This window comes from Haliotis rufescens, unplaced genomic scaffold (assembly GCF_023055435.1).
Source record: "Haliotis rufescens isolate VD_foot unplaced genomic scaffold, xgHalRufe1.0.p SCAF_3, whole genome shotgun sequence".
NCBI lineage: Eukaryota > Metazoa > Mollusca > Gastropoda > Lepetellida > Haliotidae > Haliotis > Haliotis rufescens.
This window is the reverse complement of record NW_025964001.1, coordinates 55660239-55732327: the sequence shown is the minus strand read 5'-3', so window position 1 is coordinate 55732327 and position 72089 is coordinate 55660239. Positions and strand designations below refer to the sequence as shown.

At 40.5% G+C, this 72089-nt stretch overlaps 3 protein-coding genes across 3 annotated transcripts; 1 reads left to right on the top strand and 2 right to left on the bottom strand.

The window, feature by feature from the left end:
* Positions 1–6256: 6256 nt before the first annotated feature.
* LOC124148739 (stress response protein NST1-like) lies at positions 6257–13741 on the bottom strand. The gene is made up of 2 exons (XM_046519998.2): positions 13639–13741; positions 6257–8653 (listed from the first exon to the last, which is right to left on the bottom strand). Exon 2 carries the CDS (start codon positions 8633–8635, stop codon positions 7667–7669), a length of 969 nt encoding a protein of 322 aa, XP_046375954.2. The 5' UTR covers positions 8636–8653; positions 13639–13741; the 3' UTR covers positions 6257–7666.
* A 6570-nt stretch (positions 13742–20311) lies between these two features.
* LOC124148723 (chromosome partition protein Smc-like) lies at positions 20312–22756 on the bottom strand. The gene is made up of 2 exons (XM_046519980.2): positions 22600–22756; positions 20312–21887 (listed from the first exon to the last, which is right to left on the bottom strand). Exon 2 carries the CDS (start codon positions 21864–21866, stop codon positions 20952–20954), a length of 915 nt encoding a protein of 304 aa, XP_046375936.2. The 5' UTR covers positions 21867–21887; positions 22600–22756; the 3' UTR covers positions 20312–20951.
* An 8523-nt stretch (positions 22757–31279) lies between these two features.
* LOC124148724 (golgin subfamily A member 6-like protein 22) lies at positions 31280–43664 on the top strand. The gene is made up of 3 exons (XM_046519981.2): positions 31280–31459; positions 33626–33939; positions 40495–43664. Exons 2-3 carry the CDS (start codon positions 33628–33630, stop codon positions 41590–41592), a joined length of 1410 nt encoding a protein of 469 aa, XP_046375937.2. The 5' UTR covers positions 31280–31459; positions 33626–33627; the 3' UTR covers positions 41593–43664.
* The last annotated feature ends 28425 nt before the right edge of the window (positions 43665–72089 follow it).

Sequence of the window (72089 nt, the reverse complement as noted above, 5' to 3'; positions counted from 1 at the left end):
TAGCTGGGTCACGCAGAAAAACGCAGTGGCCGAACGATCGCATCCCAGAGTGGGACAGTTATGACAATCGGTATTAGGTGAAAAGGAACAGATAATCGACGCGAGGATTGTGAGAATATGCTGGAAATACCAAATTTAACCCACCTGTACGTAAAATGGACTTGTCCGACATTTCCGTGGTCGGATTCTATTGAGGGAGTCATTATTATTAAGTTTGGGTAAATAGTTTTATAGCTTTTACAGTTTATCAACATCCTTAAAGAGGCTGTACATAATGTTAGGGGGCACGGGTGACCCAGTCGTCTAAGGCGCCGCGATTCGCTGTGCAGAGTTGCGTCCCTTGGGCACACCAGAAACCTATGATTGTGGGTTCGAATCCCGGTTCGCCCCGATTAGGTTTTAAGGTTTGTCAGCACCATACCCGTGCTCGTGGGTTTCACCTAAGTGGTAAACGTCTGAGACCTGCATCACGTCGGGCTTTCCTCCAACATAAGGCTAACACGCCGTGATATAACTAGAATACTGTTAAAAGCGGCGTTAAACCCAACCCATCTCACTCACTCACTCACATAATGTTAATCTCTCATATAAGAAATACACGACTGTTTAACGTACAATAAAACACTGTGTGGAGAATAAACCACTCGAGGCTGCGTCCCTCATGGTTTATTATCACTCTAGTGTTTTACTTTACGATAAACAACTCCCACTCGTGGTTTATTTCTTTAGTATAAGGCACATACCTGTGACATGAGCCTGGCGAGACGTCTCCTGCTGACCGTGACGACGACTTTCATGTCTGGGAATAAAGCCCTGTTCACCTCTTGAAGCGTTGCGTGTATGTTGAGCTTACTGATGTCATACATTAAACCCTTAATGCCGTGGACCATATCAATAGCTGAAATAGAGTGAGTGAGTGAGTATGGTTTTACGCCGCTTTTAGCAATATTCCAGCAATATCACGGCGGGGGACACCAGAAATGGGGCTTCACACATTGTACCCATGTCGGGAATCTAACCCGGGTCTTCGGCGTGACGAGCGAACGCTATAACCACTAGGCTACCCGACCGCCCCACCTGAAATAGAAAACAGATAACTATTGTGTTTTGTGTCCTCTTTGTCAGCTTTTCACCTGTCAGTATAACTGTTTTATGACGGCGGTTTGTGAATAAGCCTGGACAAGATACAACAGCGCTTGATCATCAATAAAACTCTAGGTCGGATACGACAAATCAGCTACATAAATCCATACATTCGGGACTGTGCCGTGAACAATCAGACAGTGAAAAATAGTGACTATCAAATTGTACTGATCTATTGAAGTAGGATTTGTGACCGTGTGAGGTAACACCTGGCTGCACACATTCCTGTCTTTCAACTCAGAGACAAAGATTCTTTAGCTTATTGCCTATGGGGGCGTTCAATAAGTTTTGCAACTTCAATATAAGACAAAGTCGCAGAATATCTGTTGCACTTTTATTTTTCAATATAATCTCCATTCACCTCAATACACTTATTCCACTTGTCCTTCAAGCTTTTAATACCACTTTTATAGAAATCCGCAGATTGGCCCTCTAACCTAACCTCTGTGGCAGCCTTTATGTCCTCGTCATCCTGGAAGCGTCTTCCAATAGGGCAGATTTCATTTGCCGGAACAGGAAATAGTCACTGGGGGCTAAATCTGGGCTGTTCAGTTAAATCATCCAACCTACAGAGGCTTAGTTAGAGGGCCAATCTGCGGATTTCTATAAAAGTGGTATTCAAAGCTGATTATACTAGATCTTTTACTCTGATACGATTTCTCCATCCGTGACGATCTGACAAACCCCTATAGGTTACACCAGGTGAACCCTGAGCGAATATTGAACGCCCAATCAAAACGAAGTTTGTGTGGGTTCTTGAGCCAATCAGATGTCACTTTCCCAAAACGCCTCGTCTTCATATCTTGGCCAAATCTTTTCTGTACAAATCACAAATATTCTCTCGACAGTACATTCTTATTGGTGTAGGTGTTGTGGGGGCGACAGAAACGACAGGGGTGAAATAGCACACAATAGTGTGGCTGTTATTATTCTACATTAGGAACTGTCCGCTCACGTGAGATTTGGGACGGTCGGGTAGCCTATTGGTTAAAGCGTTCGCTCGTCACGCGGAAAACCCGGGTTCGATTCCCAACATGGGTACAATGTGTGAAGCCCATTTCTGGTGTCCCCCGCCTTGATATTGCTAGGATTTTGCTAAAAGCGGCGTAAAACCATACTCACTCACTCACGTGAGATTTGTTGCTCCGAATCTTTCGCAGGTTCGTCCCTGAGAATTCATTAATTTTTAAGCAGATTTGCTGATTACAAAGTTCACCTAATGTGTCTGACGTAATTTAAATGAAATTTACACACACGTTACAACAAAGTTCAATCGAACTGACTTTAAATTTGCTTTCTGCGTTTCATGGATATTTAATGATATTTCATGACTACAGCTGCCCATAAGATGAACATGTTGGTTATTTACCGGCTTCTCCGTCATGAAGGTAAACAACTGTTGACCATTGTAAGTCATGCAGTATTCCTGCAATGGTGGACGTCAAATATGGCCGATCTGGTACGGTCTGGTTCGTGATATTCCAGCATGATGACTGACCTGGTTAGTAGATAATTTCAAACAGTCGGATTTATATCACATTATAATGGTGTCAAACCTGAAATAAACGTTAATGGCCTTCTGGTTCGAGTATCACTTGACAACTCAAATGTCCGTCTTAGAATTTGAAAGACAGAATGTTCGAAAGCTAATGCCTCAGTCACATATACACGGCCGCTGGACGATGTCATAGATTTTTTGCACACATCTTTGACACATCGGTGCAGTAGTCATGAAAACAAAGATGATCGGTAGATACCCCTCCAGCCATCGGCCGGTGGCTGGAGGGTGTCCGAAGGATTTTGGAAAACATGGAAGGCTTATACCGTCCAGTGACTGACCGGTCATCTGGCGGGAATCGGCCGGTAATCTCCCGATACCCGGACGGTGCCCGTCCGATGTAAACCAAATCGTGCGGCCGATGCCTGGATGAACACCCCCCGTTTCCTGCCCGCTATAAAAGGAACCCGCTCAGTGCTCGGCCGATCATAGTTCGTGTTCGCCGTCGAAATTGCTGCAAGAACTGTATCGCCTTTCAGTTGATTTTGTAAACTTGTGGAGTCTGAAACTTCGGAGATGAAGAGTGGAAAGGCAAAGGGAGCCTCGGGCTCCAGCGTACTGCATACTGAGCCAGGCCAGTCTCAGTGTGTGTGGAGGGACAGGCATCCTGGATACATTCTATGCTGCTCATCCCATTCAGCCCATTATATATACTACTCAAAAGAAGTTAAGGATCACCCGATTCTTTCATATTGGTAATGTTAATCTGTCATGGAATGAGAGATTAACTATTGTAATATGAAAGAATCAGGTGATCCCTAACTTCTTTTGAGTAGTATACATTCCGTAACAGGCACGTCATCATGTCCGGTATCTGACGAATGATACCCGCTCGGCGCCTGCTCGATGCTTGCCCGGACTCCGGTTGGTCACCTTACGACTTGGCTTAATCGTCCGGTCACCGGAGAGGAACATTCCGAGCATTGACCGATTCCCGGCAGATTATCATTCGGCTATCCTAGGATGACCATACTACACCCGCTCACTGCAAGATTCGTCCGATTCCCTCGCGGTCTGGCAGGTGCCTGGAGGGTCACTGGTGGACTGCCGGAAGATGTGTCACAGATCCATTACCGATGGGGGCGTGGACCACCGGTCGCCGCAAGAAAATAACTCCGAGTTAATTTCTTCCGATGTGTCCACCGGGGTCTTCCCGATGTCAAAAACATGGCCAATGCTCACAGATGAACGTCCGGCGCTCCGTAGGGTATCTCTCAATTTTACCGATTTTCAGCCTTTTCAGGCATCGTAAACTAATCTTTCGCGGCATCGGTGGATATGTAACTCAGACATTACCAGCAGCTCTTACGTCTTACCCTCTGTATTAATTAAGAAAAAGATGGAAACCTCGAAAGCTCAACTTCCCAACCCTTGTTTCGAAACATAAAAGCCCAAAACCTTGAACGTGCATACATGTTAGCATACGTACGGCTTAACAAAGCCTATTACTTAATAACCAAAGCCGTTTTCTCTCTCATATCGCTCTCATCATTTTTGTTCTCATCTGCGTCACAACCACTACAAGTTGACCCAGCTATCCCCGACGTTTAGTCACTGTCTACCAAAGTTCCAACTTACCTATTAGCAGCTGGACTGACTTCTTTGGAAACACAATGACAACCAGCAGATGAAAGACAACTGGAAATGTTTCCATTGGGATGATTTGAGACAAGTTGAATTCGAGACTGTATTTCTACGTAGTGGTTCCTGATGGTAAGGCCGTTATTATAAAAACCTGTCTATTAGATCCGTGTCTTGTCTTTGTACTGTTTGGACAAACGTCGTCAAAATAAAAATAGTTTGTATTGATTAGTTGAGAACACCATGTGAGTGCAGTACACATTTCCCGAAGGCACGATAAGATTGTCTGAAGACACTTTTTCAAGCACCGAATACAAACGTTCTAGTGATGTTATTATTGATGTTGCCAAGCATACAGAGCTGACAAGATGCCTTATGGTATTAATGTCAACATCATCCATGAAAGATGCGGACTGGCGATGAACTTGTGATAATACACATGGCAATTAAGCTGCATCGACCTTATCTACAAGTCATCAAGGTATGTTCAAGTACAAATCAGCAACAGTATCGGTTAGTATTGAAATATGTGTTTAGAGTGTAAACGCTTCATAGACGATCAACGTATCAGAACACAACGTTACCCGTTACTCCATCAATACAGAGGCAAAGCTTATCTCTGTTCCTCGGGTAGATCTGCTCATTATCCAGCGAGTAAAAGCTGTTATACTGGGCAAACCCTGGTCTTGAATCACGCACATTTCTTAATAACTTATCGATTTTTGAAAGTATAGTGGGGCAAAAGAGCAATACTGGTAAACGTTATCAGTCGTTATTACCATAGTTTTAGTATGTCTGGTTGATTCCCGTTGCGCGCTGCAGTTTGCACTACACCAGCTATGCAACCGTGACGTGTAGATAATCCAGGCAAGCTCGTGGTAGAGTGAGTGAGTAAGATTTTACGCCGCTTTTAGCAATAATCCAGCAATCACGGCGGGGGACACAACAAATGGGCTTAACACATTGCACCCATGTCGAGAACGCTTTAACCGGCAACCCCAAACCCCAACCCCTCACCCCCGTGGTAGATGTGAGCCGTAGGGTCACATGGCATGCAATGAAGCAAGCAACACCAACGATCCATTGAGTGGCCACTTTCGACAACGAGTGAGTGAGTCGAGTTTGACGCTGTTTTGAACAGTATTTTAGTTTTAGGAAAACAAGCATAGGTTCAAGTCTTTGAAAGGCATTTTGAAGTGATACAAATAAGGGAAGAATGTATGGATGTCAACTTCTTTATTATGAGGAACACAATGTTTCGGTGAATATGCTTACTCCTTCATCAGGTGAATGAATACTACTTACTTACTTATATTGGAGATTTCACGTGCGCTTTCCGACTGCAGCGTATTTCGCACACGGGCCCGGCAAAGCCATTTAATGTGTTTCCGAAAAGGGGAAAAAGTTGTTTGGCAGTCCAGTAGGGGTGTTTTAGTGGTTGCTTAAATAGAATTTTGGAAATTTTGAAATTTTGAAAAAATGCCAAGAGGGTTTGGGGGACGAACTAAGGGACCTGAGTATGGAAGTTTGTTAGTTTGCTTATGTGGTGTGAATGAATACTATGAACCAGACAGCATATATATGTAGATGTAAGGACATCAACAACAATAAGATTACAAAAAGTAGAAACTTAACAAGGGAAGCCAACAGATAGGTGATTAGCAATAGACAATGGAAGCCACCACTTTACAGTAATTAGCGCTGATAGTTATGGACAAATGGAAGCCAGGACTTAATTATCACTGATTGGTAGTTGGCAATGGAACAATGGGCAAGCGGGAGGCCGGGAGTAATTAGCACTGATGGTAACCTCCCAAAACCCCAACACTCCATTTCCCCTACAGCTTAAGACAACAAAGTTCACGGTCCGTGGCACTGCTAATCCCTAGTGTGTTACCTATTTTATACAATGGAACAACCCAAGAAACACGAATAGATTGAGATAAATATTTAATTACGATTACGATATTATTGAAAATTCATAATACATTATAATATAATGTTCATTTTTCAAAATTCATAATACATTATAATAAAATGTTCATTTTTCAAAATTCATAATACATTATAATAAATTTCATCTCAAATGTTCAATTCACTCTTTATCCCAGCCTGAGGAGATGGTCAACCGCATCTAGAAACTGCATTGGGGATTTCACCTCTCTATTCAACTCGTCCTTCAGGCGGCAGAGACGGTTCTCCACCTCACTGTACACTCTCGTCCTGTCTCTTGGCGCTGCTCCAAAGTCGAGCTGTAAAATCTTAGCTCGTTCTGTCTGTTCCACCTTCCTGACTATCTCCACAAATGACAGGTAAATGCTGCGTGTTGTTTTAACTAATTGTAGGGGAACTGGGTTGTAGGGGAAATCGGATGTAGGGGTTTTGGGAGATAACCGCACTGATAGGAAAAAGAATAGAATAAGCAAATGGCAAAGGGCAAATGGAGGCCAGCTAGATAATTGGCACCGACAAAGATCAAAGCAATAACTTCCAGTTGTCTATAGCTATCAGCGCTAATTACTGTAAAGTGTTGTCTCCCATTGTCAGGTTAGAATGGGAATTCTTATACCGAATGTACAAATCGTCAAATCGTCGTGGAAAAAAACATTTTCACTCTAAGTATCATACAAAAACAAAAAAATCATATATGTCTTGAAAGTATCACATGTTACATTAAAAATACATATAGTCTTAAAAAAGTAGGGGATCGTGAACTATAAATGTTAATACCAAGCTTTAGAACAAAGATATGTGTTGACGACAAACATCCTTTGCAACGACGTTTTATGTCAGTAAAACTTAACACCAAAACACATCCTATAGTTTACACTTGCCTCACGCAGTAGCCTCATACACGGGCGTGTAGTGTTATTCTGATTTTGACGCTTTCAAGGACCGTCGATTAAACTCCGTGGACAATTATTTCTGTCAATCTTATTGATTCTGCTCATCATAAGTTTAGATTTACATGATTTCATTCATTGTTTGGCCAATACGTTCAAACAAGTAGCAACAAACCCAAAATGTCGATCGACCCAGGTCAAAGACAAGTGTACAAGATCGATTGATCTGAAACCACGCTCGAGGAAATCGCGTTCAAACGGCGGATCAAATTGTTGTAAACTTTTATCAGGTTACTGGAGTACGAGTGACGGGTCGGACGATTAGAAATCGTTTACAAATCGACAACATACTGACACCCCTACGTTTGGAAGGCGTGTGGGTCAACGTTTATTAGGACAACACCCGTGCTAACGGTACACGAATCGCCAAGGCTCATCTTCAGCAGGACTACTTCTAATAACAACAGCACACAAAATGCATCCTATTCTACGGTTTGCTATAGTGTTAACACCTCATGAGTCACGTGCCGGCAAAAACTCTCTATTTCCTGTCATCCTCCATCCGGTTCCTGGGAACAAAGTTTCGTTTCCTAAGATTCCTCTTTTGCCTCCTCTGTTGGTCCAGCTTGCGTTCCAATGCCTGCACCTGCGCCTTGTCCTCCTCCCGCTGTTTGGTGATGAGATCCTGCTGCTTCGCCATCTCTTCAAACAACTTCTCATGCCTGTGAAACGTCGTCTCATTCTTCTTTCTGTCCTCTTCTGCTTGTCTCTGCATTTTCTCATTGCGGAGCTTTTCGTCCTCAATCGCTCGTCGAAGAGTACGGATTTGTCTGTCTTGTCGCTTCACATCAGATCGTAAAAGGGCGTTCTCAGCTTCGAGAGTTTCCAGTTTACTCTCCAACTCTACAAGCTGCCCCCTTGCAAGTTCTAACAGTATATCCTTCGCCTTTAGCTTGTCTTTCAGGTCAGATATTGTTACTTCTGTTATTTTGCTTGATCTGGACAGTTCTTCGATCTGAAGAAGCGTACATGAGATTGTTTGCATTTTTAGCGAAAGGGATTTGATTTCGATAGAAAGACTCACAGTTTCGTTCCTGGTAACCATTCTCATCTTTACTTCACTTTCAATGGTATCGATTCTCTGTATAAGTAATTCCATTTGTTTGGACAAACCCTCCTTCAGGTCTTCTGAATCGTCATTGTGATAAATGTATCTTGTTTCATGCAACTTCATTGCCAGATCCCTATACCCTCTTGACTGTAATGCTTGTACGAAGACAGGAAAGGACCTTTCTCCCCTCATGACAATAGTGTCAAGGAGTCGTCTGGTCCTCTCCTTCCTTGTCTCCCCGGAGTCTATTATTTCTCTGTCTTCTCTGTCTATAATATTTTCAGAAAACAGTTTGGCTGTTAGGTCTCTCGCTTCCACCACATCCTCTATTTCCATAACGTAGACTTTCATACACTTCTCGTCAGCGGGTTTCATCTTTCCCTTGTCAGAAAGTGCCATGATGTACGTCCACGATGGCTGGTGCCAAAAAGAAAGTGGTTAACAACATGCAGTTTTTTGTTTTGTAGACTTAAACATTACGATGTACGTTTTAAGCTCTCATGTGACCGTAAATAAATATTTTAATTTCACAGGGTAAGTGCAAAGTAAAATCGGCATACCAGTAGTGAGACAAAGTAGTAGTAACCACAGACTTTGTATGACAGCTAGGATACAACTAGATGTAACAGCTAATTATTAGCTACAACCGGAGGTGACAGCTAGGCTACAGGTAGTGGTGATAGCTAGGCTGCAACTGGGAGTGACGACTAGGCCACAGCTGGGAGTAACAACAGCTAGACTCCAACTGGGAGTGACAGCTACGCTACTGGTAATACAAGTGGTGACAGCTAGACTACATCTGGAAGTGACAGCTAGACTACATCGGGAAGTGACAGCTAGACTACATCTGGAAGTGACAGCTAGACTACATCGGGAAGTGACAGCTAGACTACATCGGGAAGTGACAGCTACGCTACTGATAGTACAAGTGGTGACAGCTAGACTACATTGGGAAGTGACAGCTAGACTACATCGGGAAGTGACGGCTGGACTACATCTGGAGTGACAGCTAGACTACATCGGGAAGTGACAGCTAGACTACATTGGGAAGTGACAGCTAGACTACATCTTGAGTGACAGCTACGCTACTGATAGTACAAGTGGTGACAGCTAGACTACATCGGGAAGTGACAGCTAGACTACATTCGGAAGTGACAGCTAGACTACATCGGGAAGTGACAGCTAGACTACATCTGGAAGTGACAGCTAGACTACATCGGGAAGTGACAGCTACGGTACTGATAGTACAAGTGGTGACAGCTAGACTACATCGGGAAGTGACAGCTAGACTACATCGGGAAGTGACAGCTAGACTACATTGGGAAGTGTCAGCTAGACTACATCGGGAAGTGACAGCTAGACTACATCTGGAAGTGACAGCTAGACTACATCGGGAAGTGACAGCTAGACTACATCGGGAAGTGACGGCTAGACTACATCTGGAAGTGACAGCTAGACTACAACTGGGAGTGACAAATAGGTTACTGCTTGGCGTGACGGCTAGGCTACAACTTGGAGTGACAGCTGGGCTACAACTAGAAATGACAGCTAGGCTACAACTGGGAGTAACAGCTAGGCTAAAACTGGGAGTGACAAGTAGGCTACAAATGGGAGTGACAACTAGGTTACTGCTTGGCGTGACGGCTAGGCTACAACTGGAAGTGAAAGCAAGGCTACAACTGGAAATGACAGCTAGGCTACAACTGGGAAGGACAGCTAGGCTACAGCTTGGCGTGACAGCTAGGCTACAACTGGGAGTGACAGCTAGGCTACAACTGGGAGTGACAGCTAGGCTACAAACAACTGGGAGTGACAGCAAGACTACAACTGGAAGTGCCAGCTAGGCTGCAACTGGGAGTAACAGCTAGGCTACAACTGGAGGTGACGGCTAAGCTACAACTGGGAGTGACAGCTAGGTTATAACTGGGAGTGACAACTAGGCTACAAACAACTGGGAGTGACAGCAAGACTACAACTGGGAGTGAAAGCTAGGTTATAACTGGGAGTGACAACTAGGCTACAACTGGACGTGACAGCTAGGCTACAACTGGGAGTGACAGCTAGGCTACAACTGGAAGTGACAACTAGGCTACAACTGGGAGTGACAGCTAGGCTAAAACTGGGAGTGACAAGTAGGCTACAAATGGGAGTGACAACTAGGTTACTGCTTGGCGTGACAGCTAGGCTACAACTGGAGGTGATGGCTAGGCTACAACTGGGAGTGACAGCAAGGCTACAACTGGGAGTGACGGCTAAGCTACAAACAACTGGGAGTGACAGCAAGACTACAACTGGAAGTGCCAGCTAGGCTACAACTGGGAGTAACAGCTAGGCTACAACTGGAGGTGACGGCTAAGCTACAACTGGGAGTGACAACTAGGTTACAAACAACTGGGAGTGACAGCAAGACTACAACTGGAAGTGCCAGCTAGGCTACAACTGGGAGTAACAGCTAGGCTACAACTGGAGGTGACGGCTAACCTACAACTGGGAGTGACAGCTAGGTTATAACTTGGAGTGACAGCTTGGCTACAACTGGGAGTGACAACTAGGTTACTGCTTGGCGTGACAGCTAGGCTACAACTGGAGGTGACGGCTAGGCTACAACTGGGAGTGACAGCAAGGCTACAACTGGGAGTGACGGCTAAGCTACAACTGGAAGTGCAAGCTAGGCTACAACTGGGAGTGACAGCTAGGCTACAACTGGAAATGACAGTTAGGCTACAACTGGGAGTAACAGCTAGGCTACAACTGGAGGTGACGGCTAGGCTACAACTGGGAGTGACAGCAAGGCTACAACTGGGAGTGACAGCTTGGCTACAACTGGAAGTGCCAGCTAGGCTACTACTTGGAGTGACAGCTAGGCTACTACTGGGAGTGACGGCAAAGCTACAACTGGGAGTGACAAGTAGGCTACAAATGGGAGTGACAACTAGGTAACTGCTTGGCGTGACGGCTAGGCTACAACTGGGAGTGAAAGCAAGGCTACAACTGGAAATGACAGCTAGGCTACAACTGGGAGTAACAGCTAGGCTACAACTGGAGGTGACGGCTAGGCTACAACTGGGAGTGACAGCAAGGCTACAACTGGGAGTGACAGTTCGGCTACAACTGGGAGTGACGGCTAAGCTACAACTGGGAGTGACAGCAAGGCTACAACTGGGAGTGACAGCAAGGCTACAACTGGAAGTGACAGCTAGGCTACAACTGGGAGTGACAGTTAGGCTACAACTGGGAGTGAAAAGTAGGCTACAACTGGGAGTGACAGGTACGTTGCAGCTTGGCGTGACAGCTAGGCTACAACTGGGAGTAAGAGCTAGGCTACAACTGGGAGTGATATGCTAGGTTACAGCTTGGCGTGACGGTTAGGCTACATCTATGAGTGATAGCTTGGCTGGATATGGTGGCGACAGCTAGACGACATCTGGAAGTGGCAGCTAGACGACTTCTGGAAGTGACAGCTAGATTACAACTTGGAGTGACAGCTAGGCTAGAGATAGTGGCGACAGCTAGACTGCATCTAGAAGTGACAGCTAGGCTACAAATGGAAGTGACAGCCAGGTTACAACTTGGAGTGACAGCTAGGATAGAGATAGTGGTGACAGACAGACTACATCTGGAAGTGACAGCTAAACTACATCTGGCAGTGACACCTTGGCTAGAGATAGTGGTGACAGCAAGACTACATCTGGAAGTGACAGCTAGGCTACATCTGGAAGTGACAGCTTGGCTAGAGATGGTGGTGACAGCTAGACTACATCTGGAAGTGACAGCTAGACTACATCTGGAAGTGACAGCTAGGCTACAATTTGATGTGACGGCTAGGTAACAACTTGGAGTGACAGCTAGGATAGAGATAGTGGTGACAGCTAGACTACATCTGGAAATGACAGCTAGGCTACAATTTGACGTGACGGCTAGTTTACAACTGGGAGTGACAGCTAGGATAGAGATAGTGGTGACAGCTAGGCTACAACTTGACGTGACATCTAGGTTACAACTTGACGTGACAGCTAGGCTACAACTTGACGTGACAGCTAGGCTACATCTGGAAGTGACAGCTAGGCTACAACTTGACGTGACATCTAGGTTACAACTTGACGTGACAGCTAGGCTACAACTTGACGTGACAGCTAGGCTACATCTGGAAGTGACAGCTAGGCTACAACTTGACGTGACAGCTAGGTTACAACTGGGTATTACATACACTTTATTCAGATGTATCGTTGGCCATAGGCTTAGATACAATGGTTACAGTGTGGTGATGGGAGTTGGAGATCCCAACAGACTTTGTCTTAGATTCATAGCTTTTAGAATATACATGGCTAGTTTCTTAACAGTAAATGGGTATTTGATGGCATTAGAATATTGTACTTATGTCTTGTCGGGAACTCATAATAATTCAAGGATATATATTCTGACCTCAAAGCTTGATAACAATCACAAATTAAAATAAAGTGATACTCATCTTCGATATAACCCTGTTTACAAACAGTACAAACTCTTTCTTCTCTAGGTTCCTTATTATGTCTACCTGATTCAATTCTTAGATGATGAGAACTACATCTGAAACGAGCCATAATACTTCTAAACTTATCACATGATAGCCTTGTAATATACATTTCAACACCAAATGTTTGCTTATACAAAGAATAATAATATGATTTCGAACTTTCATGTATAGCTGAATGCCAATCTTGTTGGTACGATAATTTTAGCCTCACAAAAAAATCCTTTATAAACAAAGGTATATTTGCAACACACGGTTGATCCCATATAAAACCAAATCCTGCTGACACAATTATGTGTCTAATTTTGGAAACCCAGTTTACTTTACCATTACCTACAGCTTGCAGTTGCATATTATAGCATTTCTTTACATATCTAGATTAAGACATTTTCAAAATTTTGCACCAATATTTAACAACTCTTTTATAAGCATAAATGCATAAAGGACTGGGTATTACCTATCCGAGGATATTTATTCATTCACCGCTCCCCCGTTAAAATGAGTTCAGAGTAAATTCACAACCTCAGTCGACCCTTAATAAAAGCACACTAAATTGTCTTGACATAATTGTATTATTCGTCTTGACATTTATATATTCTATCCGTATATTTAGACACAATATCATGTACAAAAAGTATTCATTACAAGAAGATAGACACTTCTTAATGCCACTTGATGTCGAACCTCAAGCTGTGTATAACAAATCAATAGGTATCTAAAACCAACTCACATTATCATTGCCACCAAATGCTTCAAAACTAAAATATATTTCAAAATGACATATTTTGGAATAGTCTTAACTCCAGGTTCAATAGAAACAAGTTAACATCAGCAAAATGCTTTAATTTGCATATGTCTTATTCAATTCCATCCATGTTTAATTATAACTTACCTAATAACGCGCAATCCCTCTCCACAGAATGAGCGCAGAATGAGTCAACTAAAACCTGCAACTTATTCGGTTTGTTTAACAAACTGGTCTTCAGTAAAGCTTATTTTATTACAACCTAATTTACAATGTTCAAGTTAAGCCTGTCACCTAGATACCTCTGACAGTGAGAGCCAGATTAATCCACAGAGCGTCATGGGTATTTCCGTCCTCAACACAAGCCTGGGCTTTCTACTTCAGTGTAGCTGCGCGACCAGTCAGTCTCAGCTGTGGTCAGGGCGGTTCGCTCTGTCATTTCGAGGATATTTTTAACACAAAACCTTAGTTTCCTCAGTTACGTATCTCTGCTTACGTTAACAATGATCATCCCATGGTTTCATTATTGAAAGAGCATACGAGATGTTAGTTCCGAATTAATCGCGTTCCTCAATTTATGAACTACTATCTTGCCAGCCCACACGTAACGGGATCTATAGATTGTTTTTTTATTCAGTGTAGATGTAGGCTATAGGCCCATGATACGTATAACTGTCACAACCGCCACCAACCAACAGCAACAGAGTTAAAAACATAATAATTATATTTCTTCAGCCATCTGTGTATGTAAATATTGTTGGAACATAAATATAGTGTATACCGGAGGAGGTGGTGAGGTGAAATTGGGTTTAACGTCGCGTCCAAGATTATTGCACTTATATAGCGACGTGGATGTACGTGTGTGTGTTTGTGTGGCTGCTTGTACTAGTCCGGACTGATGCCGATTTTTAGTGCTAGCTCACTGAGATACCATGCCGCAGTTTATCATGAATACCCCACTCAGACACAGTATACTGACTCCGAGCCGACCAGTCCTTGTTTTAGCCCTTTAATGCCGAGCGCCAGACAGGTGACAACAAGTTCCATCTTTAAACGTCTTTTGGTATGACGAAACCCGGATCGAAACCCGGACCTTCCGCTCTCCGGGCGGACGCTCTACCACTAGACCACGGAGGCGGTCTATCCCGGAGGATAAACACAGTATAGCATAATAGATGTACATAGCAATGCTTTTAACAATCTACATTAGAAGCAGACATAAGCATGTTAAATGTATGTAGAGAAGGATATGTATATTGTTTCTTGGGTATATACTTTCTTCTCAAATCATCATATGCATTGAATACACATGAGAGTAAAAAATGATATTCAGTTTCTATATAGCCATAAGAACACACTTCACAAAATCTTTTTTCTTCTCTTGGTGTGTTAACAAATCAACCAGTGTCTATATTTAAGTGATACGAACTGCATCTAAATCGGGTCAAAGCAGTCCTAGATGTATTGACAGAAACAGAAATGATACATGTTTCTTCACAAAATCATGTCTTTAATAAAAACTTTGCTATGTTTTTTAGCCAAGTGCATTATGCCAGTCATGTTCATTCATAGATTTTAATCTGAACATAATAGAAACTTAAATTTTGATACCCAATTTCTCTTGACATTACTGGCTTCCAATAGAAAAAGATTTTCGTGAAACACGGGCAACGGGCCCACATAAAGGTTTATGCCAAATATGTTATACGACGCTTATAGCCAACTATATTCTTGGGATATGTACCAGACTCTCCACGAAGAACTTGGTTAGGAGAAGTAATGTTTAAACCTGAATAATGTTACATGCTAAGAAATTATTTTCTCAATTTCAGAAGCTATATATATCACTAGTGATATATTCTGAACCAAATAACAATACCGCATTGGTTAAGGCATCTTTGGGAAATAAACTCCAACAAATATGTTTTTTGTTTGTTTGCCGCACTCAGTCATATTCTAGCTATATGACGTCGGTCTGTAAATAGTCGAGTCTTGACCAGACAATCCAGTGATTGACATCATGAGCATCGATCCATGCAATTGGGACATCAAATATGTAAGTAAATGTTAAGAACCCATCTAAGAATATCTTGGACGCAGCAAGTGACGTCCACACTTGCGAAAGCAACATGGTGGACGGAAATACCACGAGTAAATGGCAAATTGAAGTAGCATTGGGACAAGGCCATGCCAATGTATGCATACCTGACAGAACAAAACACCCGGGATCAGCTCCGGCGTCTGAATTTCTATATTCGCCGTGAACCTGGTGAGCTAACTAACAACACCTGCCTTTGCATAAACCCTTATTTCCAACAGCAGGAGACCCGAAATTGCAAATGAACGTTCGCATTACTCTTCCTAAATTACTTGATACAGTCGTCACTGATGACCCACACATGGGCTCACAAAATAAAATTCCTGATGGTGCCCTTGAAGATTTTAAGTTTTCTCCCGATTCTGACCTCTCTTCTGGCAATAATCTTTCTGATGACTGCTTGTATATTTTGTCATTCTAGGATCAAATCTGTGATTTACCGATTGAGAAACGGAGGCCAGCTGAACAAAGTAACAAATCATTTCCACATAATCAACTTGATAAATTAAATGACATTATTACAGTCACTCTTTCTGAGGACTGTTCTTTGCATGACATTAACTGTTACGTGCATGCTGCTGCTCGAACACTACAGTTTTCAAAGACAATAACCACAAAAAGGTAATAAACAAAATCATCAAAAAGAAAAGCCAGTTCCAAATACAACTAAATGAAACAAAGAAAGATATATCCTCGATAGAACTTTGCTTGAAATTACGTTCCTCGGGATATTCAATGCCAAAACGCCAAATACCAATTTGAAAACAAATGCAACAAAAGAGAAAATTCTAAATCAAATTCTTGATTCTCTGAAAAGGATTTGAATACAAAGAAATAGAAAGTGGAACAAGAAAAATAATTTCATAAAACAAAATAAACAGTTCAAAGCTAATGAAAAACAGTTTTACAGGCAACTAAATGCAATCAATGGCGGTGATGAGAAAAGACCAACTTTGGATTCCAGTGAAGGGTTTTTGAAGCAGTTGTGGTCTTTACCCGGCAACTGCAACCTCGAGAAACCATGGGTAGAGGAGTACAATAAAGATGTACATAACAAAATAAGTCACCATTGTTGTGTTTTATAATACCCGATTTCAGGGCGATTCTTGTAATCCTTTTTTTTGTTTGTCGCTAAATGCTTTAAGCTTTTTGCTCAGCAAAGAGGAAGGTTATCATCCTGGATTTCCTTTAGCACAGATCCCCAACACCCATCAACAACCTCCTTTACAAGGGTGACCTTGAACTAAACTAAAATTATTAAAAACAGATTCCCATTGTCGAGTTTTTTTCTAGTGATATCGGCATGTCCTTTGGGCTCGACAAATGCAAAAGTTTCCATCTGAAACGTGGCAAGGTAGAAGAGGGAGGATCACTCGGTTTATTTGGGGTAGGAGTATCAGGTCTACACGTACTTAGGGACGTAGGTTAGGGATCGGATCCGGACAAACTCCAGAATGTACACATCAAGGGAAAACCAGGCAGAATACAAATGTATACTTAAGAAAATCTGGAAAGATCCGAAAGCTTGCAATAACGCTAAAGCCACAAATACTTATTCTGTACCCGTCCTTTCATATTCTTTTTGGAAAAAGAAATTCAGGGAATTGACACCCTCACACGAAGAATCATGTTAGACAATCGATCCCACCACCCTCGCTCTTCCCTCAATCGTTTATATTTACCAATCATTGTGATTGGCGTGGTTTGATTAACGTTGGGGTTCTTCATTATAGAATTATTCTGTGCACTCTTGCACACAATAAATGTCTGATGATCCTCTTGTGAAGCATGTCAAGACTCATTATGAAAACAAGGCATTCCACAGTTTTCTTAAACGAGCCAAGGATGTGGGACATAATCTTAGTGTAAATGATGATTGTTGATGGTTCTGTACTGCTGGACGGTACAGAAATGAGTCTCAACCAAGCGAAGTGTCATATCAAATCGGCCCAGACTCAGTTTTTCAAGGAGAATCTATCTGAACGACACTGCGTAGAGTTTATGTGCAGTGTGTTGAGAAGTCAGCAACCCTGCAGAGTCCTTCGCTTTGGATGAAATCGGATAGCCTCAAAACAAGTCACTCCCCACTCGAAACCGTCAATGTGTGACATTGAATCACAATGTAAATACGAAAAGTCGATTATGCAATGAATTTAAAGAGACTGTCCAACATTTTGTTAGTGGATGCCCAGCTTTGGCACAAGCACGGTATCTTAAGCGACATGAAACAGTGGCTCGATCACCTTATTAACGTCTTCGCTCTGCTTGTGGTTTTGACACAGACTTCCATCCATGGTACGACCCAAAATATGTAGAGGGTGTCATGGACAATTATAAAAACAAAATTCTTTGGATTTGGCCCGTATACAGCCTCAGACGTACCCAGGCCAACAAACCTGATCTTGTCTTTTTTTATAAATCCAATGAAATCATTTATATCATTGAATTTTCCGTCCCTTTTGACACTAATGTGATTGACAAGATTGAGGAAAAAAATGGCAAATATACGGACCTCGCTTTCGAAATGTCACGCTTGCTTCCCAAGTACCAAGTTGCCCGACTCCCCATTGTTCTCGGTACCTCCCAATCTGTTCACGAACATTAGGTGAGTACCCGGGTTTGCTGCCAGGTATACAGCCCTTCTGACAATTTATTGGTAACGCCGAAGGCTGCAGTGTTGGGGAGTTTTCACATTCTCCGAAAAGTTCTGGGGGGTTCGACTAGGCAGTCGTTCCTGGGAGACAATTGGTCGGTTGGTTGGTTGTCTTACAGCAATATTCGGCAATATGACAGCGGCCTGTAAATAATCGAGATTGGACCAGACAATCCAGTCATTGACATCATGAGCATGCATCGATCCACGCAATTAGGATCGATGACATGCATCACCCAAGCCAGCGAGCCTGACCACCCGATCCCGTTAGTCGCGTCTTACGACGAGCATAGTCGCCTTTTACGGCAAGTATGGGTTGCTGAAGACCTATTCTAACCCGGATCTTCATGGGTCGCTGGGAGGAGATGGCGGTGGGGTAGTCTTGTGGTTAAAGCGTTGGCTTGTAACGCCGAAGACCCGGGTTCGATTCCCCACATGGGTACAATGTGTGAAGCTGGAATATTGCTGGAACATTGCTAAAAGCGGCGGAAAAACCAAACTCACTCACTCACTCACTCACTCACTCACTCACTCAGAAATCCAAAGGGGGGCAAGGACCCTGAGTTGATGATGAGCCTAACAAGTCTGACTGTGCTAGGATCACCAAAACCCTCTTTATACACTTTTTATTTTAATTTGTAAATAATATTAATAATAAAAATAAGAAGAAGAAGAAGAATGAGTCACTGTATGATAGTGTGTGATATGTATGCGTGTAAACGTTCTATAAATAAAGATAACACATTTTGATCATTAATCAATTGATTTAACGTAAGACATATGTCAATGGTTGACAACAGGGTTATCTCAATGGTGTTATTAATGACTCTGTTGGTGTGTATAGTTGCTGTATAATGGTAATTCGACCGTGCCTATACACGTCATGTTTATGTATAGGTATAAACACCAACAAACACTGCTGTCGTTGCTGTTGACAACAGTTACGCTGACTCTTTAACACTAAGGTGATCGCGTATTTCGTAACTACAGGTTTGTCTTTAATTAGCACACTGGTAGTGTATGGGTACAGTGAACAAGGTCTGTGTTCGGTCTTCACTTGGGTACAATGTACTTTCAGACTCAGATTCATGCAAACCTTTGCACAATGACAAGGAGAGGTGAGGTGAAGTGGAGTTAAACGTCGCGTCCAAGATTATTGCACTTATATAGCGACGTGCATGTACGTGTGTGTGTTTGTGTGGCCGCTTGTACTAGTCCGGACTGATGCCGATTTATAGTGCTAGCTCACTGCCGCAGTTTAACATAAACACCCCACTCAGACACAGTATACTGACTCCGAGCCGACCAGTCCTTGTTTTAGCCCCTTACTGCCGAGGACCAGACAGGGTAACAACAATACCATCTTTTAACGTCTTTTGGTATGACGCGGCCGGGGATCGATCCCCGGACCCTCCGCACTCCGGGCGGACGCTCTACCGCAAGACCACGGAGGCGGTCTGCACAATGACAAAGCACTCAAAGCACCAATGAATATATTTATAGGTTTGAAACAAAGGCTTATATTAGAACACAAATTAGACTTTACAGATCCTCAAAATGACCTTTCCTATCAAGAACATTCAGCCCTTGACATCACAATGACCCACTGTGTCTGTGTCGACAGTATTTGATGTCGAGCCAGTATAAGGTATCACACAAACAAGTATGAACCCCATACGACAATTCTTCCAATTCATACTCTTTGGAGCGTGTAGGACAATACGGCTATCACTATACCCCCCACAGGAACACAATGCATTATACACATCGGAATTGTCCAAAACAGTTCAGTTAGTTGTTAAGCAACAAACAGCAAGGTCATGTGACGTTTTTATACCCACACTGGGATTACCAAGCGGACGCACCACAATTCTAAGATGTAAACAATCGAATCCTTTCAACGTTACATTGACAATATATTTGTTTGTTTGTTGTTGTTTAACGCCGACCTCAGCAATATTCCAGCTTTATGACGGCGGTCTGTATAAATAATCGAGTCTGGACCAGACAATCCAGTGATTGACATCATGGGGATCGATCCACGCAACTGGGATCGATGACCCTGCATCAGCCAAGTCAGACCACCCGATCCCGTTAGTCGCCTTTTTACGACAAGCATAGTCGCCTTTTACGACAAGCATGGATTGCTGAAGACCTATTCTACCCCGGGTCTTCACGGGCCCGCCTCTTACCGACAACAGGTATTCAGTCAAAGGGATCAAAACCGTATTAAATTTTAGTTTACGGTTTGTCACCTCCAACAGGGATTTACATTCCTGTCGACCGAAGCCTCAACATGACATACGCAAAAACATGCGAGCCTTCTTATCACAGTTGAAATGTCTTTCACCGGCTGTAGTCATCCTTACATGGTTATTTCGTGTTTATTGAAGGACGCTTGAAATATCAGCTCCTCGTCAGTTCCAATATTGTCAGATTTTATTAGTCTGTTCTTTTGTCACTGAGGGGCACGGGTGGACCAGTCGTCTATGGTGCCGCAATTCGCTGTACAGAGTTGCGTCTCTTGGGCACGCCAGAAACCTATGATTGTGGGGTTCGAATCCCGGTTCGCCCCGATTATGTTTCTAGATTTGTCAGCACCATACCCGTGCTCGTTGGTTTCACGTCCGAGACCTGCATCACTTCGGGCTTTCCTCCAACTTTACGCCGACATACAGTGATATCACTGGAATACTGTCACTGCCGCTGTTATTTCTTCTGAAACCTATTCCGTGGAATGATAGCCCTGGGGGCCAGTTTGACAGGCTTCACAGCCAGTGGTTTACTCTGAGCTGATATGTCCTGGATAGTCCTTTTCATTTCGTTCATTTCTTTCTTCTGATCTCGCAGAATCTCTGTGAAGGTTGCTTGACTATCTTCAACTTTCTTCTCCAAAGCTGTGTTCTTCTCCTTCATCTTTTCCATCTCATCATTCAAGTTCTCGACAACCCCCCTTTGTTTCTCCAGTTCCCCTCTCAATACTGAGTTATCTTTCTCAAGCTTCAACACATCCTCCTTCAGCTTCTGTATCTCTGCTCGTGCAGCTTCAAGCTCCTTGTCCTTCTGCTTCAGTTGCCGGTGCATTGAGTTGATGGTAGACACAGTTTCTTCGCTCGTCTTTGTCAAACTTTCTATCTTCTCTAGAGTCAGGGACATATTTTCTATGCCATCTTTTAATGAATCTATATCTCGTTTAGTTGCACCTGTTCTGTGGAACGTGATCTCCATGCTTTTCATCCGTGTTTTAAGCTCACCGAGCTCTTTGTTGAGTTCGTCCACCATCCTTCCATCTCTGATCAGCATGGCGATTTCATCTGCAGTGTTTTTCTGGCAAAGTTTGTCGGCTAGGTCCATGTAACCTTTTTCTTTCAAAGCCGACACAAACTCAGTAAAGGCGTTTGGTCCTCTAAATACAATGGTGTTGAGGAAACGTTTGGCTCTTTCAATTTTTGAATGGCATGCTTCAATTTCTTGACGATCAGGAAAGTCTAGAATTCCTTTTGAAAAGAGTGTCCCAGTTATATCCTTTGCTTCCAGTATCTCTTCTATTTCGGAGGTGTATGCCCTGATACTCATTTCTTCGTCTTCTCTCATTTTCCCCTTTTCAGTGACCAGCCGAGCCATTGTAAATGTAGTTTTGTCAGCCTGAGGATATACAAAATAAATCAGACCTCATAAATTCAAATGCCCACTATGTCCTTTCGATGTAGTTTCTTACACCATTATCAAGCTAGAGTGGCACTCCAGCTTGATAGGGGGCACGGGTGGCCCAGTCGTCTAAGGCGCCGCGATTCGCTGTGCAGAGTTGCGTCCCGTGGACACGCCAGAAACCTATGATTGTGGGTTCGAATCCCGGTTCGCCCCGATTATGTTTCTAGGTTTGTCAGCACCATACCCGTGCTCGTGGGTTTCACCGAAGTGGTAAACGTCTGAAACCTGCATCACTTCGGGCTTTCCTCCCACATTAAGCTGACTCGCCGCGATATAACTCGAATACTGTTAAAAGCGGCTTTAAACACAACTCACTCACTCACTCCAGCTTGATAACGGTATAAGAATCTACATCGAAACGTCGCTATATGTAATAAACCAGAAGTTGTTATCCATAAAGTCGACCGTGTTCTTACCTACTCTCCAACTTCCAAAATGCCAATCAAACAGTAAGTAAACCTTTTCTATCTTGATAAAAAACATGAAGTAGCTTATATCAACGAACAATAACTTGTAACTTGTCTCGTGATAGTAAGATTTTATGCAAGTAAGGCCCACTTTCCGGTTACTGTATAACAACAACACGGACTAAATGTCAATAAACAAAAGTCAATAAACTTCAAAATCAAAAACTGTGTGCGCTTACCTGAATTATTTGACGACGAAAACAGTACGCTCTTATCACCACAAATATGCATGAACTGAAACCTGATTCAGAACACAAGACATCACACAATAAACTAATTCAAGCGTAACTCAAGTTAAAGGTAGAGGTATCGCTTGTTGACTAGAAGGTTCGATTAGCAAACCCTATATCATCTGTACAATGTTAGATAACCTTATAACCCTGTGCTTAGGTAAGCTGAGTGTCATAGTTATGTTACTGTCACGTTAATACGGAGAGTTGGCCATGCCTACTGTATACCGTAGTGCGATAAGAAATGACGGTCCTGGTAGCGCTTGCCGATGCTTTAGTGAAAAGTGATCAGATATAAAGTTAAGTTAACACGGCTATGAATGTATTCTACATGCATTTATGCACAATATTCGCACAACGAGACAAGAGGACAATGGATGGAAAAGCGCATCTTATATTTTACCAAAGTAAAGCAACAATCACAAACGATTAGCGGATATTCCGAATTACAGTACACTACGGTTATAACGAACTCAAAGGGACCACTAAATTTAGTTCGCTATAACCGTAGTTCGTTATAAGCATATATACAGCATATAAATTAAACAACAAATGGACGGGACTAAAAAATAAGTTCGTTATATCTGTCAGTTCGTTATAAGCGTGTCGTTATAACCGTAGCGACTTGGCTGATTGCGTGTCTTCATATAAATATACATAAGATTATGCTGCATAACTACATAAGGTTGTGTTCAATGGATAGTTTGTTTATTTCACACCCCTGTGTTCGTTCAGCCTAAATTTATGTTTACAAAACTCTTTTTTCGAAACGGGTCTTTTTCATATTATTTATTTCTGTAATTTGTTTTTTTCTATTCATGTGTACACTGCATCCTGGATAAACGTCCGTATACTATTGACAGAAGGTGAGGTGAGGTGAAATGGGGTTTAACTGCGTCCAAGATTATTGTACTTATATAGCGATGTGCATGCACGTGTGTGTGTGTGTGGCCGCTTGTACTAGTCCGGACTGATGCCGATTTATAGTGCTAGCACACTGAGATACCATGCCGCAGTTTAACATGAATACCCCACTCAGACACAGTATACTGGCTCCGAGCTGACCAGTCCTTGTTTTAGCCCTTTAATGCCGAGCGCCAGACAGGGTAACAACAAGTACCATCTTTTAACGTCTTTTGGTATGACGCGGCCCGGGATCGAACCCCGGACCTTCCGCTCTCCGGGCGGACGCTCTACCACTAGACCACGGAGGCGGTCGACTATTGACAGAAATGGCTGGCCTGATATCTATGAACGTGTCACATAAAGAGACAAAAACCTTTCCATATCCAAAAGAAATTTCTGCATAAATCAGAGTCGATTGTACAATTCCGACTACATTATGATGACGTGTTTATAAATTACTATCAAATAGTAATGATACCAGGTGTTCGCGAAAAGGTGAGCATATCCTGCCCCACCGGTGGCACCCGTCACAAACACGTGCAAAGGCAAGTAAATTGTTCACCTGAAAAAACTTGGGAACATGTGGTACAAAATAGCTATAGGAAATTGCATCTGACATCATTTTTGTCACTGATGCGTCAAATTTGGAAATGTCCTCCACATGTCTCCCATAAAACATTTTTTAAATACTTGCTGAGGCCTTGATCAAACAACTTCTGAGCAAGACTCAAATCGATATGTGTATTTGCCAATTTGTGTAGTTCCCGTGGAGATCAGAGTTAGAATTGGTCTATAGCTGCAGCTTGTACCAACTTGTAGCAATTCTCCTAACTTGTACAGGACAATGTTCTGTAACTTGTACCGCACATTTCTCCTAACTTGTACCGGACAATGTTCTGTAACTTGTACCGCACAACTCTCCTAACTTGGAGCAGATAATGTTCTGTAACTTGTACCGCACAATTCTCCTAACTTGAAGCGGACAATGTTCTCTAACTTGTACCGCACAATTCTCCTAACTTGAAGCGGACAATGTTCTGTAACTTGTACCGCACAATTCTCCTAACTTGTACCGGACAATGTTCTGTAACTTGTACCGCACAATTCTCCTAACTTGGAGCGGACAATGTTCTGTAACTTGTACCGCACAATTCTCCTAACTTGTACCGGACAATGTTCTGTAACTTGTACCGCACAATTCTCCTAACTTGTACCGGACAATGTTCTGTAACTTGTACCGCACAATTCTCCTAACTTGGAGCGGACAATGTTCTGTAAATTGTACCGCACAATTCTCCTAACTTGGAGCGGACAATGTTCTCTAACTTGTACTGCACAATTGTCTCCTGAAGGCACAGAACTAGAGTACACTTGTTGAGAGACATCGTAATTTATAAACGTACAGACAGTTTTATTGATTTATGTACCTGGTTTTCGAAATTAAAATATTTAACGGGAGTTACACGACCACCCGTGTGCTCCGCGTCACCTGCAATGGAAGTACGCCAGACAACGGGCACCCCTTATTCTCACCGGGTCGTTGTAGCGCCGGGTGGAGTGGGGGCTTTGCAGGCAGGCGTGTTACTGAGTGCATATATATATTTAGTACATAGATATACATACATAGTACACAGATATACAAACATAGTGCATAGATATACAGACATAGTACATATATATATACTGACATAGAACATAGATATACAAACATAGTGCATAGATATACGGACATAGTGCATAGATACACAGACATAGTACATATATATACGGACATAGTACATAGATACACAGACATAGTGCATACATATACGGACATAGTACATAGATATACGGACATAGTACATAGATGTACATACATAGTACACAGATATACAAACATAGTGCATAGATATACAGACATAGTACATAGATATACAGACATAGTACATAGATATACAGACATAGTACATAGATATACGGACATAGTACATAGATATGCATAGTACATAGATATACAGACATAGTACATAGATATACCGACATAGTACATAGATATACCGACATAGTATATAGATATACAGACATAGTACATAGATATACAGACAAAGTACATAGATATACGGACATAGTACATAGATATACCGACATAGTACATAGATATACTGACATAGTACATAGATTTACCGACATAGTACATAGATATACAGACACAGTACATAGATATACATACATAGTACATAGATATACATGTACATAGTACACAGATATACTGACATAGTACATAGATATGCATAGTACATAGATATACATGTCCATAGTACATAGATATACCGACATAGTACATAGATATGCATAGTACATAGATATACTAACATAGTACATAGATATACTGACATAGTACATAGATATGCATAGTACATAGATATACATGTCCATAGTACATAGATATACTGACATAGTACATAGATATGCATAGTACATAGATATACTGACATAGTACATAGATATACTGACATAGTACATAGATATGCATAGTACATAGATATACATGTCCATAGTACATAGATATACTGACATAGTACATAGATATGCATAGTACATAGATATACTGACATAGTACATAGATATACTGACATAGTACATAGATATGCATAGTACATAGATATACTGACATAGTACATAGATATACTGACAAAGTACATAGATATGCATAGTACATAGATATACATGTCCATAGTACATAGATATACTGATATAGTACATAGATATGCATAGTACATAGTGAGTGAGTGAGTGAGTTTGGTTTTACGCCGCTTTTAGCAATATTCCAGCAATATCACGGCGGGGGACACCATAAATGGGCTTCACACATTGTACCCATGTCGGGAATCGAACCCGGGTCTTCAGCGTGACGAGCGAACGCTTTAACCACTAGGCTACCCGACCGCCCCGCATAGTACATAGATATACTGACATAGTACATAGATATACTGACATAGTACATAGATATGCATAGTACATAGATATACATGTCCATACTACATAGATATACTGACATAGTACATAGATATGCATAGTACATAGATATACATGTCCATACTACATAGATATACTGACATAGTACATATATATGCATAGTACACAGATATACTGACATAGTACATAGATATACTGACATAGTACATAGATATACTGACATAGTACATAGATATACTGACATAGTACATAGATATGCATAGTACATAGATATACATGTCCATAGTACATAGATATACTGACATAGTACATAGATATGCATAGTACATAGATATACTGACATAGTACATAGATATACTGACATAGTACATAGATATGCATAGTACATAGATATACATGTCCATAGTACATAGATATACTGACATAGTACATAGATATGCATAGTACATAGATATACTGACATAGTACACAGATATACTGTCATAGTACATAGATATGCATAGTACATAGATATACTGACATAGTACATAGATATACTGACATAGTACACAGATATACTGTCATAGTACATAGATACACAGAGATAGTACATGGATATACGTAGTACATGGACATACAGACATAGTACATAGATAACGACTCGAATACCCAACACAAACAGGTGAAATGTGACTTTCGGGTGGGAGACAATGGAATAAAGAATAATATGAGCTGAGCATGGGAAGTTGATATTGCTGAATTCTACAGGATTGTACGGGAACAAAGACAATCCAAGACTGTAAATACACACCGTAAGTACAAAGAACGCTGTTGCAATACACCATCAGAGGTGTGCAACTTGGGGGCAGACAACTATGCAGATTTATTAGCACCTCTTGACCGGCCGGAGTTTGACAACGACTTTCGTGTTGAAACGGACTCAGCATCTCAAAGATACCACTTCTAGACGATGATCCTATACTGATGACGTACATAGAAATGTAAGAAATAAAACAACTGAAACAAAGCTTAAAAATGAGAAAATCACAAGGACCTGACCAAATCACAAATGAACATATCTATTTCGCTGGAGATATGCTCCTAAAACACTTAACCCAGCTGTTTAACATGATGATACGTACATGTACTTGCTATACCCCTGTACTGTTAAGATCCTGTACAATTATTCCAATATATAAAGGAAACAATAAGGACAGATCAGATCCTGCAAATTTTGTATCACCCTGATGTCCGTGGTGGGACAACTGTTCGAAAAGTTCCCGTAAGAGAGAACTGAGAGGTATATCAAATATATTGAGCCCAAAAAGACCAAATACTTTGTAATCTCTGTAACATTGGTCTTATTGAAACCGAATACCACTTTCTGTTAATTTGTAAAACATATAACAATCTTAGAAACAAATATATTCCGGGAAAATATTATGTCCATCCTACATTACATAAATTTAACATATTGTTGTCACCATGCCATGCTGAAACCATGAAAAACCTCTATTTTTTTTATATTCCATGCCATGAATATCAGAAGCTCGTTAATGTCCATTGTGGACTGGACTATCTAAATGTACAATGGGCCGATGGCCTACAGTGCTAAATGAATAAAGAAATATCACATTCCTATAAAGAAATGACGTCCCAAATAGAGTACAATGTGGCTTCAGGCGAGAACATGGTGCAAACATAGCCACCTATATATTCAAAGAAGTCAAATCTTTCAACACGGACAGATCTTCCAATGCACACTCTTTAAAAAAAGAGACGCACAGGTAGTTTGTAGTTCATTGAACCTGACAACACAAAAAATCCTGTTTATAAATTGGATATATGTTATTGGAAAATGTTGGTGGCCTGATATTCGACAAACGGTGCGTCAAAACGCAACCATTGTCGATTTGCAATGTCTTAAACGGCATTTTTTTTACACATGTTAAAAAATGTAATGGAGGAAAACAGTAAAGCAAAACGCACGTGCAAGTTATGGCATTCGTAACTCGTGGTAGCTATAGTGGCTATAAAAAGGCAGGCATAAGCCAATAATGTGTCATTCAATTGTCAACATTTTTCAAGTTCGAAAATGTCGAGACTCAGCGCTGCCGATCGCAACATTGCCCCAGGACGTGTCCAATGAGGGGAATTGGAGTTTTCTGTTGCACGCCACTTCAACGTCTAACACAGCACCATTTGCTGCCTTTGGGACGCTTGCGTTTGGGCAATACCCTAGGAATTTGAGAAACTGGAGTCGAGTGTGGTTTAGCGATGAATCATGATTTCGTCTTCAACGGCGAGATAGTAGACAACGTGTTTTTCGCCGTCGAGCGTTTTGCCCCACATTGTGTACGTGAACTCGACATTTTCGGTGGCGGTAGTGTCATGGTGCGTGTGTGTTGGGGGGGGGGGGGGGGGGGGGGGGGGTCTGACTTGGTTGTGGTTCAGGGAAATGTGACAGCAAATCGCTACACGAATCAAATTTTACAATTTCACCTTCTTCCAATCATTGGCCGCCAGAGGGAGCTGTTACAGCTCGTGTCACGGTAGACTACCTGCATAATGCCAACATCAAATCTTGCCCTGGCCGTCGAGATCTCCAGATCTCGACCCAATCGAACACCTCTGGGATGAATACGCTCGACGTGTACATCAAGGTAAGAACACGTCGCAGACACTCCCACAACTGGCCAACGCGTTACAAGCAGAATAGCGCAGAATTCCGCAGGACAGAATTCGTACACTTATACAGTCAATGCCGAGGAGATGAAGAGCCGTGATTGCTGCCCGGGGCGGTCACACGAGAAACTGAGTTCAGCGCAACCTTGTGGCCTTAAATGACATGACTATGAACAGTTTTCGATGCCTTTGTACAAGACAACGTGTGACTATCGAGCTCCAAAGTTTCATATTTGTATCTATGATATTAAATTAAATATATCTACTTTATTAGGTACAATATATTTACTAAAAATCTACATGTGCGTTTCTTTTTTTGAAGAGTGTATGTTGTGTTAACATGATTACAAATGTCTTTCACTCTCCGAAATTAATGGTGGAAATAAAGATCATTCATTCATTCATTCATTCGTTCATTCATTCATAGAATACAGGTCCCTATTTTGTCTTCTGTTGGTTCCTGCCCACTCTCAACAGTAACGAAGTATCGTTATAGCTGTGACCGTGTATAACCTCTGTGATTACAGCCGATGGTTACAGACACTGCATGTATCTCATACACATGTAACCGTGTGATAACTCTCCCTTGTGCCGTCTCTCATTAACATTTTTATCATTTTACATATATAGTTATCATCATCCATGTAGTTCAAAGGCAATGTATATCACAACATTCGAAGCACATGTACAAAGAGAATCTCACCCGAGTGTCTTTTGATATCAAATATATCAACACGAGTTGATAAAACAAGTGTTGATATATTTGATATCAAAAGACACGAGGGTGAGATTTTATTTATCATCCAACATCATTCTTTCAACTTTTTTAGTTTGTAGACAGTAATTAGCAGTCTCTTCAGTGTAAAAAGTACTGCTAACAGCTTCAGTAGCAGAGCCATTAGTGATGTCATTTGATTGTGACGTCATGGTAACAATGACATCACAATGGTGTGCAAAGAATTGTGATGCAGTTTCATAGCAGCGATATCTACAGTGTAGATATCGCTCGATCTCACCCAAGCGATATCTCCTGTGGGAGCCAGTTTTGGATGATAAAATGATTTTACATACTCTAAATGTTTGTTTTTTCATAAAAATTACCTGTAAAGGACAATGGCTTATCTTATATACATCGTTTCCTATCGAACGAATACAAATAGTGAAAGATTGAAGTAAAATATAGATAAAATTATAAATATTGATTAAGCAATGAAATGTAAATGTATCATAAGAAATACACAAAAATAAAACAATAGTAGAGTGGTTCTATTTGTTTCCATCACGTAGGCTTTAAGATATGCTTTTAAGTTGTTCTTTTATACAACAGATCTTCCCAATCACAAATATATGATAACAATTCAATGTATTTTATGCATTGAATCAATTGTGTTTTGTACATTATCTTTAATAAGAAAGGGTATATTGTGTGCAAAAGAATGTCAGTCCTCTGCTGTTATACATATTTTTGAACTTGAAAAAGGGAAGGCAAGTCTTATCTGGTCAATAAACTTTAGTTATAATCCTCCTATATCTCGCTAAGAAGGGGCGGTCGGGTAGCCTAGTGGTTAAAGCGTTCGCTCGTCACGCCGAAGACCCGGATTCGATTCCCGACATGGGTACAATGTGTGAAGCCCATTTGTGGTGTCTCCCGATGTGATATTGTTGGAATAATACTAAAAGCGGCGTAAAACCATACAGACTCACTCCCTAAGAAACCGATCCTTGCAAGACAATTTAATATATAATCTGTTAATGTAACACTCTTCGTTATTCCTGTTCGCTGTTCTCTCTCGTCTGTTCAGATATGTGTCCAAAAACGCCCACAGAATGCTGTTAATGTTGTATTTCATTTTCCATACATGGCATGTGCTCTCCATATATGTCACGTATTGCAGAGTAGTACCATGTCGTGCCTGTATACATACCCAGGCATGCGTGATGTATGTTCCAACATATCCGTTTTAGTGCTCTCCTGCAAAGCACAATATCAATGTCCTTAATCGCGGATCTCGACAGTTGTTGACAGATAGCTACTAAACCATTTTCATTGTGCCACACTAAAGGATTTCATATTGAAGCGAGCCTTACGTGCGTCATCATTGACCCGGGTGGATTTAAAATGTAATATTCATTGAACTGTTAAAACGTCACCATAATTCCCAGGATATATTCTGTCATGTTTTTATTTAGACTACCAGAGTAAAGCAAGACCCCAACTCTGTCAAGATAATATAAGCAACTGATTCCTGCAGCGAGAAGGAGCTATATTGGAATTCGTCTGCAGGTTAGTAAGTAATTGAAAGTCCGGCTTTAGGTAAATCATGTACACTAGTATACCATCGAATATATTTCGAATTTCATTAACTACCTTAAACGTTTACATCCACATAGCTTGTGTATACGATTATCCAGGTAATGTTGTAGTCGTTGTATTAAACACGCTTACAATACTTGTTCACTTACTTAATTTGTAATATTCGTTTTAATGTATTTTGTGTAAATGGTAATATTAAAGTACCCAAGATTTTGGTAGAAATCATAGTTATTTAGGCCATTATTCTTTCAAATATTGTAGACGTAAATTGCAACCTACTATCAGTGAGTGAGTTTAATTAAAGTCACGTTGGCAATATTTCAGTCATAATGTGACTTGAACAAGTTATACAATAGTTATAAAGACTGTCGACGAGGGACAGTATAATAATTAGCAATATATCACAGATTGATTTAAAACTAGTTGTAGAACATTAAAAATATCTGATTATTGAGGTACGGCACAATATAAAAATGGGGCTATAGATCGCCAGCAACAAGGTTACAATCACCATACTGTGGACAAAGGGGACTTACGGTATCTCTGCTACCTGCATGGTTCCCCAGCAGGATTTACACTTCCACAAGTTACTGGCGATTGCTGCTAGTTTAGCCAGAGATTAAAAGTGAACAAATATTCTGCAGTTAAAATAGAGGTAGATATAAATATACTTTGAAAGAGGTGGTTTTACATACACCTACTATCAGAATATTACATGTGAAGTGAAGTGGGAGTGAACATCGCGTCTTAAACTATTTCTATCGTAGAGCGAAGTGAATACACATCTCTGTGTGTGGCTGCTTGTATTAGTACGGATTTATAGCGCTTCGCCACCGAGATACCATGCGACAGTTTAGCATCAAGACTACAGTCCCTGAAATAAATTATGTGTAAGGTTAAATAAAACAACTATATAAGGGATCACTCGGGTATTGAGAAACCATGAAGTCTCTCAATTTCAGAGCTAGAGCTAAGAAGGGTTGGTGCATTGGCTGACGGAGAAGGGAATGAGTGCTGGAATAGACCATGGGTCTGAAAGACAGATTAATGGACAGCCCACTCAGAGACATTATACTCCGAGCAGAACATTCCTATTTTTATCGCAGTGATGCCGAGCTCTCGGCCACGATAGCAATAAGTACTATCAAACAGTACCATCTCTTGGTATGATGTGGCCAGGAGTTTGTACCACCGGCCTTCGGCTCTCCTGGCTGACACTCTATCCACGCCGCTTTTAACAGTATTCCAGTAATATCGCGGAGTGTCAGCTTAATGTGGGAGGAAAGCCCGAAGTGACCCAGGTCACTGACGTTTACCACTTCGGTAAAACCCACGAGCATGGGTATGGTGCTGACAAACCTAGAAACATAATTGGGGCGAACCGGGATTCGAACCCACAATCATAGGTTTCTGGCTTGCCCAAGGGACGCAACTCTGCACAGCGAATCGCCTAAGACGACCGTGCCCCTACACCACGAAGACGGTCAAAAAAGATATGTTAACTCATTGATATAAAGACATGTAACGTGGATATCAAGGATATAATTGTTTATATGATAACCGGGACCAATTGCACATAAATATCGTGTCGCTGTGTTTGTGTGGCTGCTTGTACTAGTCCGGACTGATGCCGATTTATAGTGCTAGCACACTGAGATACCATGCCGCAGTTTAACATGAATACCCCACTCAGACACAGTATACTGACTCCGAGCCGACCAGTCCTTGTTTTAGCCCTTTAATGCCGAGCGCCAGACAGGGTAACAACAAGTACCATCTTTTAACGTCTTTTGGTATGACGCGGCCGGGGATCGAAGCCCGGACCTTCCGCTCTCCGGGCGGATACTCTACCACTAGACCACGGAGGCAGTCCTTGTCGTAAAAGGGGATAAAACTGGTTCGGGTGTTCAAGCTCGGCGACTCAGCTGATTACATTTCATCGGACCCCGACAATGTTGACTTATTCACTCTTTTAATCACTTGTTTATCTATCCAGATTATATTGTTTTCGGGACGTCGGTCTGAAATATTGCTGGTTGCGTTAAGCAACAAACAACTCTACAAGAATTTCAATGGTACTATGGTTACGGTTGGTTTATGTGAGGACTCAAATGATTACCTTTGGGGTTTTTTCAGAGATGGCTCGATATGTGATGACTAAGGGGAAGATGCTCCCTCATCATGACCTCTGCATCAGCAACAACTGGGTCTTCATCAAGGATGAAATAGAAGCGATGGACTTGGTGGACTCGCTCATAGGGACAGCGACCCTGAGTGTGGAAGATGTACAACTCATCCGTAGTTATAAAACAAAAAGTGATAGGAATCATTGCTTGTTAGAAACTCTACTGCAGAGAGGAACGGGAGCTTTTGTCAGTTTTATTGGCGCTTTAGAGACCAAAGGATACCCCCACGTTTCACAGAAATTGCAAGAGGATTGCAAAGAGGTGGTATGTATTTAAGATAATCGAATCTTATTATGTATTAGCTTTTCTTTGTGTGGTGCTTTTTTGTATGAAATGCATTTCTGTTAGATATTTGAATTGTATTGGGTGAATTAAAGATTAATCAATTTCCCAGAGTGGATGATTATTTTTCCGAACATTTGCTAACGTTTACTCGAGTTTCTAATATTAAGTATCGCAAATGAAATTGCTGCCTGCCTATGACCATCCAGCACACAGAGTGGGTTAAATGGTTATTGTGTCATAATGAGTTTCATCTTATGTTTGAAATTTGTATGCCACATCTATTTAGTGAACAACATTATTTTTCACATTGTTCGCAACATTCATTTTTCAAATATGATGGATGGATGATTTTAAATAATAAATTCGCGTATTTGTAACAGCATATTTACTTGTTGTTTGAAGAACTTCATTCTCAGTTTTAGTTATATATAAATAGTCCCCTTGCATAAGGAAAATATTTATTTGTACTTGGGATTTTTATGCCCTGCTAGTGATCGCTTGAAAAATTGAGATATTTGCTCAGTGTTGATAAAACAATCAACTATTTGTTTTGGTGATAACAAACTAGTTTCCTAAAACACAATTTAGCTAGATTGCAATATATACTGAACCAAATTAAAAAATTCACAATCCTAAAATTTTAACATTTTGACCAGTTATCATTGTGGGCCCTTATTGTGTATTTAAACAGTAATGGCCACGTATTGTCTTCAGATAACACCCGTTTTTGTGCAGGTGAATCGATCAAAATCATGTGCACAGCACTATAAAGGCAAAATTGTTTTTCACGTGCAACTGGTCACGTGGCCCTAATACCGCACGTGTTTTCAGCCATACTTGTTAGCATTCATTAACAAAAAAAGAAAAACACAAGAAAACAAAAGTCATTACGGCCATTTGTCATGCCTCGCCTTTCAAATGTGCAACGTGAACGTGCCATCGGCATGTTGCAGACGGGAACGTCCGTAGCTGAAGTCGCAAGGACGATGGGTTGTAGTCGACGGACTGTTTATGATTTACAGACGCGTCTACAGCAAACGAGTACCACCGCTGATCGCCCTCGGCCAGGTCGACCACGTGTGACGTCACATGCAGAGGATCGTCAGATTGTCTTACGTCACTTCCGTAACCGATTTTTGACGGCTACATCAACCAGAAATGAACTGTTTAGGGGTAGACTGAGTGCGCAAACTGTTAGAAACCGTCTGAGAACTGCTCACTTTCATGCACGACGGTCATACTGCGGGCCGATTCTGACTCAATTACACAGACGTCAACGTCAATTGTGGGCACAGCGACACTTACGATGGACTCAGAAGGATTGGAATCAAGTCGTCTTCGATTTACTGATTGTAGGGCGAGGGTGTGGAGGCGCCGTCATGAACGTTACGCCCAGTGTTGACAGATTTCGAGGCGGAAGTGTCATGGTGTTGGGTGCTTTCTGTGGCAATGCACGTTCCAGGCTTCTTGTCATCCGTGGCAACCTCAACGCTGCTGCTTACCGCGACCAGGTACTGGCACCAGAACTTTTGCCTTTTATTGCAGCACATGGACCCGGTTTGATCTTCCAACACGACAATGCCAGACCCCACACAGCAATTGTGACAAGGAATTTCCTGCAGAATGCGGGAGTCAACGTCACGGACTGGCCGTCAAGGTCTCCCGACCTCAATCCCATCGAACACATCTGGGATGCTCTTGGCAGAAGTCTGCGCACTCTCCAGAACCAACCACAGAATTTGCAAGATCTTGGCACCATTGTGCAGCAACAATGGCGTCGTCTTCCCAATCATGTGTTCACAAGCATCACAAGGTCAATGCGGAGGCGTTGTGTGGCAGTTGTCAACGCACATGGTGATTAATGATTAAAAATTACCTTCTCTGATACATTTGTCCGTTGTATATCATATATGGGATTACATTTAAAAATGTGAAGTTTTTAATTTGACTCAGTTTATTTGGATTCTGGATGTTCAGCATTATACTTCGGATGAAGTAACCCTCCATTACGAAGGCTGTTGTAATCATTCATTGTCGTCGAGTAGCTTGAAATAGAATCGTAATAACCAATTATTTATGTGGTTACAGTGACTTGAAGCACAACTTTAGACAACCAAAGCTGCATGCGGTAACAGTGACTTTAAGTACAACATGTACAGTCAATAACCAAATCATTATGTGATTACAGTGACATTACGTACAACAGTTAATAACCAAATCATTATGTGATTATAGTGACATTACGTACAACAGTTAATAACCAATTTATTATGGGATTACAGTGACATTACGTACAACAGTTAATAACCAAATCATTATGTGATTACAGTGACATTACGTACAACTGTTAATAACCAAATTATTTATGATTACAGTGACATTACGTACAACAGTTAATAACAAATTATTATGTGATTACAGTGACATTACTTCCAACAGTTAATAACCAAATTATTATGTGATTACAGTGACATTGCGTGCAACAGTTAATAACCAAATTATTATGTGATTACAGTGACATTACGTACAACAGTTAATAACCAAATCATTATGTGATTACAGTGACATTACGTACAACAGGTTATAACCAAATCATTATGTGATTACAGTGACATTACGTACAACAGTTAATAACCAAATTATTATGTGATTCCAGTGACATTACGTACAACAGTTAATAACCAAATTATTATGTGATTACAGTGGCATTAGGTACAACAGGTAATAACCAAATCATTATGTGATTACAGTGACATAACGTACAACAGTTAATAACCAAATTATTATGTGATTACAGTGACATTACGTACAACAGTTAATAACCAAATTATTATGTGATTACAGTGACATTGCTTCCAACAGGTAATAACCAAATTATTATGTGATTACAGTGACATTACTTCCAACAGTTAATAACCAAATCATTATGTGATTACAGTGACATTACGTACAACAGTTAATAACAAATTATTATGTGATTACAGTGACATTACTTCCAACAGTTAATAACCAAATTATTATGTGATTACAGTGACATTACGTACAACAGGTAATAACCAAATTATTATGTGATTACAGTGGCATTAGGTACAACAGGTAATAACCAAATCATTATGTGATTACAGTGACATAACGTACAACAGTTAATAACCAAATTATTATGTGATTACAGTGACATTACGTACAACAGTTAATAACCAAATTATTATGTGATTACAGTGACATTACGTGCAACAGGTAATAACCAAATTATTATGTGATTACAGTGACATTACTTCCAACAGTTAATAACCAAATCATTATGTGATTACAGTGACATTACGTACAACAGTTTATAACCAAATAATTATAATATGTGATTACAGTGACATTACGTACAACAGTTAATAACCAAATCATTATGTGATTACAGTGACATTACGTACAACAGTTAATAACCAAATTATTATGGGATTACAGTGACATTACTTCCAACAGGTAATAACCAAATTATTATGTGATTACAGTGACATTACATGCAACCGTTAATAACCAAATCATTATGTGATTACAGTGACATTACGTACATCAGGTAATAACCAAATTATTATGTGATTACAGTGGCATTACGTACAACAGTTAATAACCAAATTATTATGTGATTACAGTGACATTACGTACAACAGTTAATAACCAAATTATTATGTGATTACAGTGACATTACGTACAACAGTTAATAACCAAATTATTTATGATTACAGTGACATCACGTACAACAGTTAATAACCAAATTATTATGTTGTTTCAGTGACTTTACGTACAACAGGGGGCACGGGTGGCTCAGTCGTCTAAGGCGCCGCAATTCGCTGTGCAGAGTTGCGTCCCCTGGGCACGCCAGAAACCTATGATTGAGGGGTTCGCATCCCGGTTCGCCCCGATTATGTTTCTAGGTTTGTCAGCACCATACCCGTGCTCGTTGGTTTCATCAAAGTGGTAAACGTCTAAGACCTGCTTCACTTGGAGGTTTCCTCCCACTTTAAGCTGACACACCGTGATATGACTGGAATAATGTTAAAAGCGGCGTTAAACACAACTCACTCACTCAATTACGTACAACAGTTAATAAACATTCTTTTATGTGGTAACAGTGACAGAGAGTGCAAAAGTTTATAAACACATATTTATTGATGAAACAATTATGGATGCACTGGCATCAGTGTGTTGTATTAATGTATTCTTTTAAATGGGATACAAGGGTATATCAATACCAAAATACATTTATTGTCCAGGATTACACGAACTCATTTTGCTATATGCAAACAATATAACAATATATTGAAATAAAAAGTTCTAAATACTTTGTCAAGAGGCAAAGATCCTATGGACTTTCTTACCATTTTCGCGAACACCTGAATCTCCGTGATGCATTCATAACGTTCGTCGATCTTTTACGTCCAATTGAATCTGTTTCGGCTGGTATTCGTGACTGATTATTCTTGGAGCGTTAAATTTGCTACACTGTATACTGGTGCTTCATGGGGCGGTCGGGTGGCCTAGTGGTTAAAGCGTTAGCCGAATACCCGGGTTCGATTCCCGACATGGGTACAATGTGTGAAGCCCATTCATGGTGTCCGCCGCCGTGATATTGCTGGAATATTGCTAAAAGCGGCGTAAAACCATACTCACTCACTCAAAGGTGGTATAGTGGTATTTGTGGAACAAAGTTGTAACATGTAGGCTATCTGCAGCGGAAACCATACAACAAATGGATGAAAAATGTTTTCACTTCTTATTATATTTTAAAACTACAGAATCTTAGGACCACAAAACAAAATTCATAAGCTTCAATTCACATTTATTACAGGGATACATGGCATCAAACATTTGCACTCATTTTCTACAAAGTCCCACTTTCCGACTTGTAACTCGTTATGTCATGTTATTAAACAATAGGGGGGTCGGGTAGCCTAGTGGTTAAATCGTTCGCTCGTCACGCCGAAGACCTGGGTTCGATTCCCGACATGGGTACAATGTGTGAAGCCCATTTCTGGTGTCCCCCGCCGTGATATTGTTGGAATATTGCTAAAAGCGGCGTAAAACCATACTCACTCACTCACTATTACATAATAATTTAATTATGGGTGTATCTTAGTGAACAAAAACTTAAAGCAATAACGTGCAGTACACCAACAACCGTGTTTACATGCAGTCATGTGTGGTATTCTGAATGACGTCAACAGTATGTGGTGTCAGTACAGGTGATCTACATACATAGATATGACACATAGTTTCATTACTGAAGTGTCATTTACAGACATGTCAGCTGACCGCAAGCAATTGTGCGGCATTGAGCAAAACTGGTCATCCGAGACAATGACGTGTGACATGCCAATGGATATAAAGCATTGTTCTTAATTTAGGGACCGCCTCCGTGGTCTCGTGGTAGAGCGTCCGCCCGGAGAGCGGAAGGTCCGGGCTTCGATCCCTAGCCGCGTCATACCAAAAGACGTTAAAAGATGGTACTTGTTGTTACCCTGTCTGGCGCTCGGCATTAAAGGGCTAAAACAAGGACTGGTCGGCTCGGAGTCAGTATATACTGTGTCTGAGTGGGGTATTCATGTTAAACTGCGGCATGGTATTTCAGTGTGCTAGCACTATAAATCGGCATCAGTCCGGACTAGTACGAACAGCCACACACACACGTGCATGCACGTCGCTATAGAAGTGCAATAATCTTGGACGCCACGTTAAACCCACTTTCACCTCACCTCACCTAAATTTAGGTTCTGAATGTTTTCATGCATAAGCCACAACCCTCATGCGCAGAATAGGTATGATATTTCATTGCGATGAGTTTTATTTTTATCTTCAACACAAAACTACGTACTTAGCTATATGACACACTGACATCTTTTACAAGTAGATTCAGCAGAATTATTTCTAGATTCCGAGATCATAGGTATAAGGACTTTGTATGGAACTTACATATTTTTCAGCTGAAACTGCAAACCATATATGTTTTTGTATCATAACTATCGACCTGCAAAAAACTTGCAGCAAAGTAATTTTGTGGCAGACAATTTCTTTTATTTTTAAGTGAGTGAGTGAGTGAGTTGGGTTTAAGCCCGAAGTGATGCAGGTTTCAGACGTATACCACTTCGGTGAATCCCACGAGCACGGGTATGGTGCTGACAAACCTAGAAACATAATTGGGGCGAACCGGGATTCGAACCTACAATCATAGGGTTCTGGCGTTTCTTATCAGTGTTATCAGTGTTATCAGTGTCATTATTACACTATCAAGAATTGTCTGACACAACGCACTTTTCGATTAAAATCCCAGGCCACCATTTAGAGGAATAACATAGAAATAGACGAATGGATTCATTTTTACTCGGAAAAAGTTCGAGGAAATATGTAAAATATGTTCGCTGGACACACGGGCATTTTTTTTAACAATATGCAAAAAATAACGTGTTTCCCCTCAAGCAGTGACCGAAACAATAGTCTGCCTCTAACAAGTCCTATGACTTATGATGTTTTCTAACGTTTCAGGGCAGCGGAAATGGCGATGACACTGCGGATATGTTTTCAAACACGCTGCAAGAGATCAAACAAATACAAGACTCCATGAACAATCTGGAAAGACATCTTGGTACCGTGAAGCAAAGGCTCGTTGATGTCAAAACACACAAACCAGAAACCAATCATGTACATGTCATACACAATCTCAACCAAGACGTTGCAGATGCAGAGAATGTGATGAAACGAAAAGAAGGTGAGATTAGGATTTTGAAGGATCAGCTTGTGGAAAAGGATGAGATAATTCGTGAACTGAAACGAGAAAGTGAAGCATCTGAGCGTCATCTACTGGAATCAGCAAACACTGTGAACACTTTAAAGAACAAACTTACCCACTTAGAGAAATTGTGCAGAGAACAAAAACTCTTCATCGCAGAATTAAGGAAAAGTGTTATATACCATGAGAATGAGATTACGCAGCAGAAAATAATAATTGAAAAATCGGAATCGATCATAAGCGAACAGGCGAAAACTATAGAACAATTAGGCTCATCAGTAGAACGCCAAGTCGATCTAATTTCAAAACAAGGGCTTAATATAGAACAGCTTGAAAAAAATGTCTCTAAGCAAACACAACAAATTGGAGCGTTGGTGTTAGAGAATGACCAACAAAAGCTGACACTCAAGAAACAAAATAAGGTGATTCGAGAGCAGGATGAGAAGCTTGAGCAGCAGCAGAAGACGTTACATTCACAACATGGTAGGATAGCATCACTACAAAGGGATGCTGATGAGCGGAAGCTGGCAATGCAAGATCAGAGCAAGCGCCTGAATGATCAGGCAAGTGTCATTGGACACCAAGCAGAACGTATTCAAACACAGGACAACCAGTTACAGCGGCAGCAGAAGGACCTGGAGTCCCAGAAGCGTGCGACAAGTCGACTTGAGAAGGTGGTGAAGGACAAGGGGCAGCAGCTCGACTCGACCTTGAAATCTTTCAGAGCTGAGATGGACCAGATGAAGCAGGAGGGAAACATACGAGAAGGGCAGACATACAGGAGACTTGATCAAACCACACAAAATAATAGAAAAACAGAGAGATCGGACAAAAATGTTTGGCATTATTATTAACAAAGTCATGTTAATAGTATTACGTGGCAATGCTTAGTCATGGCAGTAGTGGTGTAACAAGGTCACAAACTGACCATATGGGCTCAAACATAAGACATAAATACATCTGAAGACAGTGCCTTTAATTTGGGGAAACTGGAAAGCATCGACCATAGAGTGTGACCGGGGGTGGGGACCGTTAGTCGACTGCCTCCCTGTTACTCTGGCCGTGTCTACCTCAGACAAGTACAAGCATACAGTATTTGTTTTATACATACAGTTAATTTAAGTGAACAGAAATACGATAACTTTGGTTCCGTGTGTAAATGTAAAATGTTGCAATCTGGTTTGACAGAGATACACATTTAAGATTTACACTTTCATATACTTGAACATGAATTCATTGTTTGACATTAACTTGATAGACATTAATAAATCGATAATGTCGCTATGTCTGCACATGCATGTCAGCTGGCATGTCGCGCGGGGCGTCGGTCAGAAATCTTTACCTACAAATGACCAATCTCATTAAAATCAGATCTAAGTTCTCGCTGCCGTTAAACAAATATCGGAGGACATCCAATTACGGGTCACGTCAGAACTACCTTTCGCTAACTTTGACCGATCACTGAAATGACTAAAAGACTCAATGACTGGAGCTTCAGGGCATTCGTTTCAACCTGGCGATTTCCATTTCAGACTACACTTGAAAATTATGTTGATACAGTTCTCGATTAAAATATTGAAAACTGAACAAACCAACATTCCGGAATTTCTAATATGTGGTTACGATTGTATTGCACTGCTTCCCACGTACTGTGCAACGCCTCCTCCGTTCAAATGTTTATCACTGGAAGCGAGAGATAGACGATAATTATGGCGGAATCAGTCGTACGGGCCGTAACTGTCGTTCGGAATACCCCGTGTTAACGTTTTCGAGGTTGCATGATTGGAAAACCAATTTCGACTGTCACTTCATGATCTGGTAAGCGACGCTTTGATTGGTCGGATGAAAGGTCTTTCTGACGTGACCCGTAATGGGATGTCCTCACATCTTTGTTTAGCGATAGCGAGAACTAAGATCTGATTTTAATGAGATTGACAAATGACGGACACCGAAACAAATGACGGACAGGTCAACGTGCGACCATGAATCCTTTAATAGCACTTATTGTATGACGTTAGTGCGTCAATTTACCGTTGCAAGACGATACGGTTCCCTTTACGTGATTTTTAACTGTTTACTTAGTTTATATTTCTTTATGCATATTGGGGGCACGGGTGGCCATGTCGTCTTTGGAGCCACTTTTACGAGCGTAGATGTGCAGAGTTTTGTCCCTTGGGCAAGCTAGAAACCTATGATCATGGGGTCTAAACCCGGTTCCCCCTGATTGGCAGCGATTCGCTGTGCAGAGTTGCATACCTTGGGCACACCAGAACCCTATGCTTGTTGATTCGAATCCGGGTCCGCCCCGATTATGTTTCTAGGTTTGTCAGCACCATACCCGTGCTCGTGGGTTTAACCAAAGTGGTAAACGTTTAAGACCTGCATCACTTTGGGCTTTCCTCCCACATCAAGCTCACACGCCGTGATATAACTGGAATATTGTTCAAAGCGGCGTTAAAAACCCAACTCACTCACTCTTTATGTTTACAAATTATGAAAATATTTAAGCACATTTTGTATTTTGTATACACGTAAAAGTAGCTGTATGCCAAACAATAACTACACAAACATTTAGAATTCCAACAACACGCATCTGCCTTGACATGGCAGCTAGCATACTATGAGTGTCAGGTGATATATTGCTGTGCTAATGTTGATTATCCTTGAAATCAGTGGTATTTGTAATTGTGCTGTGACTGTCCTCTGATATAATCACCCGGTGTTCTATTCCTGCAAGGAGGCAATCTGAAGTATCACTTGTTTCATTATTATTAAAACAGTAATTTATTCTTTGCCGTGGTTATTTCCCTCGAAGCGTCTGCCCGGAGAGCAGAAGGTCCGGGGTTCGATCCCTAGCCGCGTCATACCAAAAGACGTTAAAAGATGGTACTTGTTGTTACCCTGTCTGGCGCTCGGCATTAAGGGGCTAAAACAAGGACTGGTCGGCTCGGAGTCAGTATACTGTGTCTGAGTGGGGTATGTTAAACTGCGGCATGGTATCTTAGTGTGCTAGCACTATAAATCGGCATCAGTCCGGACTAGTACAAGCAGCCACACACACATACACGTGCATGCACGTCGCTATATAAGTGCAATAATCTTGGACGCGATGTTAAACCCCATTTCACCTCACCTCACCTATTTCCCACGAAGAACATTAATATCACATACAAAACAATACATGTTTTTGGTCATTTTGATCGGTTGAAAGATTATTTGTACAAATGCATTGTATTTCTGTTATAAAGAAATAAAATCTCTGTATAATGGTTTTGCATTGTTTATTGTTGTGTTTGAAGTCAATGCTCCTTGTATTTTATTCATTTGGCCTGTATTTAGTGCCAATATGGTATACATACCAGACGAAATAGTTTGATAATTCCGCTCAATGACTTCAAAATACTTTGTTGCCGTGAAATTGTAAAACACAACGACTTATCCGATATATCGGCTCATCCGGCTTCGATATAAGGTGGTTAAATAGATCCCGCCGTACATAAAGTTTTCACACGGGGACATGATGTTTCAATCTCTTAACAGACATGGTTTTAATGAAGTTTGAGTTAATGAGGTTCCTCCGTAATTGTACAGCACATTTACTGTATAGATCCGAGATAGTTGTAAATAATGCGGTATTACTTACTTACATTAGAGATTTTACGTGCGCTTTCCGACTGAGAGCGTATTTCGCACACGGGCCCGCCAGGCCATTTAGTGAAGTTCGAAAAAGGGAATGAAAAAGGGTGTGTGAAACCACCAGAAGTTGGGATTTATGGGTTGCTTATGATTGTAATTTTGAGATGTTGAGATTTGGAATGGATGCCGAGGGGGGGGGGGGGGGGGACTACGGAAGCCGTGTTGGGTTTAGGGTTGTTTGTTTATGTTGTTTGAGATACGGTTTAGTAGATCTGTTTTAAGTAGGTATACGCCTACAGTTTTGAAATGCGTTAAGTTATTTAATGGGTTGAGGATTTTATCTAGAGTTAGTCCTTGCTGTAGGTTTAGTGTGGTTTGTAGGGTTGTTTTATGTTTCTGGTATTGAGTGCAGTGTATAAGATTATTTGGGTTGGTTTGTTGTTTAACGCCGCACTCAGCAATATTACAGCTATACGACGGCGGTCTGTAAATAATCGAGTCTGGACCAGACAATCCATTGATTTATATCATGAGCATCGATCCACGTAATTGGGATCGATGACATGCATCAACCAAGTCAGCGAGCCTGACCCGTTAGTCTCCTTTTACGACAAGCATAGTCGCTTTTTACGGCAAGCATGGGTTGCTGAAGACCTATTCTACCCCGGAATCTTCACGGGGCGCAGTGTATAAGAGCGTGTTCTGGGGTTTCTTGCTGGGTGCAGTGTGGGCATGATCCTGTTGCGTGTCGTTTAATTTTATTTAGGTGGTTATTTAGTTTGGTGTGGCCTGTTTGTAGTTAAGTGATAATTCTGTAGATTTTTTTGGATAGGTGTAGTATTTTTGGTTTAGTTAGGGGTTTTTGAGAACTTTCCTGATTTGGCTATTTGAGTTTTGGTATATATATTTTCATTTTGAAGATTTTTTGTTTGGTTACACTTCCAATTTCTGATTTTGAGAAGTTTAAGCTTATTTCGGGGATTTTAAGGGATAATTTTGCTGCTTTATCGGCGTTTTCATTGCCGTAGATTCCAACGTGGGCGGGGATCCAAATTAATTCTATTTGTTTGCCTGCCTTAGTTAAGTCGTTGGAGCTTTTGAGTAACTGATTTATTTATTTGGGGCGAGTTTTGGGTGTTTTTATTTTGGAGGGCTTGCAGTCAACTGAGGGAGTCGGTAAGGATTAGGATTTTTTGGTGTTGTTTAGAATGCTGATTGTGAAGGGCTGAGGCCATGCCCCTAAGTTCGGCCGTGAATATTGACTGATTGTTTGGGAGTCGGTAGGATTGTGTGGTTTTATTTGCTTGTGCGATGTGGACTCCGAAACCTGTGTGTTTGGAGATCGGATCTGAGGATCCGTCTGTGTAAATGTGACACCAATTTGGCCAATTTTCCTGCATGGATGCTAGTGTGGTGGTTTTAGCGACGTTTGGGTCGGTTTGTTTATTTATTGTACTGGGTAGTGTTATGTCTATTTTAGGTATTTTAAGTTTTGGGGTGAAGTATTTGATTGATTACAGTTTTGATCTCATTAGTGATATGTAGAGTGAGAGGAGGGTTTCTTTGGAGACCCCCCAGTTTGAGCCAGTTAGGCATCTTAGCGTATTTAGATCTTTGCTGCATTTGGTTATTAGGTTTTTAATGTGAGCGTCCCAGGAGAGATGTTCATCGAAAATTTTATCCTAAAAATTTGGTTTGGTTTTTAAATTTGATTGGTTTGTTGTTTAGCTGGAGGTTTGGGGAGGCGGGTTTCATGTTTTTGTGTTTAAATACTATTCCTGTTGTTTTTTCCGAGTTAAGGGAGAAGCCCCATTTGTCAGCCCATTGCTGTATTTTATTTAGAGATTTTAAAAGTAAATTTTGGGCCATTTTAATGCTTTTAGTGCGGATCCAGAGGGCTCCATCATCCGCGAATTTAGATGTGTTTATTTTAGGGGATAGGCCCTCGAATAGATCGTTTATCAGTATATTGAAGAGTGTGGGGCTGAGGATACTGCCTTGGGGAGTGTCATTTTCTAGGGGACATTGGTCCGATAGTGTTTGGTCTGTACACACGGTTATTTTACGATTGTTTAGGAAGTCCTGGATGTAATTTATCATTTGACCTTTGAGTCTTATGTTTTGTAATGTTTGTATTAGCCCGTTATGCCATACACCATGTCGAATGCTTTTGAGTAGTCTAAGAAGATGTCTGTTGTATATTGTTTGTTAAGTTGGCCTGTTTTAATTTCCTGCTCTAATCAGGCGAGGTTATCTAAGGTTGAGCGGCCAGGAATGAAACCGCTCTGATCTGGGTTTATGATGTTATTTTGAGTTAAGTAATGTTGTAGTCTGTTTTAGCCATAGATTCCATTACTTTACATAAGTTTGAAGTTAAGGAAATTGGTCTGTAGGAGTTAGCCTGATTTGCTGGTTTATTTGGTTTAGGGATTGGTATAACTAAGGCCTGTTTCCAGAGAGTGGGTACCTGTCCGTTTTGATATATGACATTGTATATAGCGTAAGTAGAGCCTGGAGTAGTTTAGGGGTGGGGGTGGGTTATTATTTGGTAGGAAGTTAGGTCCAATCCTCGGGCTGTTCCCTTTTTCCTATTTTGGATGACGTAGAGTAGCTCCTCCATTGTGTAAGGGAGGTTTATTTCTAGGTTATCATTATTTGGTTCTTTGGTGGTTTTGTTCTCTGTTTTAAGTTTATCTTGAAATTTTGGGCTAAAGTTGCTGTTACTGCTTACGGACGAAATGTGGTTGGCGAGGTTATTTGCCTTTTCGGTGGGATTTGTTGAGTTGTTTATGTTAGGTTTTTTTATGGCGTTTTAAGCCTCTAATGGCGTGGATTTTGCGTCAGACTGTTCTGGCGTCTGTACGGTTTTTTATTTCTTCACAGAATTTGTTCCAGTCTCTAGTTTTAGCTGTTTTGATTAGACTTTGAACTTGGTGGTTTAGTTCGTGAGCTATTTTTAGATGTTTATAGTCGCGTTTGGCTTTATTGAAGGCTGTTTTACGTTTTCGTCTAGTTTGTTCTATTTCTTCGTTCCACAATGGTACCGAAGGTTTGCCTGTTTTGATTGTTTTAAATGGGATGGAGGATGGAGGATGGAGGATGGTTTATTATGTAGTCTGATAGGTTTTGGCAGTAGATTTCTGGATCATTATTTTCCAGTTCGTTTAAGTTAGCCTGATTGCAGATTTCTTGAAATTGGTCCCAGTTAGCTTGGTTATAACGGAATTTCGGTTCTTGATTTTCTGTTTGGATTGTTACGTTTGTATCTCCTATGGTTATGTTTATGCGGAAGTGGTCACTACCTAGTGAGACATCGTGTACTTCCCATTGAGTACTTTGTGCTAGATCTGCGGTGCGTATAGTTAGGTCGATAGCCGACATTGTTTGGTTAATTTTATCGTACCTTGTGGGTTGGTTGTTATTTAGGAGTACTAGGTCGTTTTGTTCTATCCATTCGGAAATTAGTTTGCCATGATTATCTATTTTGTCATCTATGCTCCAGGAACGATGGTGAGCGTTGAAGTCTCCTAGGAATATAGTGGATTTGTTGCTTATTTGGAGAAGCTTATTTAGATCCTCAGGTTGGACTTTTTGTTCTACCCAATGGTATATATTTATGATGTTTATCTTGTTGTTGTTTATTGTGATTTGAATGCCGTTTGCTTCTAGGTTTGGCGTGTTTACCTTTATTTCTTCGTAGTTTATATCTTCCCTCATATATATTATTAGGCCTCCCGCGGCCTACCTGTTTTGGTTTTGGCTCGGTCTGTTCTAACTGAGTTATAGTTTGGTAGTGTGAATTTGGATTTTTTTGAGAATTTAGTTTCCGGAATGCAAGCAATGTGTGGGCCTTTATCTTGTCTAGATTTAGTTTTTAGTTCATGGCCGTGGGAGGTTAGTCCGTTGGCGTTCCATTTAAATATATTTAGTCCTTCCATTATTGGGGCCGGGTGGTTGGTAGTTTTAGTTTTAGTTTTAGTTTTAGTTTTAGTTTTAGTTTACTTTGTCTTTGTAGCTTCTTTTAGGTGGATGTTAAATAGATCGAAGGGGAGATTTGTTAAGTTTAGTTTGTATGCTACTTGATGGAAAGATTTAATGCTGGCATTTGGTGAATTTTGACTATGCATGTAAGCTAGGAGTAAGGTGAGACTATTTAGGTTTTTGATGCTGGTTAATTACGGACTTTTGCGATTGAAGTTTTTGTGTCTTTTAGGGGCTGAGAAGGTAGTTTCATTTGTTTTAGTTTGAGTAATTTCAATTATTTCTTCAGTTGTGGAGTACTCATCTTCGTCGGTTAAGTTAGATTTAGTTGTTTGGGTTTCCATAGGGGTGGCTTGTGGTGTGGAGGGCTGTGTTGGTGTTTGCGGGGTGGGTGTAGCTGTGGATTTCTTAGTGTTTGTGTTTTTTTGTTGTGCTTGCTTGTGGGGGATTGTTGTTGCCTTGTGGGCTGTGGAGTGTTTGGATGGGGGTCGTAGTAACTATGGTTGTCGTTTTGTGGTTTGTTTTGCATGTGGGTGTTGATGACATGGCTATGTGAGGTATGGGAGAGGTGGTGGGTGGTTGTGTGGCTGCATGTGTGTGTGAGGTGGGTGCGGTTTCTGTGTCGTCGCCCCAGACAGAGCTTGCGGGTATGGGTGTGGTGTTTTTTTTGAGTGATGGCGTTTGGGTGAGGTGTAAGGAGAAGTGGTTTGGATGCGGGTGATGTAATTTTTCGTGTTTGTATTTTGGCCGTTTCTATGTTTATGTGTTTGATGGCCTGCTGGGTGAAGGTTTGTCTGTGAGGGCATTGGTTTGAGAGTGAGGTGTGTTGGATGCTTTTGCAGTAGATGCACCAGGATGAGGGAGTTTAGTTTTTTGGAATGTGCATTGGGAGGCTGTATGATTATATTTGGGGCAGTTGGAACATTGTTTGACCTGCAGTATTTCTTTCCTTCATTCGAAACATGTTGCATTAATAAACTAAAGGCATGTTTTTGTTGTTGTTTGTTTACTTCTAACCTCAGTCAGGAAATAAGGTAACTCTCATTTAGCTTCAAACATTGTGACCACGTTGGGAATCGAACCCGGGCATTAAATTAACCACCTGACTATTTTGATGTCCTTCGTCTTGATATTGCTGAAATGAGAAGAGAAAGCCAAACAATCTCACTCACTATTCCCAAATAAGTTTGGAACTTAAAACACCCGGAGCTGCACCGGTGCAGCGGAGGTCCAAATTCTACAGGAGACTTAAACCGTTTAACACCGGTTGCACGTGCAAATCGTGACATCACTGCCCAGAACGTTAAGTTGCAACAACTTGCAAAATGGCGGAGAACGAAGTGTTTTAGCTGAATGTAAGTACATTTACATTAACGCATGTCTACATCTACATGGACATAACAATCATTACAAAAATTCAATATGACGATCTTTTATCCCGTTAAGCATCTGAGAACCATATAATTTGACAAGTCTCGCAACCTGTTCACACCCATAACTGCTGACATGATCGCAACTGGCTGATGATACAGATTTTAGAATTTTGAAACGATCTTAGCTAAGATAAATCTCAAGACAGTATACTTTACAATGTTATTGTCTGAATAGTCTCAAGTATTTATATTTTTTTTAACATAAAACGGGAAGATGTACACTTAAATATTAAAAAGACCCTTATCAGTTATAATGTTAAAATCGGTTTATTGAATGCAAAATTCAAATATTATTGTGTTGAAAATGTCCGTTTTACATTGATGAGTAAATATCATTTAATATACGTTTTCTGCAAACACATATTGGAAAGTGAATTTTGGAAAATGTTCAATGATACTTGTAAACGACATTTTAAGCCCCAACGAGCACGGGAACCCATTTTCTATTTGATTGTTTAATTGTTTAATACGAAAATCTGTGCTTAACGTTTGCTGTCAAGATTTCAATATATTGTTATATTTAATGGAATACATCTATATGCCGTTAATCAGTTTTTAATCACTTGTTATCAAATATTTGTCTTTCAGTTGTTTTGATAACCTAGGTATTGTGTTTAAAACGAAAGAAAATAGAAAATTACGTTTGCTGGGAAAAATATTGAATATACTATACAAATATCTTATCACATGTATTTCCGTGTTAACTCAATAAATACCACACTCTAGTTAAAATTTAATTGTTAAAACACAATTTTAGATGTTAAAACTGATGCAAGACCTTTATGTTTTTTTACATATGTAGATTGATATTATTTTATAAAATGCGAAAGTAAAGACTAAAGCATTGATACAAATGCGATCCAGAAAATATGACAGCAGAATTCTGTGCTTTATGAAAACTGTAACATTGAGCAAAGTCTCGCTGGGCGACAAGCTCCTCACACCGATATACCGTTCGCGGAGCACTCTATACTACCAAGAGTGTAACGATACTAACGAAGGTGTTACGCGCTGGGAAGGAGCTTGACCCAACCTCCTTCCCAGCGTGTGACACCTTCGTTACACTCTCTGTAACATTGCTGCCACCAGTGTGGGCGGGGCCATTACAAGAATCTTGAAATTTGCCCTCTAACCCCATATGTAGTAACGTTTATACTTTTGTTTATGTCTTTGGGAATGCCATTATATTTCATTTTGAAAAGGTTTACGACTGACCATGTTTTCCAGATGAATTTACTTTGTTGTTTTAATAACCAGATTGGTTCAAGATTGCAGACAAACGGAAAATCAACCAACTTTTCCCTTACATTCTTACTATATCAATTAAAGATGATAGTTTTAATGAAATAGAAATTCAAATTGACAAACAAAGAAAGTAATTTATCAGCGGTAAGTGCATTGGGCATCACGACTGTCGTCACTTGTTTGTAAACATAACGGTCATTTGGTTGCGAGTTTAACTCCAAGCATGGTTGTGGCCACCTATCACAGAAGGGAGTTTTGACTGGTGGCAGCGATAGTATCGAGAGCACAGCAAATGGGCTATTGTTGTGAGGAGCTTAGGCGAAGGGAAACCACTCTAAACTAGAGTATGAACTAAGATTAACTGCCCCTGAGTTATCAATAAGGTCACGGTCATTACTGTCGCCTGTCGAAACCTTCCATTACATGTATTATCCTTCCCAAATCATTGAAAAGGTACGTTGTTTCACACTTCTTCAGCATGGACTCAGATAGAAATATATTTTAAGCTATCGACTGCATAGTTATGTGGATCGCTGTTGCGATTAACCCTCTTGGTGCCACGGGACCATATATGGTCCCTCACTTTTCACACCCGCTAAGTGCCAAGGGACCATATATGGTCCCGAGAAAATGCCCCTTTTAAACTGTGAAGTTTGATATTTAGCACTGAGTGTGCAAAGTCAAAACTATAACCATCATCACCCCAATCATCTTAGCTTTAACATCGTGTAACTCATACTTTATACAATGCTACAGATTGCGAAATATTTGTCAAGTGGCTACCGCTCTTCTCGGCCTTTTTCTGCCATGTTTGAACACCAAGGGAATGACAGCAAATTTTGATTATGCACCCATGTCACATACACGTAAATATTTTCAGACAAAATCCTTGTTTATAAGAAAAAATATAACCTGAGTGGTCAGAAAGACATATTTGTCCCATCCGCGCTAGAGACGAAACGCCACTATTAAGGTGGTAAAGTGTATATTTATGGGCAGGAAGTTCATGATCAAAACCTAAACATTGAATGGCCAGGCCCGAAGTGATCGACAGGGCACATTCGCATCATATCTGTGCTGCGATTTCTTCTCTACCGGTTGCCCTACATGCTCGCCTGTTTAGACAAATAACTGCTACTTTTTTCATATGAAATGACTTAGAGTCATGTGTGATTGCTCAAACTACCTGACTGTGTGAATGACTTGCCCTAAAGTACTCACGGAAATGAAAAAAACCCTGTTTTTTCGATCTCGGATTTTAAATAAATGCAGTTAATATACAAAATATATAAATATTCAAACAACTCAATTAGTACTAATTGGGCCTTGGCACAAATACAGCGTATCAAAGGTTTTTATGTCTTTTTACACATAAAAGTGTGTAAAAATATGAACAAAAAAGCCTATTGTGAAACTGATCATAACCAGGTGTTAGTAGATCAAGGTGAATGTCCATGACCTATGACACCTTGACGACAGGTGAAAACAGGTGCTTGAAACCCACGTGCATGTGATTAGTGAGTGGTTAGTGATTTGTGTGTGGCATTGTGGGATAGTGAATCATCGTCAGAATATCAGAACGTAAAAGTAACATATTCCCTTCTCAAACAACAACTTACATGTCATTGTTATTATGTACATAAACATAGCTGTTATTTTTATTGTTGTTTTGATAACTTTTTTTCCAGGCTAATTTGCATAATGCCTAAAGCCTGTTTCTGCCATGTCAATTTTGACTTAGTTTTATTTTTGAATGTTGAAAGTGCCTACAAATTACCTCCTGTAAAGTACATTTTGTATTGAGCACTGAGATAAAACTAGCAAATCCAGACTAGTACTTTTCCAATTTTTTTGTTATTTCATATTTACATCTACGTAATGCTTTGTGTTGATTATTAAATCCAGCAAAACAGGTTTTTTTCATTCCCATGAGTACTTTAACTGTTTCACATTTTGTCGCAAAAGGAGATCTCAAAAGTGTGGCCACGACATCTAACGTCAGTTGATGCCATATTGTAAACAAACTGTCAAGGCCGGTTTCAAATGTGGTAGCTCAGTCCACATGATACACTAACATAACTTCTACAATGATGCCAGCAATACCTTTTTGCATTTGGGTTGCCCGCTTATGGATATGATGTGCTGTAAAGTTTGATTTCAATTTATTTTTCCTTTCATTGAAACTGTGATGATGGCGCTTTGATTGGTTTGCTGAAATTTCTGTGAGTCTAATGTACATGGTACATGCTGTGATTGTACAAGATAATTGATAACCAATTGTGTATGCATATATATCATCAAATACACATTACTTATCTCTTCAGAAAATAGAATATATTATCAGCTCGTATTTCCAACATTCTGCCATGGATATTAGATCTGCAAATTATTGATGTACCTTGTACTCTCGATTAACGTAATCTATTGCAAGTCTTCAACTCTTATTTGATATGTTATCTGAAATGTCAGCAATGAGTAAACTTAATTTTATTTCGTTACAATCTGCAATTTTATTCAAATAGGCTTATAGACGGTCGGTGATTTCCCGCCACTGTGAATTTGTCGTCTGGACAGGTGCGTGTGATTTGACGTCGCATGTTGTGACGTGGATGACATCAAATGAAACAGCTGATCTAATGTTGTGGTAGTATAATGGATACTTGTGGTTTCATTTTCCAAATAACAATATAGGAAAATGTCTATGGCGACCGACGAGTGAATGAGACCGCTTATCATTTGATTAACAGTGTTAGAATATTTGGGGCAGTTTTCTAATTTTGGTATGTTGACAAGTGCTTTTCATATCTGTTTGAAGACTTGATATTCCAAAAAAATAATGTGTATTTAGTTGAGTGAGTGAATGTATTTTTTTTTACAGTGAGAAAGCTGTCAAAATGGATCCAATATTAAACAACCTAGATTTTTAATATTTTAGCTTCATCTATTAGAATCTTGAATGGTTCAATTTATAACATCAGCAGTAAAAGTAATTAGATCTACTCACAATATATAGATAATCGATTTCTGAAAGACAAACTGTTTTCAGTGTAAATGTGATTTCTTTTTGATGTTTTGTATAGTTTTTTTATGTCTTTTTTTTCACTCTGCATTATCCAAATTACCAAATACTTTGATCAGTGACAAAGTAGTGATTCAGAGCTCCAGATAAGCTTTTGGTGTTGTGGGTATTTCACTCGTGCATTTTAAAATCATTGGGTATCAGTAATTCTATCTGGGTATTCAAATTTCTGTTACCCACTAGTTTTTACACATGTGGGTATTTAACTTAAATATTTAAAAACACTATTCATCTAGTCCCTGCAAACTGGTGTCGTGTGGGTTCGAGAGCTTTATTGGACTCAAAAATACCACGATAATTCCACAAGAAAGTGTGATGGCAAATGTTCATGATGTAACTGTCAACATGGAGTTTAGCAAGGTTGACGGAATGCCTGTTTATATTTTCAAAATAAGTTGCTGATTTGCTAATTGAATACGCAGGGTTACTTCACAATATTTTGATGATACGCACAAGTTTTATTTTTGTAGCGTATCTGTAATGTTCGTTGCGTATTTGATACGCATGGATTTTATTTTACTGCGTATTTCTGCATTTCGGATGCGTATTTCACGCAGATACGCAGCTTATCTGGAGCTCTGTAATTACTTTGTTTTGTATCCTTAGTATGAAATAGATTTTTTTTAAATAAATATTTGTCTAAGAGCAAAATCAAAGCATTCTTGTGGTTCTTTTTTCACCATTTTAATTTGTATATCTTCCCTCCAAGCTGTAGTTTATCTAGACCAAAAATAAGAAAAGTAAGGAAAGACATATACATGATATAATAACTGAAAACCATTTATGTTAAAGATTTTGCTGGTTAAATTTTCAAAGTTCAATACCAAGAATATATTTTTCGTTTTATGACAAATAATTCCATTACTTTCATTGACCTACAATAAGTATTTATTTCAAACTTTTACTTTAGTAGAATGGGATTGAATGGGAAACTACTGGAAATAAACTATCACATATGTCCTTAAATGTACATGTACATACCTAGGTAGGTGTAAATACACTTCTAAAGTCGTATTTATAAAACAATATGAAAGAAAAAGGGGAATTTCATTGACTGGCCATACAAGTATATTTTGAGCAAAGGTCTAAGTAAGGCAACCAAGTAAGAAATACTAGCTGAGACGAGGATGTATGTTTTCTCGTGGTCAAAGTGAAACAATGACATATGGCGCCCGAGTTGCGAGTGATCGAAAATAGGTTTGTTGAATAGATTTGCTGCCCATGAAAACGTTTCAATAATTGTGATTGAATCTATATGTACTTACTCTTGGGTGGTATTACGTTAGTATAATCTTGTTAATTATAATGATCCCCGATATTGAGCGATGTCAATTTGAGTATTGTTAGTGCTGTTTAGCGATCTTTCACATTTTTTCTTTGAAAAAGTACAATGTCAATTACCCAAAGTTGTTTTTATCACTAATAAAAGAGCACGGTCACTGAAACATACGTGCACGTAACCGGGATTTCTTCAAGATATACATTCCAAACTGTCACTCGTATTGTGACATAATCTTTGAAACAGTCTGCGTATGAATTAATCACAACCATTTCCGTCAATTTTATTTTGACACGCACAATTTCATCGGGATTTTTTATCGGTAAATATAACTCACGGAAAATTTTCAGTGAATGTGTACTTCAACATAAATGTCATGTCTATCACTGTTAGGACATGTACTTGCCAATGATATGAATTATTGGACATTTAGATTTCAAACAAGGGCGCTTACTTGACTTTGCTTGCCATAGTCGGGTGCGTCCATATTACGATTAATGTAGAAAAGTAGGAAACCTATAATATACCAGCACTTTTATCGATGGCTAGGCAGTGCGTAGATCTTTTGGATTTGGTGACTTTAGATACTGATGGAAAGACAATCAACTCGAGTTGCATGTTATACAATTTGGTTACACTGTGTTAAGAAATAAAGACGTTGTAACACTTTTGATACAATGTATACCTTTTTGAAACCGCGACCTCATCACCATGATCACAGTGCGGCACTGAGCAGTATGCAGGCTGACTAACGTCCAGGCACCATGAGGGTTAAGAACATTTCTGACGTGAAATCATTGATGTGTTCTTCGTGTTTTCGAAGTGTCAATTTGAATCACACAGTTTAACAAGATGAAATGTCAATGTTTGATCGTAAAGCAGACTAATTGTTTGGCAAAATATCTATGGCAAAGTGTGCTGCTATCTTGGATGAAGATATTGGGCTATCTTAGATTTACGACAATCTTACGATATCTTAGGGCTACAATAGTTTCGAAAATAGGCTATGATAGCCTATGATTTCCTTACGATAGCTTTAAGATAATTTTAGGGCTACAATCTTTTAAAAAAATTAGGCCTAGATAAGTATACCAGTATACCAATATACCAATTTGTGATTCCTTAAAGTAGCATACGGAATCGTGCTTCCATAAAGATTATGAGGTAAATCTCTTTTATATTCAGACGGGTCGCTGGGGTAGCCTAGTAGTTAAAGAGTTTCCTCCTCACCTGCAATCCTAGGTTCAAGTCCCCAAATGAGAATTGTGTGAAGCCCATTTCTGTTGTCCCCGGCCCTCGTATCTGATATTGCTAAAATATTGCTGAGAGTGGCTTAAAACCATGCTGACTCACTATATTTAGTCACATAAACACAGCATAGCATATACGTTTCCTATTTTCATTACAAAACTAGCATTTGGTTTCAAATGTATATATTATTTTATACAATAATTGTACATTTTACTGCCACCACAATACTTATTTCTCTATGTGTCCTACGCCTGCCCCACACAATGTTATGCGTCTTATGTGACGTCACAAAGTTAGATTGCAATATGACGTCATACTATGTTGGAGTGCACTGTGACGACAAAACAGCGTAACTGTACTCTTGAAAATCCCATTCGTGAAACCAGTTGAGTAAATTATACAGCTCATCTTTGGACTTTTTTTATTTTTTAGATTTCACCTCCCCTAAACAAGCTATGCAAATGTCACTAAATGGTGTGGTGTTTTGTAATACATGTAATCACATATTCGTGGTCATGTGACTTGGGCTATTTAATTGGTCCTGATTGGTATGGCAAGACAGAGAGGCCGGCCTCCCATTCAGCCTGGCTAGGATGAGGCAAGGGGCACAGGAACAGAACCACTTCGATCCCTGATGTGCAGACATGTCAATTCTTTTTATTGTAAATAGTTGTTTAATCTTTTTATGTTTTAGTGGTTGATTCGAAAAACCTGATTTGTCATGAAATGACATGAAACTGATTAAAGCAAAAAAACTTGGCAATTTTTAGGGTAGACCCAGAAACATGTTAGCAGTATGATTTATGAGTTTGGAGGGTCACTTCCATATACAAACTGATGGCTCCTCTAACTATTGTACCACCTGTGAAGATCCACGCTTGCCATAAAAGGCCACTGCTTGTCGTAAGAAGCGACCAACAGGATCGGGTGGTCAAGATTGCTGACTTGGTTGATGCATGTCATCGCATCACAATTGCATAGATTGATGCTCATAATGTCAATAACTGGATTTGGTCAAGACTTTATTATTTCCAGACCGCCATCATATAGCAGGAATATTGCTGAGTGTGGCGTTATACAACAAACACACAAACAATCAAACTACTGTAGAGTGAGCAGTGGGGTTTTTTATTGACCCTTATATATTCTACTCAAAAAAGTTAAAGAACACCTGATGTTTTCATATGAGTATGCTCATGACAGATTAATCATAGTTTTATGGGGAAAAACCCAAGTATTCTTTAACTTCTTTTGAGTAGTATATATTCAGAACATTTTATCTCTCCATCAGCCACAAGAGCAATATATTATGTATTTCACTTGTAATATTACAAAGAGGGCTATAAGTTTGTCGTTTGCCTTGACGATGTATGTGTAAAGGGATGCAACTTTGTCTGGAGTAATGGTTCCTTTTGTTTGTCCATGTAAAATCTTTTCACATATGATAAAATGATAAGCTTGTCTTCATACGACCACTGATGAGCAATGACATTTGTGGGGGATATTCTCTGAGCTTATCCAATATGATCAAGTGATTGTCTCTGCATTTGTTAAAAGTATTGTCTGAGAATTTTACTGTTCTATGTTTTCATCAGTACTGATAGATGAGTTTATCTCTGGCAGCAAAATGAAATGTGAATATTAAAGTTTTGATTGTATATTTGATCATTTCCAAGCATGTGTGGTAACATTAAAATATCCTATAGATTAAATAAACTGCATTAAGAGACTTAAACATATCACACAACCACCTACTTACTGATGCACACTGATGTCATGACGACGCCCACTCTCTCCCCCACACATCCCCACACATCCCCACACATCCTTCTTAAGTTCTTTGTATAATATGATTAGGGAAAATATTAAGAGCATCTGTAGAATACATGCGCTTGTATCTGTCAAATTGAAATCCTACTCTAAGGGATTGAGAAAGTTATGGCTTAAACATGAACATCAAATCAACATAAAAGTTCATGTTGTTCTCTCAGAGGATTTCAACTGGAAGTATTTTTCAGTGGTGATGCCAAAACAAGGTGTAGTTTGCCATACACCATTTTCCTCTTCCTCAACCCAAGATGTGAGCCCCATAAGACTTGCCACTTATGATGTAATTGTGCAGAACACTAGATGTCCAGATGTGTTGATGCCTAGCACATCCTCAGGCATGGATGCACTATGGTATGGTGGGACAGAGACCATATATCGGTATATGGTCTCTGGGTAGGGTGTGTTGAGGAGTGGATGTTTTATTGGCTAGTCATTTCTATAAAAGGCTACACTTAAATAGTTGTGAGTCCATGAAAAATATTAATTTCTAATCAGAAACTGTTTTTAATGACCAGGTCACCAAGATTTTTTCCTTCTTTTCTTGTCAATTAGCAAAGAAATTATTAGAATTCACAGTGGCATAGTTCAGGCAAGGGATGACAAATTGTCAGTTTATGTCAGGACATACCTTGACAACCATACAATCAGTAACATCAATAGATACCAGACAGCAACTCATACCTAATTCTAACTGATCCATGTGATAAACAGTTGTTGTTTTCTAAACTCCATGGCCTAATTAGCTCTGTATATTTTAGTGCTACTTACAGTTAGATGCTTTGTCTAATGATGAAATGTTTTTTGTTTAATGTTTAACACGGCACTCGGCACTATTCCAGCTGTATGACAGCGGTCTGTAAATAATCAAGTCTGCACCAGACAGTCCAGTGATTGACATCATGAGCTTCAATTGTGATATGATGACATACATCAACCAAGTCAGAGAGTCTGACCACACGATCCCGTTAGGTGCTTCTTATGACAAGCCTAGTCATCAGTTATGGCAAGTCAGGGTTGCCGAAGACCTTTTCTAACCCGGATCTTCACTGGTAGATGAAATGACAGAAACATGTTAATTATTGCCTTGTAATAATGTGGACCACCCTTTGACTGGTAAACATTCCCGACAGGAACGTGTGTAATTCTTATTCTTAAAACTGAATTGATTTGGTTTTCTAAAAACATACTAAACAACACTACACTGCCCACAAAGTTATTATTTCTGTTCAGTGTGGATTGGTATTGTAAGAAGTGCTCATAAAATGACACCAGCTCTCCAGAGAATGGGGTCCATATTTCTGTTTCTCGTCATGGAAGCCTGACAAAGAATGACAAGGAGAGTGTTGTACAATAACATACCATTTATTTATTTATACCATCTGACATTAATCTTCACCTGTTCATTTTCATACTTTTTTCAGATTAACAAAATGGAGGCAGTAGAAGTAGTTGTGATATGATGGTATTGAATTTTTATTATTCTGTTGAAGTATCCCCCCAAACCAAATGTGCTGAACAATTGTCCGCCATCTCAAAACAAGAACTGACGACTTGTTTTTCAGTATTAATGCGGCTTTCCAGACCTATGGAATCCATAGTGTTCCACTGTAGACTCGTGGTGTCAGGAGGGATGTACATTGCATATTCATTACTCCAATGAGAGAAGAAACAAGTGGTTGTCTAACTGTATCATTTTTAGAGTCATGTGCTACCATCCACATTTCTAAGCCAATAATTCTTTTGATGAACGGCTGTTACGATCAACCAGTCTATGGTCAGGTGGTTCGAATAGATCAATCTTTATTCAGACTGTGCTGATCAACCAGTCATTGGTCAGCCTGTTCTGATCAGCCAGTCATTGGTCGGCCTGTTCTGATCAACCAGTCATTGGTCTGCCTGTTCTGATCAACCAGTCATTGGTAAGCTTGCTCTGATCAACCAGTCGTAAGTTGGACCATGCTGATCAACCAGTCATTGGTAAGCCTGTTCTGATCAACCAGTCAGTGGTCGGCCTGTTCTGATCAACCAGTCATTGGTCAACCTGTTCTGATCAACCAGTCATTGGTAAGCTTGCTCTGATCAACCAGTCGTAAGTAGGACCATGCTGATCAACCAGTCATTGGTAAGCCTGTTCTGATCAACCAGTCATTGGTCGGCCTGTTCTGATCAACCAGTCATTGGTCAGCCTTTTCTGATCAACCAGTCATTGGTCAGCCTGTTCTGATCAACCAGTCATTCATCAACCTGTTCGGATCAACCAGTCGTTGGTAAGCCTGTTCTGATCAACCAGTCATTGGTCGGCCTGTTCTGATCAACCAGTCATTGGTCAGCCTGTTCTGATCAACCAGTCATTGGTAAGCCTGTTCTGATCAACCTGTCGTTGGTCAGCCTGTTCTGATCAACCAGTCACTGGTCAGCCTGTTCTGATCAACCAGTCACTGGTCAGCCTGTTCTGATCAACCTGTCGTTGGTAAGCCTGTTCTGATCAACCAGTCATTGGTCAGCCTGTTCTGATCAACCAGTCATTGGTAAGCTTGCTCTGATCAACCAGTCGTTAGTAGGACCATGCTGATCAACCAGTCACTGGTCAGCCTGTTCTGATCAGCCAGTCATTGGTCAGCCTGTTCTGATCAACCAGTCATTGGTCAGCCTTTTCTGATCAACCAGTCATTGGTCAGCCTTTTCTGATCAACCAGTCATTGGTCAGCCTGTTCTGATCAACCAGTCATTCATCAATCTGTTCAGATCAACCAGTCATTGGTCAGCCTGTTCTGATCAACCAGTCATTCATCAATCTGTTCAGATCAACCAGTCATTGGTCAGCCTGTTCTGATCAACCAGTCATTGGTCAGCCTGTTCGGATCAACCAGTCATTGGTCAGCCTGTTCTGATCAACCAGTCATTGGTCGGCCTGTTCTGATCAACCAGTCATTGGTCAGCCTGTTCTGATCAACCAGTCATTGGTAAGCTTGCTCTGATCAACCAGTCGTTAGTAGGACCATGCTGATCAACCAGTCACTGGTCGGCCTGTTCTGATCAACCAGTCACTGGTCAGCCTGTTCTGATCAGCCAGTCATTGGTCGGCCTGTTCTGATCAACCAGTCATTGGTCAGCCTTTTCTGATCAACCAGTCATTGGTCAGCCTTTTCTGATCAACCAGTCATTGGTCAGCCTGTTCTGATCAACCAGTCATTCATCAATCTGTTCAGATCAACCAGTCATTGGTCAGCCTGTTCTGATCAACCAGTCATTCATCAATCTGTTCAGATCAACCAGTCGTTGGTCAGCCTGTTCAGATCAACCAGTCATTGGTCAGCCTGTTCGGATCAACCAGTCATTGGTAAGCCTGTTCTGATCAACGAGTCATTGGTCGGCCTGTTCTGATCAACCAGTCATTGGTCAACCTGTTCTGATCAACCAGTCATTCATCAACCTGTTCAGATCAACCAGTCATTGGTCAGCCTGTTCTGATCAACCAGTCGTTGGTCAGCCTGTTCGGATCAACCAGTCGTTGGTCAGCCTGTTCGGATCAACCAGTCGTTGGTCAGCCTGTTCTGATCAACCAGTCACTGGTCAGCCTGTTCTGATCAACCAGTCGTTGGTCAGCCTGTTCTGATCAACCGGTCACTGGTCAGCCTGTTCTGATCAACCAGTCATTGGTCAGCCTGTTCTGATCAACCAGTCATTGGTAAGCCTGTTCTGATCAACCAGTCATTGGTAAGCTTGCTCTGATCAACCAGTCGTTAGTAGGACCATGCTGATCAACCAGTCACTGGTCGGCCTGTTCTGATCAACCAGTCATTGGTCAGCCTGTTCTGATCAACCAGTCATTGGTCAGCCTGTTCTGATCAACCAGTCATTGGTAAGCCTGTTCTGATCAACCAGTCATTGGTAAGCTTGCTCTGATCAACCAGTCGTTAGTAGGACCATGCTGATCAACCAGTCACTGGTCGGCCTGTTCTGATCAACCAGTCATTGGTCAGCCTGTTCTGATCAACCAGTCATTGGTCAGCCTGTTCTGATCAACCAGTCATTGGTCAGCCTGTTCTGATCAACCAGTCATTGGTCAGACTGTGTTGATCAACCAGTCATTGGTCAGCCTGTTCTGATCAACCAGTCATTGGTCAGCCTGTTCTGATCAACCAGTCGTTGGTCAGCCTGTTTTGATCAACCAGTCGTTAGTAGGACCGTGCTGGTCAATCAGTCCATGGTCAACAAAGGCTGAACAACCAATGTGTGGTCAGTGTGATGCAATGCAAAACCAATTATTGGTCAGGCCTTGATGACCAGTCAGTCTGGCCCCATGGTTCTGAGCAGCTGACCCGTGGTCAGGTGGTGTTGAAGAACCATTCTGTGGTCCCGTAGCGCTGAGCTACCAACCTGTGGTCAGGCTGTGTTGAAGATCCAATCTGTGGTCAAGTGGTGCTGAACCACCAATCTCTGGTCAGGTGGTGTTGAGCAACCAATCTCTGGTCGGGCGTGCTGAACGACCAATCAGTAGTCAGGGAGTGCTGAAGAACCAGTCTGTATTCAGGCCACACTGAAGAACCAGTCTGTATTCAGGCCACACTGAAGAACCAGTCTGTAGCCAGGCCCCACTGAAGAACCAGTCTGTAGCCAGGCCCCACTGAAGAACCGCTCTGTAGTCAGGCCCCACCGAAGAACCACTCTGTATTCAGGCCACACTGAAGAACCAGTCTGTAGCCAGGCCACACTGAAGAACCAGTCTGTAGCCAGGCCACACTGAAGAACCAGTCTGTCGTCAGGCGGCACTGAAGAATCAGTCTGTAGACAAGCCGCACTGAAGAACTATTCTGTCGTCAGGCAGTGCTGAAGAACCGGTCTGTATTCAGGCCACACTGAAGAACCAGTCTGTAGCCAGGCCCCACTGAAGAACCACTCTGTAGTCAGGCCCCACCGAAGAACCACTCTGTATTCAGGCCACACTGAAGAACCAGTCTGTAGCCAGGCCACACTGAAGAACCAGTCTGTAGCCAGGCCACACTGAAGAACCAGTCTGTTGTCAGGCCGCACTGAAGAATCAGTCTGTAGACAAGCCGCACTGAAGAACTATTCTGTCGTCAGGCAGTGTTGAAGAACCGGTCTGTCGTCAGGCAGTGCTGAGGAACCAGTCTGTTGTCAGGCGGCGCTGAAGAACCAGTCTGTTGTCAGGCAGCACTGAAGAACCAGTCTGTTGTCAGGCCGCACTGAAGAACCAGTCTGTGGTCTGGTGGTGCTGAGCAACCAGTCTGTGGTCTGGTAGCGCTGAAGGACCAATCGGTGGTCAGATCATACTGAGCAGCGAACCCGTTGTCAGGTGGTGTTTTGCAACCAATCTATAGTCAGGCCATTCTGAGCAACCAGTCTGTGGTTGAGCTGATATTTGTGACCAACCTGGCCAATATGACACATTCCCTTCCTGGAGACCCGCTTTGAACTGAAATTCCATCAGGTTTGACAGTTTCCATGGCATTTCTGACCTTTCTGATAGAACATACATCCGGTATATTCATTCCGTTTTGTTGCTTTATCTTATGTTTGTAAGGGGGTCTGGAGGCCTATTATTATGTCTTGCATGGTGCAAATGGTCATTGAGTCTCTACTTGGTACTGTGTGTCAGTTACATGATTTACTGGCCTTCAGGCCAAGATGGTGAATTTTGTTTTGTCTGGAATGACTAAAGGCTAAAAATGGTGACTATAGGGTTTCTTGTTATATTTTCTAAAAAAAAGAGAGATTTTATCATTTTCTTTGTCTTACAGTATTTTAATCCTTTTACATTATTGGGTAAGATTCATTTATTGTTTTGACTTTACAAAAGCACAAATGTGCATCCCGTACACACACATGTGGAGAATGGATGCAGAAAATGTACTGTGTCCCAAGAGATGCATAATAATATCCATTGTACCTATAACACATCATGTGCAATTGTGGGTGTCTGTCATTTCATCCATCACTTATGACCACTGTCCATATGATCATTGATTTATTCGAGGCTCTAAAGTAATTATCTAAACGTACAGTACACTACACCATTTCTTTACTTCACAGGACCCTCATATTGCCTGCAAGGACCCTTAAAAGTAATTACTGAGGGTCGTCTGCACCCCCACTTTTGTAAGTCACGGTAGAACCCTGGTTACTGATTTTATTTTGTGTGAAGAATGGTCAAATTTTGAAGTAATCATGGTCATGGTGTGAGATACATGTTTTGGGTAATACATTTCCATAATGTATTCCACTATTTACCATGCTTGTACAGGTCATCCTGTCCTGGCACTGCAGCCATGACAGACTTTCTGAGGGTTGTGGGTTGACATCTACAATTCAGTGCTTTCGTGGTAATTTCATTAAGATATGAACATGACATGTGCAAGCTAGATTATCACTTGTGGTGTATTTTGTCTCTGAAATATGAATGAGCTTCAGAAAGAAAAATATTTTCATTTTGGCAACATGAATCCCCTGGGTTTATGAGAGGGAACTTCTGATTGTGTGTTTCTAATGACTTAAATATTGAATGCATGCTTAAAACATGTTTGAGGAAGAATTCTCTGATTATGTATATCATAGGTACTTTGAAACCCTGTATCCTATACAGTGATACTTGTGTGGACTACTTACTCCTGAAACCTTACCTCCAAGATGATTACTGTTGTGCACATCTATCAACAAATTCTGTACCAGTGCTCTTTCAAAGATGGGTGGTGAGGTCGCCAAGTGGTTAAATTGTTGGCTCGTTATGTTGAAGGCCCGGGTTAATTCCCCACATGGGTACAATGTGTGATGCCCATTTATGGTGTTAACTGCCGTGACATTGTTGGAACTTTGCTAAACAATGACGTAAAACCATACACACTCACTCATTCACTCTTTTAAAACATGAATTTAGCAATCTGATGAATTGAAGTGGAACCGGAACCGGAACTGTCCTGACTCACAGGGTTGGTTACACTGGGTATAGTTTCTTACTGTTTTGCAGATTCTTGTCTTGGAGACCATCACACATGTGTCATTTTCCTGGGAGTTGGGGTCAACAGATCACATTGTGAGACAGGGACAGCTATCTTATACATAGGCTGAACCATAAGTTCTCTAGGTTCTACAGTACCACTTACTGTGATATTAATCCTTCCTATCTTTTGGAAAAGGATGAATGTGCCATGGGATTGGGAAGTTGACAAAACTTTAAAAATATGTAGGTGGTCAAGAAATACTGAGATTGAGAGCAAAAGAAAAGATATTCATACCAATATCTAGTGACTTTTTCTTTTAACTGGACGGGTGTTCAAGATATATGTATATTAGCTATATCTATGAGTGTGACAGAAATGTACAAGACTTTAACTTGATGGTAGTGGTTAAAGACGCAGACTGTGAGGGTGTGTACATTCAGGCAAGGTAAGAGGCAGTGTTGAGGACAGGACGTGCTGAAAGTCTGGACGAGACAACTGACTGACTGGGTTGCTCTACGGTCAAGGGGAGGTTATGGCACTGACAGATTGTGCAGAAGATCTGTACCTCGGGGATTTCTACAATTAACGCTACTGAGATCACATGTTTTATTGAGGGAGGAGGACACGGGTGGCCCAGTCGTCTAAGGCGCTGCGATTCGCTGTGCAGAGTTGCATCCCTTGCGTACGCCAGAAACCTATGATTGTGGGAAGTAATGTGAAAGAATCAGGTTTTCTGTAACTTCTTTCCAGTAGTGTTTATCCTGACTGGTTGCATGACATCAGGCCCAATGGTGTAGATCGTTGCTCATGCCATCAACCTCTAGTTTGTCTTGACCATGTTTGATAATATTCAGATATTAGCTGTATTATTGCTGACTCTGGTCAAATTGAACATTCCCTCACTCATGGACATATACTGATGGAAATGAATAAAGCAACAAAGGGTAACATGTTTGACATTTTGTATGTCTAACAAGGAAGATGGTTCTATGGATATTCAACTTCTTTATAAGAATGAATGGGACATTTGGGTGTAGGAACTAGCGTTGCATTCATTGTAATAAAGAAATCCATAGATTTATCTCCCTTGTTCATACCAACTTCTAAATGCCACTTAAAGAAGTGATTTTGTACATCCTTGAATACAATCAGAGATTGTAGTTAACACATCTTATATCAGTGATTTACTTTGTGGCTCATATTGATGACGTGAAGCAATTTAATATAACTCAGCCTCAAACATTCATCAATGGTGCAGGGGGACACGGGTGGCCCAGTCATCTAAGGTGTCGCAATTCACTGTGCAGGGTTGCGTCCCTTGGGCACGCCCGAAACCTATGATTGTGGGTTCGAATCCCGTTTCGCCCCTATTTTTGTTTCTTGGTTTGTCAGCACCATACCCATGCTTGTGGGTTTCATCGAAGTGGTAAACATCTGAGACCTGCATCTCTTCGAGCTTTCCTCCCACGTTAAGTTGACATGCCGTGATATAACTGGAATACTGTTAAAAGCTGCGTTAAACCGAACTCACTCACTCACTCATCAATGGTGCGATATGTTCCCAAATGTATTTCCAGCAATATTTTGCTGAGAACAGCATGTTGTATCACCTACTGATACTCTTGAAACTAACACAAGACTCATTCATTCACGACATTCAACTCACAAACTGGTGAAATCCATGAAGATTGGTTTGAAATGTGATGCTTCCATGCTAAGTACATGTTAATAATCCTACACTAAGCACAAAGTGTGAACATGGCAATATTAATCTACAACAGACAGTCCTGAGCATTTAAGACTTCTTAATACATTTCTGACATCATCTGGAAGCACAGCTTGTGGAAAGAGTGCGCTTGACATTTCTAATCCAGACCAGCCAACGTCTTCAAATCCATCTAAGATTGGCAAGCTCCATTGACGATCGCTTTGATCGGATTATCAGATAAAGCCGAGAAGAATGGTTGTGAGCTCGGGGCAAGTCCACAAACACCAAGCAGGAAATTAGAACCTCAGCACTGGTTTATGTGAGATAATATCAGACCTATATTCTGTGAACAGGTAGCCAGTGACAGGTTGGGATGGTAATGATCATGATTCTGATCAGGTTGATTTTCCTCTCTAATACCCAACTCGTGTGCGTGATGTGACGGCCATTGTTACAGAACTCGGTCTTTGCAATGGATAACATGGGATTAAACAAAGTCAGGAAAGATGGGAAGAAAGGATCAAATATGTTTGTGAAATGATTCATTTTTTGGTAAAAGGAACCTTTGAGCTTCCTTAAATTTCCTTAATTTGAAATGGATAAAAGTGAGATCTTTCCTATTATATTTGCATTATAGCCCAAGGCGCATGTATGAAATTGAGTAGTGTGAAAATGAAAATATATCAAGATTCAGAACATGGTAATTTTAAGGAACTGCAGGACTTCTGTACATAGTTTGTTTGTTTGTTTGTTTGTTTGTTGTTTAACGGTTCACTCAGCAATATTCCAGCTATATGACGTGGTCCTGTAAATAATTGAGTCTGGACCAGACAATCCAGTGTATGACACCATGAGCATTGAGAATTGAGATATAATGACATGCATCAACCAAGTCAAGCTCTACGCTTTTCAAATGAGTGCATAGTGTCTGCAATGGGGAACGTTTCCTCAGAAACTACTGAGTTACATGAATGAAATTACGCAAGCTTATCTAAGAGATACTTATCAAAAGTCTTACAGTTTGACCCTGGTCTAGTGGTAGAGAAGGTCTGGGATTCAAACCTGGCATATTTAATATATAAAGACATTAAAACATGGTACTGACACACCGTGATATTGCTGAAATAATGGTAATAACAAAAATAATAGTCAATTTTATGACACATTTTCCATGCTTAATATTACTTTTACTCAACCACCAACCCATTCAACCACCAACCCATTCAACCACCAACCCACCCACTCACCCACCCACTCACCCATCCACCAACCCACTCACTCACTCACCCACTCAACCACCAACCCATTCAACCACCAACCCACCCACTCACCCACCCACTCACCCATCCACCAACCCACTCATTCACTCACCCACTCAACCACCAACCCATTCAACCACCAACCCATTCAACCACCAACCCATTCAACCACCAACCCACCCACTCACCCGTCCACCAACCCACTCACTCACTCACTCACTCACTCAACCACCAACCCAACCACCAACCCACTCACTCAACCACCAACCCAACCACCAACCCACCCACCCACCCACCCACCCACCCACTCACTCACTCACTCACTCACTCACTCACTCACTCACTCACTCACTCACTCACTCACTCACTCACTCACTCACTCACTCACTCACCCAACTTAGAAAAGCATTATATTATTTTTCCAACAGGCATTTTTTTGTATACCTTCACTGGGACTTGCACCTATTTCATATTGTCTCTTGAGATGCTATCACCAAGAAATTAATTCCTGAAAGATAATAAATCAAAATTAATAGTTTTACATTTTTTAGTTTCTTCGCTAGCTGGTCACATAAACATTTTTGTTTCTTATGGAATCTTATATTTTTTACTTAATGTAATTGTAGGAACATTAAGACCTTTAGACAAAAGATTATTACACAAAAGATAGTATTATAGTGCTACAAGTGACCTTACTATCATTCACGGTTTAACAGCTGATTTTAGGCAACAGCAGACATTGAGTTGCTTTATTTTTTATGTTATGTGTTTCTCAATAAATAAGAAACATTAGGCAGAAAAAAGGAAATATTGAGGTTATCTTACTGTCAGTCACATTCATTTTCCTTCACTTATGGCTTCTGAAACTGATAACAGTACTGACTGTTTAAGATTTGTAAACTTTTCCTTTTTGAGGGGAATAAAAACAATGATGATATGTAAATGATAATAGGTTTGCACTGCAATTCAATACTGAATTACACATTCTTTCTCTTGTGCAGATTGTCAACCCATTTCTATGTTCGCACTTCCAGAGATAATGAGGAAAATATGTCAGCAGTTTTCAACAGTGCTGTCACCAGGTGGCAGACTGCAGATTTCTAGCGTGATTTTTTCAATATGATACTGTCAGCAGTTTATAGTTGCATTTACTTTTTTAAACAGATGGAACATGCTGTGTAAAATTGTGAGTGTATGTTTACAGGTTAGATCTTGTCATTATCGGGTCAATTTAGAAAACATGTTAGACTGATTTGTTTACATTTAAAATGTTTGAAAATAATAGAAAAAGTTTAATACTTCTTGCAGTTTTCCCACAATTATCATGTCATCGTGTAAGAAATAATAACATGATTTGATATGTTTTATTCCACATGAGGCAGCTGACATGTGTTGAACATTACACTTGAATATCCCAGCATGAGAGATTCAGGTTGATAAAATGAACAGTGACATATAGTTACTTTCAGATTAGTAAAACTTGATGAAAGAGAGACCTTTACAGGGTTAGAACTAAACTCAAAAGCTTCACTAGCCCCGGTAAAGATAAAATAAGTTTGTAATGTTAAAACAATGGGGAAACTTGGAAATTTGTACTAGCCTGAATGAATTTGTACTAGCCTCGGGCTAGCGGGCTAGTGTTAATTTCTAACCCTGCTTTAGATTGACCCCAAAATCAAAGTAAGAAAGAGTACCAGAAATATAATCAAGTCACAAATGGCACTTAATTAGTAAATTATTAGAACGGTGTCGAGTATTACCTAACAGCTTACATATCTCGCCTAGTTTCTGCTGTGTTTCATGTTGTGAAACAATTACTATATACAACGAACCTTTCAGTGTGAACCATATTCACACACAAAGACAAGTAAATGTCGTCCAGTAATCTGTTGGAAATAGATATTTGACATTGTCAACTTTTTATGGTTTTTACTAGGGTTGGGAATTGGACCAAACAGTTTATTGCGATATATATTGAAATATTTCAAAAACATATTGCAATATTATTGCAATATATTGGGAAATAATTTCTACCAAGCGAAAAGCTTTTTTTCTTATCCCTTTGACAAATATTAATATGAAAGCTGCAATGTTTACAATTTGGTCAAAATTATGAACCAATTTTAATAAATTGTACTATTATTTTTATCTACAATTAAATAAAGAGTATGAAGCATTTGTTTTGTTTTTGTTTTGATTTAATAAGGTAAGACTATACATCAGGGCATATACATGTCAGTCACAGTTTGAATAATGAGGGAAAAACCGATACGCCAAAAACGTATCGCTATACGTATCGCTTTACGTATCGTGATGAATTTGTATTGCAATATACCGGTATACCGATAAAACCAGACATCCCTAGTTTTTACTATCTTCAGCTCGGCTGAACACCTTTGTCAAGCAATTCCAAACACCCTTGTCGAGCAATTCCAAACACCCTTGTCGAGCAACTCCAAACACCCTTGTCGGGCAATTCCAAACACCCTTGTCGAGCAATTCCAAACACCCTTGTCGAGCAATTTCAAACACCCTTGTCGAGCAATTCCAAACACCCTTGTCGAGCAATTCCGAACACCCTGGTAGGGCAATTCCAAACACCCTTGTCGAGCAATTCCGAACATCCTTGTCGGGCAATTCCGAACACCCTTGTCGAGCAATTCCAAACACCCTTGTCGAGCAATTCCGAACACCCTGGTAGGGCAATTCCGAACACCCTTGTTGAGCATTTCCGAACACCCTTGTCGGGCAATTCCGAACACCCTTGTCGGGGGAAACCTTAACATCTTTTACATTTCCAATGAAATAAAAATACCTGCAAAGCTGTCATTTTGCAGGGATAATCGCAATAATGGTGTCTCTAAAACCTGCACCCTGAAGTCATATTTTCTACATAAGATGTCATTTCTGCATATGTCTATAAAATGTTATTTGCCGTATGCATGAAAAACTAATACATGTGTGTATTTTAAAAAAAAAGTAAAAATCAGCCCAAATTCAAAATAATTTTAAAAGTAAAAATATTAATATTCTCATGAAAAAAGTTTCCTGAACTTTCTTCTTACATACAAAGGGATTAATCCGGAGATAGGCTGGATTGATAGTTTCCCCAAGGTTTGATATCCATGAAGTATTGAGGACGATGGCCCTAATCGATAGATATAACAGATCTTGGAGCATCCTATAAAGCCAGCTGCCCATGGGGACAAGAAATCAAGTTGTTGACTGAAATCATAGCCTTCCTATCTGATGCTGGTGTCGCTTTGAGCATTGGTTCTTATTACTTTGCTGGCCTCTTCTAAAAGTTCTAAAGATATCTGTCTCTTTAAACAGGTGCCCTTTAGGGCCTGACTTCATCATCAATAGGAAAGGAGTTGTGACATGTCCAAAGTACAAAAATAGGTGATGATCATTCCGTTTAGTTACCTGTGGAGAGACATTTTTCTGTTACGTTTTCAACATGACCTAATCTGTTGAAGTGAGACTATTTTCTTAGACTAATATCTTTTTCTGTAGATATACGAATGTATGTAGGTTTCGGGGGCAAGCGCCGCGATTCGCTATGCAGAGTTGCGTCCCTTGGACACACCAGAAACCTATGATTGTTGATTCGAATCCGGGTTCGCCCCGATTATGTTTCTAGGTTTGTCAGCACCATACCCGTGCTCGTGGGTTTCACCGAAGTGGTAAA

Coding starts and splice junctions, on each gene's coding strand:
- LOC124148739 (XM_046519998.2), bottom strand. CDS start 8,635: ATGGCACTTTCTGACAAGGGAAAGATGAAACCCGCTGACGAGAAGTGT.
- LOC124148723 (XM_046519980.2), bottom strand. CDS start 21,866: ATGGCTCGGCTGGTCACTGAAAAGGGGAAAATGAGAGAAGACGAAGAA.
- LOC124148724 (XM_046519981.2), top strand. CDS start 33,628: ATGGCTCGATATGTGATGACTAAGGGGAAGATGCTCCCTCATCATGAC. Junction 33,940..40,494: donor AAGAGGATTGCAAAGAGGTG/GTATGTATTTAA, acceptor CTAACGTTTCAG/GGCAGCGGAAATGGCGATGA.